The sequence below is a fragment of the Passer domesticus genome, chromosome 16, assembly GCF_036417665.1.
Source record: "Passer domesticus isolate bPasDom1 chromosome 16, bPasDom1.hap1, whole genome shotgun sequence".
In the NCBI taxonomy this organism is placed as follows: Eukaryota; Metazoa; Chordata; class Aves; order Passeriformes; family Passeridae; genus Passer; species Passer domesticus.
The window spans coordinates 2391990-2463313 of NC_087489.1; the positions used below are offsets into that span (position 1 = coordinate 2391990).

General features: G+C 42.5%; 1 protein-coding gene and 1 long non-coding RNA gene across 8 annotated transcripts; both read right to left on the minus strand.

Annotated features, from left to right (window-relative positions):
* Positions 1-5579: 5579 nt before the first annotated feature.
* ASIP (agouti signaling protein) lies at positions 5580-39271 on the minus strand. Of its 7 annotated transcripts, XM_064391483.1 has the most exons (6): positions 39006-39271; positions 35966-36010; positions 13859-13946; positions 12445-12647; positions 10262-10323; positions 5580-9306 (listed from the first exon to the last, which is right to left on the minus strand). In XM_064391483.1, exons 4-6 carry the CDS (start codon positions 12623-12625, stop codon positions 9130-9132), a joined length of 420 nt encoding a protein of 139 aa, XP_064247553.1. In that variant the 5' UTR covers positions 12626-12647; positions 13859-13946; positions 35966-36010; positions 39006-39271; the 3' UTR covers positions 5580-9129. The 7 variants fall into 7 exon arrangements, with proteins under 7 accessions (XP_064247553.1, XP_064247551.1, XP_064247554.1 ...); XM_064391481.1 differs by lacking the exons at positions 35966-36010; positions 39006-39271 and adding an exon at positions 29481-29654; XM_064391484.1 differs by lacking the exons at positions 35966-36010; positions 39006-39271 and adding an exon at positions 29147-29183.
* Positions 39272-61008: 21737 nt separating this feature from the next.
* Positions 61009-62299, minus strand: LOC135281883 (uncharacterized). The gene is made up of 3 exons (XR_010348322.1): positions 61747-62299; positions 61248-61370; positions 61009-61118 (listed from the first exon to the last, which is right to left on the minus strand). It is a non-coding gene; the product is annotated as an uncharacterized LOC135281883 (long non-coding RNA).
* Positions 62300-71324: the final 9025 nt, after the last annotated feature.

Sequence of the window (71324 nt, forward strand, 5' to 3'; positions counted from 1 at the left end):
TGTAGCACCCTAGTTTTGGTTTCATTAACCAGAAAATCATTTATGTAAGGGAATATTTAATGGGCCACAGGCATAAGTATGTGCTCCTTTTCCCTGATGAAGCATCAGCATTTTGCAAGTAAACTGAACAGAATAAATGCTTAGTAATCAGGCACAAGGTTTTGGGTTGAGCCAGGGCTTACTGTTAGCATCTGCCTTTTTATTAACTTGTTTCCATGAAGAACAAACATTTCGTGGTCCTGTTCTTCCTCCTCTCCAAAACTTATGTCCTGTGTATTTTATTAACAACTGGCTGCAGACACCTTTGACCCATTTTGGGGTCTGTCCTGCCCCTGAGATGTAATTTTGGAGGTAAATATCAACATCTCTGACCACACTCCAGAGTTAGAGCAAAGGAGCAGTGATGGAGAATGTTGAAGGGAATACAGGGAAGCAAACCATCTGATCTACTTATTTAGTGCTACAAATATTTGCTTCCCAAACTGAGAAACTGACATTAATTGAATCACAGTTTTATAGCAACGAAATCTTTGAAATGTTTGAAGTGGTCTGGCTCTGTCAGGTTTTTCTGACGTCTTTTCAGAGGAGGAGGGATCCCTGGGTGTATAAGTACTTTGAATGCTCCTTTTTCCACTTTAGAAGACTCTAAGATTTGATGTGTTTCACCAACAAGTGAAAGAGCATTCTTTTAATGAATTTATGTATATATTCATAATAGATGTATATTTTAAATGCCACTCTTATTTTTTATGGAACACAAGGAAAAGCGAGACTGTGTATTCTCGTGATTAATTTCTGGCTATTACTGTTGTAAGTCACAAAATACTGTTGTTCATCTATTTGAGACAGCTGTGCACAGTGAAGGGGAGCCCACATGAGATCCCAAATGACATTTTAGCTGAGGAAACTGCCCAAAATGGCAAGGGTACTACATGAACACTGTTAGGTGAATCTAATAGATTAGCTAAAATGTAGAGAGTGATGAAGGGGTTATTAAAGTTTATTAGAGTATATTAAAGGATGATTTCCACTGATTCCACAGAGGGTCTGCAGTGGATCACTAGGAAATGGTGTATTTTCGTTTTTTCCTGCCTTTATCTGTATAAAATGAAACCACATGTGAATTGTGTTATGTCATTAATATAGCCATTTTAGGGCTCCCATATTTCAGGCAGGGTTTCATCTTTAAGGATTTCCTGGATGGAAAGATATGTGCATATGCCATGCAGCAATTGAAATAGTTTCTCATTTCACTGAAAAAAAAAAAAAAAAAAAAAAAAAACAACAAAAAAAAAAAAAAAACAAAAAAAAAAAAACTTGCAGAAATGACTAAAGCCTCCTTTTTCTTCTGGGAGAGTGACTTGACCATATGTTGGCCATCTGCATATCATCTGGGAAGCTTGCCGATAAAATCTTTGTATCTGCAGGCCCCACAGGTTTCAAGGGGCACTTTGGGAGTGGGTGGTTGTGCTCTCAGGCAGCCCCGCGTGTCCCTGGCCTGGTGCTGCTCCTGCACGTGGGAATGGGGTCCCCCAGGTCCCACGTCACACCCGCCAGCCTGGCATGGCTGCTCCTGCTGTGGCACAGTGTCCTAGTTGAGATGGTCACAATCCAAAGCAACACTCCATTTTCAGAAGGCTTCAAAACCATTTTGATTCCAGCATGCATGCTTTTTATACATTCTTACAAAACTCCTCAGTTTACACTTTACTCATTGGTCAGGAAAGACAAAGTGCTTACTGAAATAGGCAGTTGCAGGTTTCTTTGTCCTTTCTTTCTTGGTCTCTATATTCACGACCTTGGCAGAAAATTCTTTCAACATGGATCCTCTTATCAAACTTCTCTCTGGCTCACAGAAGTCACTGTGAAATCTCCTCCACAGCACAGGGCCTCTGCTGGAAGTCAGGCAAGCGGCAGGATTTCATTTCCCTCTCCCAACCCTCTCTGATGTGACTGTGCAAGAGGCAAAAAATACTTATTCTGAAGGACCAGAAAAACTTGAACTAGCCTGTCATGCCAGACTGACACTGGGATGTCTTTGTCCCCAGATCAGGGATAATTTGCTGGTGAAGGGGAAGAATATCCCACCAAACCCCTTTCCAGCTGTGGAACTCCGTTGTACAGGTCCAAGAGCTATTGTTGTGGGTGGCCAGATGCTCTGGGCAGCCCAGACCCCCCGTGTGCCAGGCTCACCCCATGGCGTGGGCAGCAGGGCATTGAGGGGACCCTGCCTCTCTGCTCCCCTCTCAGGGGGCTGCCTGCAGCTCTGGGGGCTCACACGTGTCAGAAACAACCGCTCACTTTTTAACATTTTAGAGGTTTATTAACCCTGTGATAGATGAGTAACATGATGATTGACTCTCACAATTAACAGACAAATATCATCTTTACAGGTTAATAAAAGTTTTACAGACTTATGGTTATGTTTTGCCTCCTGACGTGGTTATCAAGAGACAGCTGGGGCTGGGACATCTGGGAGGGTCAGCTTGTCACTGTGGTGACACCTGACCTCCAGTCAGGATTTGGGGAAGAGACCTCCACCACTGGACAGTGAAGAAGGGGTTGATGGACAGAACTTTGGGTGGGGTTAAAGGTTAAAAGGGGAAACCATTGTGTGGGGAAGAGAGCACATGGTGGGGAAAATCTTTTGCTTTTGGCGCTGTAACTTTTTTTCTCTATTCAGTCTTCTGTTGTATTTTTTATAAGGTTTAATAAACCTTCCTAAACTGTGAAAAGTGAGTAGCTATTTCTCACAAACCTTAACAAAAAATACAACAAAAGGACTAAATAACGTTAAAATTGCAGTGCTGGGAGCCCTGCCTCTGTGACTGCCAGCCACCTGGCTCATCCTCAAAATGGATGCTCCGCCTTTTATACCTCTAGCCTCTCCTAAAGTCCTGTCAGTCGACTCCTTCCTTGCTGTCCAGTGGTGGAGATCACTTTCTTCCACCTTGGTTGGAAGCCAGGTGCTGCCATAGTAACAAGCCAACCTTCCCAAATGCCCCGACTACTAAAGCCATCCCGTGACAACAATACTGCAGGAGGACATATTACAGTAACATCACTCTACATCTATAAAACTTCTCTTAACATAATGTTCACCCTTTAATTGGGAGAGCCAATGATCCCATTACTCATCCATAACAAATGGGAGAAAGACCTGGAGCTGTTGGAGCAAGTCCAGAGGAGGCTATGAGCTGAGCTGGGAGAGCTGGGGGTGCTCAGCCTGCAGAAGAGAAGGCTCTGGAGAGACCAAATTCCAGCCTTTTAGTACTTGAGGGGGTCTGTAGGGAGGATGGGGTCAGACCTGCTAGCTGGGCCTGTTGGGGCAGGAGAAGGGTTGGTGGTTGTAAACTGAAAGAATGTAGATCTAAACTAGATGTAAAAAAGATCTTTGCTTTTTATGCTGAGGGTGGGCAGGCCCTGGCACAGGGTGCCCAGAGCAGCTGGGGCTGCCCCTGGATCCCTGGCAGTGCCCAAGGCCAGGCTGGACAGGGCTTGGAGCACCCTGGGACAGTGGAAGGTGTCCCTGCCATGGCAGGGGGTGGGACTGTGTGGGTTTTAAGGTCCCTTGCAACCCAAATCATTTTAAGAGCAAGGAAATGCACTATGGGACTGATGTGTGTGTTCCTGTTCTTTGTGCTGTCCCAGGAGCTGCTGATGCCTTTGAAAAATACCCGTTGGAATCTGGACACCGGCAAAATCAAAGCTGAAACAGTGGAGGCTCTACAAAGACAGGAGAGAATTGCTCACGGAGTGATAAGATTCAGCACTGCCCGTGTGTGTGTGCCCATCTGTGATGTCCCCAGTGGTGTTTTTATGACTACCTTGTGACCTGCCAACTGTTGCCTTTATGAGGTTGGGGACTTCACTCATTGCCTTTGGCCAGATCTTGTCAAAAGTGACCCGTGACTTTCTCATCCCCACACTTAGAAAACCACATGCTGCTTCAAGTGGGTTGCAGGAAGCAATTATTTCTTTCCAACTATTAAATGTACTACAAAAATGTAAGATTATATTTCTGGTTGGCAATGAATGGCTGCTTGCTGTGCATTCTTGGTTTTGGAAATGAGGTGCCTGTGGCAAATCTTCCACAGGTATTACAGGGGTAACTGGGATTTTGGAGTGCAGTAACCACAGAGGGCCATCTCACGTGTTTCCTGCTGGGTTCTGGAGATCATGGACTGTGTGAGCAGCACTGTCCAGAAGAGCAGCAAGGTTGGAGCTGAGGAATAGACAGAAACAAATAGCTTCTGGGTTTGCTAAAGGAATACAATGTTAATTATTTTCTTTTCCAGGCCTGAGTGTGCAACTCAGAGGCATGTCTTGGAGTTAAATAGATCATTCAATGTGGACAAGTGTTGAATTGGTCTGTTTAGCATGTTTATAGAGTCACTTCTGGCCAGAGAATGGTCCAATTCATCTTAAAATGCTCTGTTGAAATATATTATGATTTAATGTTTTTTTGCATTGGCCTTGAGTACCATTTAATGTCTGCAGCCACCCAGGGAGTGAGCTGGAGGTTGCAGCACCTCACGAGGAGCGTGTCCCACCGTGCTGTAGCACTGGGATGGATGTCATTTGTGCCCTGTGAAACAGAGCTCCCACAGAGTCACAGCTGGGCACAAGTTCTTCCTCAGCCCCTCGGTTTGGTTATACAAATCTCCTGCTGCTGCTCCAGTAATTCTTGCCATCATGGGTTTAACGCTGTCCTCATCTCAAAGGAACCTTGTTCAGTCTTTCACCACCCTCAGCCAAAGCACTATCACAGACACTGCTGACTCTTCTAGAGAACTTGGAAAAAGTCATTTTACCTTCCATCAAATCTTCCCTTCTCTCAGCAATTCCTGAAGGCTTTGGTTGGTTTCCTTTGGCGGTCTTCCAGAGAATTTGCGTTATTAGCTTGGAAAACTATGACATGTTTAGAGATAGTTTGGTATAGCCATTAAGGTGTTAATTCTACCACTTGTTTTATCCATCGGGATAAACTTGGATTTTATGGGCTTTGGGTGTGACATTAAGCAATCAAGTCAGGAAAATACAGTATACATGTTTTAAATTTACACAAGGCAGGTGATATGTGGAAAAGCTAACAGTGATTTATTTGTGTTTCATGCTACTAACCTCTAATTGGGGTAAAATTTCTACTAGTCTGTAGGAGAACAATGACTCTGTCACAGAGCATTCCTGAGACTGTCTCTACCCTTACTGAAAACCCAGTAAGTTTTCAGTGGAGACAATTTGGTGGGTGACAGGTAAAACTTACATACTCCATCTTTGTTATGTGCATGTTTTATCATCTGTGTGCTGATGGCATTGCAGATGGGACCCCAGAGGGACTCCTGCAATGACAAACATCCCCTCAGTATACATAACTGCTCAAACTAAATACATTGAAGCAAATTTTTGGTGTACATATTTTGCTGATTTGTACATCCTGTGCAATACCTCATGCAACGTGATTTTTACCCAGAAAAGTCAAGTCACTAAGGCTAATAACAATTTCAGAGTATTTGATTATATGTATTCTTTGGTGTGATAGATGAACAGCAAAGAAAGCAAAGACTCTTTCTAATCAATTCCAGTTACAAAGAAGGCTTATTAATAAATCAAATTGAAAAATACATTACAGATATATTAAAAACTACAGCTATATTAAAAACTATGTCCATATATCTTGAAAAACAAATCCCCTTGCTGTCATTGACAGCTTTTTTTCCTTTTCCTTCGTTGCCTACATGCACCATCCAGTCCTTGTTTGGGCCAGCTGTCATGTCTGGAGGTCCTTGAGTGGGTCGTGGCACTTTAATTTCCTTGTCTGAGAGCCCCAAGTTGTGCTACATCTCCATCATGATGTGGGACTCCTCAGAGGTGTCTGGGCACACAGCCCTGCTGTGCCAGAGAAATGTGCTGCTGTCCAGAGGGACTGAGCCAGGTGGGCCAGCTCAGCAAGAGGAGCACAGAGTCCTGTCCCTGGGGAGGAACAAGCCCAGGACGCTCTGGGGGACACCCAGCAGGGAGCCAGGAAAGGCCCTGGGGCACCTGGGGGGCACCGAGCTGACCAAGAGTCACCAGAAGGTGAACTGGGCTGTCTTGGGAGCATTGTCACCACAGGTCAAGGGGGGATCCCTCCTTGCTCCTCACTGTGGAGCTCATCCCTGGACTGCTGTGTCCCGTTTGGGCCCCCAGTGCCAGAGACAGGAACATACTGCAGAGAGTCAAACATCAGGAAACATTTCTTTTCCTGGTTTTAATGGTGAGTGAGGGTGCCTGAGCACCAGGACAGGCTGCCCAGGGAGGGGGTGGAGTTGCCCTCCTTGGAGATGTTCAAGTGCTGCCTGGATGTGGTCCTAGGCAAGCAGACCCAGTTGAGTGGCTGCCAGAGGTCTCTGCTGACCTTGACCATCCTGAGGTTCTGCAAAGCTGGAGGGGGAGCTGCAGTTGAGAGCAGCTGTTTGCTGGATTTCTGGCTCTCCTTCCTTCCTCTCCCTTCCCCCTGCTCCCACTCCCCTTGACCATGGTAAAATCTCATTTTTCTGACCAGCTGGACTTCCTGCTCTGAAAGGAAACAAATGATCTTTCCATATAAGAAGTAGTATGATGATTGGTATGTTTTAGTATCAATGTGATGCCTTGAGAGGCTATCTGAACAGAGGCTAGGCAGTGTTAAAGGAATAAAGTAGGGATTTATTAAAAGGCCTTCAAAGGATGCATCCTGCACAAGAGCCTGGCCAAGGCTACACCCAAGATGGACCCTGGGTCACAAGTTTTCACACTTTTATAAGTTTTGGTCCATTTCCATGTTGGGGTCAATTGTCCAATTCCAGCTCCAGGTTCTGCAGTCCCATCCTCCCAGCTCTCCTCAATTTGCTGTTGTTTACACCTTTTGGGCCTTTTGGGCCTTTTTGTTGTTTGCACTTTTTGGGCCTGAAGCTGCAGTGGTGTCCTTGGTTCTGGGGCTGGAAAAGGATTGTTTTGTCAGACTGAGCTGTGAGGAGAACTTGCTAACACTTTATATGAAGTTCAGAGTTCTATACTAATGCAGTTCAGAATCTGATAAATATTAAAGCTACAACTCAAGGCATCAAATCAACAACAGTTTGTTATGGTTACGAGAATTTTGAAAATTTTTGATGGAACATAAATCTTTACCTAGTAAAAGAAGGAGCCACATTCTGAAATCCATTATAATGCATTGTTCTTCCTTCTAATCTCCTTTTTCCTAATAACTGAGTGGCTTACAGATTCCAGAGCCAAGAAATCTGGCTAAAAGACATACTTACGTATATTTACAAGAATTCAAGCTTATATCAGACATGCCAATTGATGTGCCTTCTAAAACATAAGGAACACAATGACATTCTGACATCATTAGGGCTCTTTCTTAGATTAATCCAACAACTATATATATATCTAGTATGAACAAAAATTTCTGTCAATATCTGACCTTAGTTTTGAGTTCTGGGCTTTAGACTGATTATTAGAATTTTTTAAAAAAACCTCTTTTATATGGCTTAAGCCCCTTTGGAGTGTCATTTGTATCATCTTTTCCTGCCTAGAAGATTTTTGTAGCCCTCAGCTGTGTTTAGAAATAAATCAGTAAACAACTGTCTTCTCGATTAGACCTGCACAGGGGATTAGAAAATTCCTGATTGGGATTATAAATTCATGGCCAGAAAAATCTGGTTGTGAAAGCTAAAGAGCACTGAAAGGGGACCTTGGTGTAGGCAGGTGGAGAGAGCACAGATGTGAGTTAGCCCTGGAGTGCTCCTGTGGTAACTAAGAGTAGCAGTTGGATAAAGGAAAAAACACTAAAAGTAAGGAAGTAGGACAGAAGAAAAAAGAGTGTAAGGAAGCAGGGGAGAGACACAGTGGGTACAGAACAGAGGAGGTAAAAAACAAGAGCTGGAGTCTGGCAAATAAAAAGTCTTCAGTGTCAGGGACATTTTCTGGGTCTGCTCCCTCCTTGCTCTCCTGGGAGTTTAACCAAGAAGGGTTTTCCTTCTGTGACATCTTGGATACCTCAAATTTAAGACAAAGAGCTTTAACAACAAAAGAAAGAAATCTTCTGTTGCCTTGAGCTTCAGCCATCTCTTTCTGAGCCTTTAAGTCTTGATACAGCATGTGATGTATTATTTTCCCCTGGCTGCTGCAGCACTTGGATGTTCCTGCCTGAATTCAACCTTGGAGATGGTTCTGGGAGTTCCTGCAGCAAAAAAGGGCAAAGAATTGATTCCTTGGAATGGTTTGCTTCAAGACATACATGTGGGACATACATTCATCTTTTGCTGATCTTTCCTTTCTTCCTCCAAGTCCCAGATATGTCTTCCTGCTTTTGGGCTCTGTACATGCAGTGTCCTTGGCAGCAGGAGGAGAAAGGCTGAAGAGTTGATTTCTCCAGATATGTCTGGAGAAAAAAGCACCTGATTTTTATATTCCAAGGCACAGATACATTTAGGTTTATAGTATATATGTATGTCATAACCCTGGGAGGTACTGCCTGGTGGCAGAATGACCGAAACCCCTGAAGGTGAATGCTTAACTGAGAATGACTAAAAAAATGTCCTTATAGCTTTGGGTCCATCTTTGCAGGTGGAATGACCTAGATAAATTCTTGTCCTGATTTTTTTTGAATGTGTCAAAATGGGAGTTAAACCCAAACCCTGAATTTTCAGCCTGATTCTTTGGCTGTGCTGTATGTTGGTGATGTCCCTGTGGGCAAAGCCAAGCTCTAGTCCCTCACTGGCCTAACCAGTTCTGTTTTAGTGGCCATTTGGATGCCATGGGCGCAGGTTTTATGGTGCTGGTTAGATAATTCTGCAGTCTGGCATTAATATGATCCTTCAAATAAAAGCTCAAACCCACAGGAATCCAGAATTCATTATAAAGCACAGCTCTTTTGCTAAAAATGCCTAATCAGTGCCAATCTCCCTGACTGTCTGCTTCCTGAAATAACATCCAGCTTGTGGTAACATTAACCCCATAAAAACAACTGTCCATTAAAGTTTAAGAGGGGTAAATTCAAGCTTCAGAGCTCTCTATTTTGATTACTAGAGACATGGGGCAATTTGAACTATGCACTTGAGAAGCTAATGAAAGACAGAAGGCTTGCTGTGTTTCTGACTTGGCTTAACACTTGGGGTTTAGCATCAGGCACTGGCAGATCGTCTGGAAGATTCGGCATTTGCACAAAGCACAGTAGTGACAGCAGGAATTCAAGTGTGGCTTGCAGGTTTTGAAGGTTGGCACACAGTTAGCAGCAGGTGGGGGCCTTGGCTTTGGAGATATCTTGCGTTTAGCATTTTTCTGGAAGATAAAAACATGAGAATTCATAGACAGGTGAAATGAGGGTGGTGAACAGTGGGAGGTTCTGGGGGAATGAGCAGCTGACGGTGGCACTGGGAGCTGTGCTAGCAATGCAGAAGCATGGTGGGGCTGGGAAATGGAAAAGGGTGGCTTAATAGCAACCTTCTGAGCAAAATGACAAACCTCATTTTGACCGTGACTGGATGGAGCTTTGGAAAGGGTCTCTAGGAAGGAGAGGGGTAGCAGTGAAGAAAGGGGTGCCAAAATGTACTCAGATGGTGAAGTTATCAATAAAACCAATTAAGGTGTTTTGTTTGGATCTCCCAGCTTTTCAGATGAGTGAAAACTCCCTGTCAGTCTCGTTTGCTGAGCTGTGACACTGACAGGGCAGGGCAGTGGCTTGGCAATGCTCCACCTCGTGACCCCAGTGATCCTCCATCCATGGGAATCCTCCCCTGCACACACAGTTCAGGGAGTGGGAAAAGGCCTCTCATCTCCCCCAGGAATGCAGCTTCTCTGCTGGGGATGTGGAAAGGTGGAAAACTTTGGGTTGCTCAGCATGTGCCTGAGACCTGGGAGGGATCTCGAGCCCAGTGGCTGCAGGCACCCTGTGCACTTCTGAAACTCAGAGTTACAGAATTCTTTGGGTGGGAAGGTACTTTAAAGCCCACCTCATCCTACCCCTTGCCACAGGCAGGGACACCTTCTGCTATCCCAGGCTGCTGCAAGCCCCGTCCAACCTGGCCTTGGACCAGGGATGGGGCAGCCACAGCTTCTAATTTTCTTTCCACTGTTATTGTTTCACATCTATTTTTACAACACTTAAACTGTATGTAAATTATTTAAATCGGGGAAGGACAGTAAAAGCCTTTCAGATGAATGCACTGAGGGAAACTCTAGAAGTAACAAACTTTCTAATCCAACAAAGAACAAAGTTTTTTGAACAACCACCTACCTTGGAAGATTTCTTGTTCTCTGCTTCTTTCCTGCTGACTTTCTGGGATTTTCTAGTTAAATCTTCAATGAGAATAGCACAGCAAAATACAGAATCAGTTTTACAAATGTTATTTTGATTATATAATCCTATTTTTGTGTGAGAGGAGGCAGATAACCTGCATTGCCACCTCATTGCTGCATGTTTCGCGGTGATGTTCATTTCAATTCAGTGTCTGAACTCTGCCACTGCTGCTTGTGCAAAGCAGAAGAGCAACTGATATTTGTATTTTAGAAAGGATTTTTTACACATTGTTTGGTAAAATGCAAACAATGAATTATTTCAGAGAAATAAAATTAAAGGTCTCTGTGAAAAAGATTGGGGTGCTCATGCACAGTAGTCACATAAATAAAAATTAGAAAAGTCTTTAGAATTTTGTAATTTCTTCTGTTAAAATGTGGTGCTACATGCATAATTTTGGAAGGAATTACAAGTGTACACTGCTTTCCACAAGCAAGAACTCTGCTGATTTGGCATAAACTCTGCATGTGTGATGCCACCTTTCATTCTGCAGTTCTTTGTTCCTTCTCCCCCCACAACCTCATTTTATATAATGTTACTTGCAAAGGTGTTTCATTCCCATGCCTGTAGCTTTGGTCCCTCTATATATTTGCCACCATATCTAATTTTAGATATTTATAACTGTGTAAATTCCATTACTTGTTTTGGGGCTTGTTTTGGGCTCTAACACAGCAAGACTGTTAAAGTGTGAGACACCTCCCAGCTCACCAAGCTATTGTGGTATTTTTGATACCTCTATTCTGAGTGTGTGAGTTTTGTAATAAGCACTACCTGTATGTAATGGATGATTATGATGAAAAACATCCATATCCCCGCTGGTGAATGGTGGCTGCTTATCTGTTCCAGGGTCCTCTATCAATATATCTTTGAATATTTTCTAATTGCTAGGATTTACTAAGTTGCAGAATGAAGAACAACTATTTTGAGCTGGTTTGGGGGGGTTTAATTTATTTTTCTTCTATCATTGTAAGTTAGGATTATGCATCTCTAAGAAGCAGTGGGGAGAAATGTGCCACAGCTCAGCCCATCTGCCATGTCAAAAGCATGGGCTCACTTCTGTAAGAAGATGGAATATCAGCTGAAGGGTTTGTATTTTATAGCTCTGATTTTAATTGGGACATAAAAAAGTTATGGGAATTGTGAGAGTGAAGGCATCAAGGATCACAAGGACCATGAAATGGTACAGCTTGGGAGGCTGCAGAACAGCACAAGCTCTGCTAAACTCTCAGTTACACAACACTGAGTTAACTCAGGATTCAGAGGTTCAGATTTTTTTAGAAATGCATGTGTTTGGCAAGTGCTTCTCCTTAAAGATATGATGTCCTGAGCAAGAGCATGGAGAAAACACAAGAAACAAGGTAAGAACCAGAGTGCTTTAAACTAAGTCCCTAAAAACATGCAGAAAGGACCTAAACAAGAGAAGGTTTATTTTTTTAATTATTAGCATTTTGACACAGTTATGAATGTTCTGTAGCTGATTATCTCCAAACACCCGTGAGTTTCGTGAGAGAAGTTGATGTAAATTACATGGAAAGAGTTAAGGCAGACACAAGGAAAGCATTTTGTGAAGAAAAGAGTTAAGCATCCCCCCAAAGAGGCTCTTCCCAAACAGGACAGGTGGTCATCTGCTAGTAACTGTAGAGACAGAGTTGGTCCTGTCTTGGACAGATAAATTAATGATCCCTGGCTCTCCCTTGCAGTGCTCTTTTTTTTCCCCTGTTTAAAGGTTAGGTAAAGTGAGGTTATATTAATACTTGTTAATACTGTTGATTTTTCTACCACAAGAGCAGACCCTTAAAACCCTCACATTATGTTATTTTTTTCTCATGTGCATAAGATTTTGTAAGCAAGGTTATTTCCCACATTAGCACAAGACCACTTCTCTTCAATATAAAAAGGCTTACAGTGTGATGGGAGCTGAAGGGAAAGCTGTAAAACTGAAATAAATTGTATTTTTTCCCTCTAAACTGAGGTTTACCACATTGTCATTCTTGGGTGGTGCAGCCACCACAGTTCTCTGCCCTATGAAGCCAAGCAAAGTTATCCAAATAATTCAGAATAATCAAAAGCAGTGTTTCCTGCAAATCTTGTTAATTTGGCACAGAAGGGCAGGCTTTACTCACCTACGATGGAGATGGGTGGAAGATCTGAGAGGTCCATTTTGCTCCTCCTGGACACGTTGCATTCTGTCTTCTCCTCAATGACCAAGTGGGAGTCAGCAGCCCTGAACAGGCTGTAGCAGAGCAGGAGGCTGAGGAAGAGGTTCTTTCTTGCCATGGTGGAGAGGAAAAATTCCATTGTCATGAAAACCAAAGTTGGTCAAAACCTGTAGAAATGATGCAGAGATATGAATCTCAGCAATGGTTTTCTGTCACGTTGTGCAGCTTTAGAACAAATCTCTGACAATTATTTTATTTCCAGCACCTTGCCTCTGGTACTGGAACATCTAAGAATTGTAGTTCTAAGAGTGGAAAAACTCCTTGTTGTATTTGCTCAAAAAAACGCTCAAAGTTGTATTTGCTACCTCAAATACAACTCCCTGAGATGTTATTTTTTCCTGATTCTTTTCTCAAAAGGTTTATTTTCCAAAAGATGTGAAGGCCCTCCCAACTGAGCTTTATAATGGTTATTATATGGCCAAGGGCAGAAACTCAACCACATCATCAAATTTTTCCTAGGAAATCTTGTCTACAAAAATGTCCTGGAAAACACAAAAGAATAATGACAATTTAAACACTTCTCCCCACCCCCGCATTGTGTTTCCTGTTAATTTTCTGGTCTTAAAAATAAATCATAAAGTAATATCTTGTTTTATTACATCTCCAAGTGGCTGCTATAATCCCATATAAATCACAGCCGTAACTCATGTGAGTTATAAAAGGCCACTGTTGTAAAGTGTTTATGTGCCTTGGGGTTATGCACTGAGTAACTTCCAAGATGTGGCAAAGTCTGGGGCTTGGGGATATTCATGGAGGACCTGAGCTGTGGAGTGGCCATTCACCTGAGGTGACAGTCCCTGCAGGGTACACAGAGCATGTCACCAGCCTGGACTCCTTTTCTTGTACTTTCTTGCATTTCAAAGCTGATTTTTATTTCCATGTGCATCAATTTTCTGCAGTGTCAGGGTTATGGAAGCCTTGTTCCCCCAGAGGCACTGCCAGTCTCCAGATTTATGGTTGGCTTTGTGTAAGTGAAAAGCTGCTGCATGCAGCAAAAAGAGCGAGTGAAACCAACTGTTTTGGGCCATTCATCTGGTTGTAATGACTTCATTACATGGAGTTAAAAGATGAAGTTTCTGCATTGGGAGGGCTTCAGCTGGTCACTGTTGCTACACCAAGTCTGTTCTACACCTGCTTTTGTAGCCCTGCCGACCCACTCCTCCCTGGAAGATGGTCACTATTATGCTGCCAATTCCAAGTGCTTGGAATCACTTCTGGAATTCTCTGTTCTGCACACCATGTTCCTGTGCCAAATCAGTGCTGGGGGCATCAAGGCTGCTTCCACTGGTGGCTGTAGCTGTGCCATGAGGACACTCACCTCTGCTCTGGAGCCAGGCTGGGAGCTGGGCAGGGGGATTCAGGCTGGAGAAGACAAGGCTCCAGGGAGACAGAGAACCTCTTCAGCCCTTATCAAAAAGAGGGAGAGCAACTTCTTATCCATACAGAGAGTGATAGGACAAGGCCGAATGGTTTTAAACTGAAAGAGAGAGATTTAGATTGGAGACAGAAGTTCTTTACTCAGAGGGTGCTGATGCCCTGGCACAAGGTGCCCAGAGCAGCTGTGGCTGCCCCTGGATCCCTGAAGTGCCCAAGGCCAGCTTGGATGGGGCTTGGAGCAGCCTGGGACAGTGTAAGGTGTCCTTGTCCATGCTGAAACTGGATGGGCTTTAAGATCTCTCCCAACCCTAACCATTCTGACAGTCCATAATTCACTCCTGGATCTGTCTGGGCTCCATTGGGATTTGCAGGGATGCACATGCTGGATCCTTTGTGGTTTATACACCTGCATGAGCTGCAACTGAAAGAGATGTATCTGAGCCTGAAGTTTCACAGGGGAGGATTAACCTCTGGGGAGGCAGTGCTGACGTGCCTGAAATTCTGCACAGCTGGAATCATTCAAAGCAGATGTGAAAGTTCAGACCCTGGCTGGAACAGAGTCATGGCTATGGGTAGGAGTTACCTTTGAATGAACTGAATCAAATTTTATCATATCAGATGTGAAGAGCCTTTGATTTAATTCTGAATCTGAGAGAAGAAAGTGCATCTTATTTAGAAGACTCTAAAAATTCCAGTAACCAAAAGGAACAAGACCTGCCATAAGAATTTTTTGTTGTCATAGTAAAATCATGGGCTTGAATTTTCAGTTACTGCAATTTAGGAAAGTAACAAGGTGACACTTCTGTGTTAATTCTTTACCTACTTTGATTTTGCAAACCCTTGTACAGAAGCTCAGCCCTCGCCTGTGGCAATTGCCCATTTATAATGGGAGTATGTGAAAATATTTGCTAGGTCAGGATCCCACCCTCATCTTTTTCTTATCTTCAGAAGAGTTGCCCTTTTATTTGCTCTTCCCCATCTCCTTTTACAAAAGAAATCTCACTGAGATTTCTTGATGCTTCCTAAAAACTGCTCTAACAAATACCTATGTCTGTAAATAGCTATTAGGTCATAACCTTTCACAGCTCACAACTGGAGCTTCTTTTCATCTAACAGATTTTACCAGCCTGAGTATCCCTGATGATGTTCATGTTCTAGGCAGATGTTTACAATTCATACAAGAACTGAACAATGACTTGTGTGCCCAAAAGCTTGTCTATGTTTTCCAAATACACAGTTGGTCAAATATATTGCCTAAAAATCTTAGCCTGCTATACATTAAAGTTTCCTGATTTTTCAGATTTATGCTTAAAGAAAATACAGAAATTTTTTATGGTGACTGTGATAAAACACTGGCAAAGGTTTCCAGGAAGGTGGTCATGCCCAATCCCAGAAAACATTTAAGGTCAGGTTGGAGGGTCTTTGAGCAACCTGATTTAGATGCAGATGTCCCTGCTCATGGCAGGGAAATTGCGCTAAATTACCTTTAAAGTTCACTTCCAACCCAATCTATTCCACAATTCCATGACAGAGGGCTTGTCTGTGGCAGATGGATGGAGACATTTGGGCTCTAATTCTCTCCCTGCTCTGAGCTGGAATGACAAGAGGGAGCTGTGAGCTGGAAGCTGTTTTGCTTTGCACATAGTAGTGTTCATGCTGCAGATTTTAGTTTTTAAAGCAACTTTTTAGCCTTGATGCAGGATATGCTCTGTCAGATACCTGTGGTGTTCAGGTCACTGTGTGCTGCCCACCTGGAATTTTGGCTGGCACAAAGATGGACATCATGTTGGCCTGCCCCTAGTTCCACCCCAAAATGTTGTTTCTGTTGTATTTCCTTGTCTTTATCTGAGTAAAATTTCCAATGGATGTGATTTTGTCTGAGCAAACAGTAAAACTTTACAGCTGACATCTGTTTACTTCAAACAGCAACACCTGAACCATGGCTGGAGTGGAAATGCAAACCTGGCTTGGTTTGAACCCTGGTGCACATGGGGGTTTTAATCACAAACACCTGGGTGGCAGGGATTGTACAGCCCTGGGGTGAGTGTTTGAACCTGGAAATTGCACGTATTTGGGGAATATGCATTTGTTCTGCAAAATTCTGTCCATTGGCTGGAAAAGCAACGCTCCCTGAGGCAGTGGAGTCTGTGAGAGGTGAGCTCGTGGAGGGATGAAGGAGGAGAAAAGTGGAATCAGAAGTGGAGTAAAAAGTGTTCATGGCCCCAAACCTGACAGAGCTCAAGGAGTGTTTGGACAATGCTCTCAGGCATGGGGTGGGATTTTTGGGGTGTCTGTGCAGGGCCAGAAGTTGGACTTGATATTCCTTGTGGGTCCTTCCAACCTCAGGATATTCCATGATTCTATGACTAATCTTGGCTTTCCTCCTTTGCATCATATTGCAAAACCCTTTCTTGTTTTCTTTTTCTGACATTAAAGAGAGGTTTACTTTTCCATTTTGCTCATTATTTTCCTTCTGGGACTCATCAAAGGCTGATTAAAGCAATCAAACTATTTTCCTTACCTCTAGCTGTCTTCACATCTGTTTCTCTCTGAGCACTTACATTTAAAAGTTTATTTTCCTTTTGAGCCCCTAACAATTTAGAATAAATAGCTTTAATAGTGAAATCTTGAGAGGAGGGTTCCAATTTCCCTAACATTACTAAAATGAGCAAGGAGAACTTTAATTTTTGGTTCTGGAGACTTAGTCTTGCCCAGAGATGAAATTTAAGCAGTGAACTTTAGCTGCAGTTTAGCAAATTATGTAAGGAAATAGTTAACATGTTGCAGTGGCCTTGATTGTCAAGGGAATGACAGAATTTTATTTAAAACCAAAACAAAGGCAGGCATTTGAAAGTTTGTTGACTGTCATCAGAGAGCACAGTACCCTTTTCTGAGCCACTGCCTCTCTGCTTTGGATTTTTATATTCAATATGTAAATAAAGTATTTTAATCTTTACCCCAATTGTTGTCTTTCACAAACATGTTTTCTGAATGTAAATTTGGAAAATGACAGATGATGGGAAACATTTTTCTATTTTTAGTCAATTTTTTGTGGTGTCATATTAAAAGTCTTCATGGAAATTTGGTTTGCTTGGAAACACCCTGGTATATTCAACACTTTTGAGGAGAACTCATTTCTTGTCACAGCTGATTTCACTCTGTTCAGAGATTCATCTTCATCCACAACAGAGTGAAGAGTGGGAGACATTAAAGCAAAAAGTCTGCCATGAAGACTGTAGAGGGACAAGTTGAAATTTTCTTTAGACAGATTTTCTGACACTTCAGGTTGACTCAAATTAATCAGCATCTTTATATAGAGCTGAAAACAGCTGCTTGGGAAAATGAGATGGTCAAGTAGGTGAACAAAGACCTATAAAATACAGAAAACCATTTTACAGCACTCAGTGAATCTTCACCTACACTGTGCTGCTGAGCTTCTGCTTTGAAAAGGATCCTGGAATCATTAAGGCTGGGAAAGAACTCCAAAATCACCAAATCCAACTTTTGAACAAACACCACCGTGCCCACTAAACCATAGGAGAGGACAGGAAAAAAAGGGAATGCAAGAAAAAAAAACCCCAGGAATTAGTGGCTGCCTTGAGAAGTGTTGAGATTTTTAGAGGGTGAGAGACTGAAAAATTTGGGAAATGAAACATGGAAGTTAATGGGAAGACTGAGGATCTCCTGAGGGAACTGCATGGTCACCTAGATCCATCCTATCCAGTCTGCAGAGCAACCCCACCTCAACCCTCAGGTTTCAGCAAAGGAATAGCAGTAAAAAGAGAAATGGTGTATTAAGGAGCACTTGGAGGGAAAGGAATGGATCCCCCTGAGACAAATGGGAATCACTAGTGTCCCAGGCAGAGCTCTGCTGACCCAGCCACAGGGCGTCCTCCACCTTGGAAGTTTCCTAACAGCTTAGGATTGACTGCACAGAATACACACAGAAAAGACAGGTACTTTTCCAGGGCTGTAAATATGCAAAAACACATGACGGAAACCAAAGAAATAGCAGTTACTCCTCCTTAAATCACAAAATAATTTAAAATTAAATTTATGCAAATTGTACAATTGAAATTGTGCCACCACAGAACTCTGTTGGTGGCTCTGTTTGGATTCTGACCTGAATCTCGCTGAATTTCAATTGTTTCGCTCAGTGCTGGAGGACTGGGCTGATAATCTCAGTGCCCCTTTTGGCTGTGGGCCTGCCGTACACCTCTGAGAGAATAGTGACAGGGCCAAACCTTGCAGAGAGGTTTTGGGTGGACACCTGAACTCCTCAATCCCCTCCCCATGTTCTTCCATGCCCCCCTGGAGCTCTTTGCCATCCCCACCCAGCACACCTGCCTTTTTTCCTACACTATTAAAATAAGAGGAAAGTTGAGTGAGACCTTAATGTGGAAATGTGACTCTGCAGATTGGAAATACACTCAACACATGCTCGATTCCAGCTGGGTTAGGGTGGGGTCTGCCCTTCACGTGTTGAAGTGGATCCTAGGAAGCATGAGAAGGGAAATACCAGCATGTTCCTGTTCCCCTGTCATGGTCTGGTCTTAGTTTTCAGACCATTTTCATGCTCTTCAAATCCAATTGCAAAAGGCAAGCTCTTGAGCACATCCAAAAGAACAAAAATGAAAGGAATTTCTTATTTTGCAGGTACATGGATGCCTCATCCCTGGAAGTGCTCAAGCCCAGGTTGGACAGGACTTGCAGCAACCTGGTCTAGTGGGAGGTGACGGGGCTGGCACTAGATCATCTCTAAGGTCCCTTCCAACCCAAACCATTCTGTGCTTCTATGATTTTATGATTCTAACAAGGGAATATGTTTTCCTCAGCATCTGGATCTATTCATGTTTTACTCAAGTTCCACTTGGGTTGTGCCACTGTTCATGCTGTTGGAGGAGGACCCAAGCAGGTTGTTTTATACAGCCTGCAGACTGCGATGAAGGCTTTCTCTGGCATTGCTCATGAAGGCCAGTTTCCAAATGTTTAAAATCTTTTCACCTTCAGTGACTTTGCCAGGAGAAGGGAAGGCTATTTCCCAGTAAGGGAGGTCTCTGTATGTACATCTATCCCTTCCACTTGACCTTCAGTGCAGGTTTTTTGTTCTTTTTTTTTTTGAGGTTTTTCCCTTTGGGAGATACCCCATGTATGCCCATCTGATACTGATCATAATAGAAACCCTCAAAATACTCCCAGTTTTCCTCATTCCTGCAGCACACAGAGACGCAGGACAATAAATACCACTACACTGCCTGGAGAGAAATGTCATGGCCACTCCCAGCCCCAGTGCTTGCATGGACATATCTCTGCAGGGTTTGTGTTTCATTAGCTCAGATCACTGGGGTTATAACTACCCCAGTTCTGCCAAACTCAGCTGTTCTGGAAGCCATGAGCAGTTCAGTGCTAATCCCACTGGGTTTTGGCATTGAATCAGGAATTCAGGTTAACTTGTACACCTAACTACCATAATCATTGCACAAATGCATTTACACAAACTGCAAGAGATGTTGTGTTTGTTCTGAACACAATTCCTTATTTCTCAGTCAATGATTACTGATTCCAATATCTTGTTTTTCAAGAGCCAGGATAAATGCCACTATTGGATTATCCCATTTGTGTACTTATTTCTGGGCATCTTTCATTCTAACTTCTCTTTTCTGATTTGCTCATAAAAAATTGCCCATGGTTGTGGAAATCAGGTTCCAAAAGTGTTCCAGTCTCACACTTCATTCATTATTTCATGTCTTACCCTTTGTATTTTAGCTCATTTTTTAAAAATGCAAAGCACTCAGCTGTGGTGCTTGGGTCTAAATATAAACTCTGCGTGGTTAAAACTGATCCATGTGCTGTCTATGGAGACAGCCATGTCTGTAGCTGAAATTCAAATTTTTTCAGACTTCCAAACAAAATTAGGTCCAAGTCTGTTTTCTTTTAAGGGTAACAGTTGAGGCTATTTTTAGTTTTCCTCTAATACATCTACTTAAAGCTACCAACTAATGTTCTCCTCCAACCCAGGTAATTTCCCTTAGGCTCCCCAGGAATGACCCTGGAGGCAGAGCTGCAAGTGAAGCTTGGTTTTTACACCCCTTGCAGTCAGGGATTTCATCCATGTGCTCAGATGCTGCCAGACAGGGACATTCCTGCCTGTGCAAGACCCTCACTTGGAGCATGGTGGGATGGCAGGACACTAAACTCCTCCCTGCAGGGGCTAGGTAGCTGAAAGAACTCAGTTTCCTTTTTAATAAAATAGGTCAAAATCCTTATTCATCTGTATAAAATGGTGTCATCTTCATTTGTTTTTAAATAGAAGAAAAAAAAAATTACATTAATTTCTAGGATTGGGATTTCTATAGGATGCCAGTGTGTTACATCTAGATTTCTGCTCCTTTTCACCATTAAATTGAAAAAAAGCCTGTAACATACTATCGACCAAAGTCAAACTGACAAATGGCATTGGAGGCCTTCTCTTAGCTCATTCTCATTCCTTTGGTTCTTTCTTCCAGATCTGTCTGGTCTTTGTGTATTTTTTTGTCATTCTCAAGTACAGGGGCCTGGTCCAAGAGGCACTGTGTCTTCTCTAGCTCCCCTATATTGACCCCACAATCAGTACATCCAAATGAATTGTGTTTGTTGTGCAGACAGAAGTGCATCAGAGAGAATTCTGTAGTGTTTGATGCAATATACTGTTTCTGTGCAACTCTACCTTTAACATTTTTTAAACTTACTGAACTCGATCTACCCTTCTTGCTCCTTTTACTTCAATTTTCTAGTCCTACTTTCTGTTTTCTTTTTCTTTCGTTTTCAGCTATCCACTGCGCCCTGTTACTTTTGACAGAATTCCCTTTTGGCAGTTTTCTCTTGCCTGCCATGTATTTAGTTCTTTTTCCTTTGCACACTTTGATTGCTTCCCTACCTTTGTCCTCAGCATCTCCAGCTGGATAATCCTGAGGAATGAAGCAGTGAAACTGAATGAGATACAACAGTGCAGAGGTCACATTTAAACACTTCAACCTGAGAGCAAAAAACTACCAATTTCTAAAGGTAATGACCTCCGGATTTCAAATTATAGAAGAACCAGCTGTATTGTTCACAGCATGACCAAAAGTAAGAATATGATGCAGCTGTGCATAAAAAGGCAATTAAATTCTAGGGTGTGTCTAGGTATTTTGCAACTGAAATATGAAAGTGTTCAAAATTTTATCCACATACTGGTCTTCATTTAGAGAATCATGTCCAATTTTGGTCACCCATGTGAAGCAAAAATGTGTGCAAGTCAGAATGAATGCCAGCAAATAATAATTGCTTCAGATAAAAGGTGATCCAGCAACACCTCCAGTGTTCCTGTGCTTTACACCCAATTTCCTTATACTCTACGGGCCAAAGTTCCCTTTTTTACATCAACCCTTCCTATGATCTCCAAATCTTTGGGGCTCCTTGCTGCCTACAGAGAAGTTAGGAAGCTCAGACAATATAAAAAGATTTGCCAAATGCACAAATATGCAATGACAGGCATAATTGGGCTTGCATATATTTAAAACCCCTGATTTACTGATGCTGTATATATTATTGTGTACACAAGTATAAATGCAACCATTTTTAACTGTGTGTGTTTGTATGTGAGGGAGGGGACAGTTCAGCACACTCTTTCAAACCATCCTGTGTGTATTTTTCTCTCACAGTTATGCTAGTTTATCAAGCCCCTGTAATTAGGCATATGTCAGACTGTTTAGACCAAAACCATTTGACCTTGGATAGGCCAGAAATGAAGAAAACAAATTTCCCTCTGGAGGATCTTCAGCTCAGTTCTCTGTGCTATCATAGCTCAAATTTCAGGCAAAACAAGGTGGGAATCACACTTTATGACAGTGAGGAGCCCAGACTAACTGGCTTTCAGAGACAGCTGTGGTAAGACTGAAGAGTCCTCTTAGAAGAAAAACTTGTCCATCACAGCATCTAGAATTCAGGATAAATGACTCTGCTTGTTCTCCTCTCTCCTGCTGCCTGTTTGGAGCCATCCCTGCTCAGATGCTATGTTCTTTGTTCAGGGTGGAGAGAACACCAAGCTGAGGTTGGAATTGCAGGAGAAAAGGTTCAAAGGAGAAGAAAGGGAAACCTTTCCCACATGCAGGGTAGGGAAGCACTGCAATCCTTGCCTGCATAGTTATTCAGTCTCCAAAGTCAGGGAGATCTAGGAATGAATTAGATGTCTGTCAGTCTGCTCTGACACTTCTCATATTCAAAACTAACACAGATTCAAAAAAAAGTCCCCAAACCAGACAAATCTGCACCCTCCCAGGAACTATCCAGTGTGATGGTGCATATAAAGCCCCATCAAGGGTTGGATCTTTGTCTCACTTTCCATACAGATGTCAGATGCCACAATTGAGGACGGAGTGAATCTTAAAACCAGAAATAGATTAATAACATAAATTCTTAGACAGAAGTAACTCCTAAAGAAGTAACTCTGATGCAAGCTGGGTTCTACCCAGGTGGAAAAGGCCCAGGGAATCAAGAATTCTAAAGCCTCTTTGCAGGGATGGGGATGAATGATGTGGCTCTTGTGAATGGTTTTAGGGATGTGGCCTGTACCAGAGCTACTGTGCTCATTACTGTGTTTGCAATGGATTTAGAAGAGACTACTGCACCCACAATTTAGAGGAACACCGAGAAAGTAGCCTGAAATCCCCAAAACAGGACTGGAAAAATAAAGTGCTGCTAAATATCCAGGAGGGGGAAAAGCTGTAATGAAGCTGCAGCTTGCAAAAGCAAAGAAAACCATTGGGATCACATGGTCTGATTTCTTCCAGGACTGGCTAGAGACCCTGCCTAGATTTCAGTATTTCAGGGTTAACTGAACCCAAGTGATAACATCTCTGGTAATTCATTGCTCTAAATTTGTCTTATTTCAATTTCTAGAAACTGAATCCTTCTAAACCTTCTTCTTCATTGTGAAAAATGCATTTACCTTCTTTTTCCCTCCTGAGAGGTGCCTGGATGAGCAAGCAACTTCCTAATAATCTCCCAGCTCAGGTGAACAGGTTGAGCCTGTAGAACTGCTAAATATAAATGACTTCTCTTCCAGTTCTTTGGTTATCCACATGGCTCTACTGTGCAGCTTGCTCATTTTTCATCACAAGCAGAGGTAGTGACCTTGAATGTGACAAATAATCTCCTTACTCCACTCAACTCATCTTTAATCAAGTTCTCCACCTTCTACTCCAAAATTTTGCTAGGATTTGAGTCAAGCCAATGGCCATGCAACGGCTTAATTATCCACAGGGCTTGGATCCATGTGGCTTAATTATTCACAGGGCCATTAAGTCAGTGGTAATTACCTGGCTATTCCCTGCCTTACTGAAAGCATCTCACCCAGCTTCACCAGTTTAACAATTAGCACCTAATCTGAGATGGCTATTTAGCTTTCCTTCAAGGTGCAGCCTGGCATTTAAGCCGTCTCTGAAGGGTATAATTTTGTTTCCTCCTTTTAAGTAATTCTAGAACTTTGTTTTAATACCATCAGGCTTTTATAATATTTTGTCTATTTGAAATTACATGTGTTCCTGGTCCCAGGGTTGTTTGGAGCTGAGCGACAGGACTCTTCAATTGCTTGAAAATGTACTCGTGCCTTCATATTGTGATTTAGGGGATTTTTAAAAAAACCCATTCTTTAAGTGTTCTCTCTTGTTCCTCATTTTCTGCATGTTTAAGTCTTTCTAGCTCATCCGGGGAAAACCTAAAATATAATGATTTCTAGCTCTGTGGAACTGTCTCTAGAAGGGTGAGCATGTAAGAAGGGAAACCAGGGAAGTGTCTTGGAATATTGTATGAAAGAGGAAGCTGTCAAGCTATTGCTGCTTCATTTTCACTTTCCTGAGAAATTCTTATTTTAAATACTTAGCTCTTTGCTATCTTGTAAGAGCTTGCTTTGTCTTGTAAGACATTATTTTTTTGACAAGTCCTTCTCCTCTCTTCAAGTTCATGACTAGATACAGGCTTTACTGACATGTATATGTGAGACTTCCTATTAGTATTCCCTTTGAAGCCTCTTGTTTTGGGGTTTGTTCTATTTGCACATTCAGGAAAAAATCAGCTTTTATTTTACAATCCAGACATCTAAAATGTGAAGTTGTTTTTTCTTAATAGAATATTGGTCTATGACTGGTGGAGGTTGATGATGGATTTGCCTCTCAAATCCTTTGGCCAACAACAATCCTTCTGGCCACGGGTTAATGTGATAACTATTTCTGACTAATGGTCAGTTTATATCTGGTGGTAAAAACAGAACGAATTTGCTGTCTGGCTGCTCCCACTGATCAGTTTTAAGCCACTTGCTCGACAGTCAGATGACAGAGCTGGGAGAGGTGCCGAGGCCCATGTGATACCTATTTGCTGAGGATGGAAGCAGAGTGAGGAGCAGGAGCTGTGCTGTTGGCAGAGGTTCCCACTGTGCACCACATGCCCAGGAGATGGGGTGCAGCTGTGCTGCCCGTGGTGATCCATCCAGGATGTCCCATTGTTGGGTGTTTCTTCCCTGCTCCAGGTCACGGGGCTGGCTCTGATACAGCACAGCTGTACCCTGGGATCAGGATGCTGGGGCAGAGCCCCCCAGGGCCTCCCTGCTTCCCTTGGATCCATAGAGAAGGGAGGAATTTCTGCTTAGCTTATGGCAGACACACCTGCTGAAAGAAAACTTGAAGGGACAGTGACTGAGGGATTAAATTTAAAAGAGAATGGTAAAAGTCTTTCATTTGTGTTCTATGTGTAATGGGATTTCTAAATATCCTACTTTTGTCCCTGCCTATGTCCTTGGCAACCTCAACGAGAGAGTCTGACTCAAATTAATCCTGGTTTGTAAACACAATTTCTTCTTGAGGGCACCACTTGCATATTGGTGACACATGTTGGCCTGTCCCGGCTGAGAGTGCTGAGTGACAGGGAGGGGAGACCTTTCTGGCTGCTGATGGGAAGAAAGAGAGGTTTCTGGACACTCCTTCCACATCCTGGCAAGGTTGTGTTAGAATGACTGTGGCACTGACATTTAAGAACACTCAGAGCCATTGGATTCACATGGAGTAGCTGCAAACTTTATCTGCTGTACTCATGTGCCTCCACTAGAAATGAGGGAAAAGAAAACAAGAATAAGGTTATTTGCATTGCTCTTGTGTGTGTGGAAAATCCTGGGATCAGGCAGATGTTGTGTCCCATATGGAAGGAAGACATTGGAGCAATCATGGGTATCTGTGCAAGATCAGTGAGAGATCTGGACTGCCTACAAAGCTCTGTGAGGCACAGCTTTTCCACGGGAGGAGGGAAATCCATGTGTAGCCCATAAGTGGGAAGTAAGGATGAAGACAAATTTCTGCAAGTGGCATATTAATGGATGAACTGCCCACAGGAAAATAACAAACATTCTAAGAACAAAGTAACGATGGACAAACACCCAAGGAAAAAAATGTGTGTTGTGCATTTGAGAAATGCTGTTCTGGGAAGCAGGAATGCAAAAGGGTTTGGGATTGATGTGGAAAAGGACTGTCAAAGTGCAAATGGAGCTCTCAAATGGGAAAATGGGAGCAACTTCAGTAGGAGGGGGGATATTCATTTGAGACTGGTGTGGTCTGGAAGGCACTCCAAATACACCACTCATTTATTGGAAAGCGCTTGGACAAACCAAAGAAATTGAAAATGTTTATGTCTAAAAAGAGACTCAGAGCTCAATTCCTGGAATCCAAAGGGAAAATGGAGGGTGTCTCAGTTCCTGAATGTGCTTGGCAGGATTGGATGGGAATGGGGTAAAAAATGAGTTTTCAAGCAAGATGACAAAGCTCTAATAGGATGAAGCTGCCAGAAGAAGCCAGGTCCAAAATTTTTCCGGGATTTGGACCATTCTGGTTCAGTAACAACTATACTTTAGAACTTCTAGCTTTGGCTTTTCTACTACAGAAAACTGATTTTTAAGTTTTTTTTTTTTTTCCTAAAAAGTACAGCTTCTAAGCAAAATTGCTGGATATTACATCGCTGTTTGTGTTATGGGCTAATGACCAGAATTTCAGTTTTATTTATCATCTTACTAGTCTGAAGCTGTGCCCAAGTGTGGATGTTCACTTTATCTCTGGAATTTTGGGGACTCATACAATCGTGCAAACAAAGATGTTGCTTTTACACTTACGGCATTCCAGTTTTCCTGCCAACTTGACCTAGCTCTGTACTTACCTATTTCCAAGTGGGTTTTTAAAATTTTTTTTGTTTGTGTTCACTTTTTTGTTTTGTTTTTGGTGGGGTTTTTTTTGGGGGGGGGGGTGTTTGGTTTTTGTTGGTTGGTTTGGTTTTTTTTTTTATATCTTACATTTTGATATCTCAAAAACAGCTTTAGGTCATGGAAAATAAAAGTTACCTCCACTGTGTCAGGTATTGAATCAGACCTACTGAAGCAGTCCATTTCAAAATCTTACGAATATACTGAAAGAACAAGCCTTGAAATTCAACCTATAAATTATTAATAGCTCAGTGTAAATATTAAATCATAGATGCATAGATATTATATATATAATAATGTATATAATTATTATGTATAAAAATAATATATATTATTACATTATGTCTGTGTGTGTATATATATGTGGTAACATGTTAAATCTGATGATTCACTATAGCCCACTGGGAATTGGCCACTTTCTGAATTTTTCTTTCAAGCAAATACATTTCCACCCACACAAAACATGGATGTCTCTGTCAGCTGAGCCTTCCCAGAGTGTTCCCCCAAAAGAACGTCCCTGCTGCCACCAGCAGCTGGCTCTGGGACCTGCAGCTGCTCCGAGCACAGCTCCCCTTCCCAGGGCTGCTTTCCACTGGTGCAGAAATCGCCTCAGTCAAGGGAACTTTTGAACAGTTCATGGCAAAATTAATTTAAAATTTTCCTCTGCAGGGAGATACAATGAGGCTGATGCGCACTCCCAGACATTTTTAACTGGGATATTTCTATTGTCAGGGCAAAACGTGAGCTTCATATTTTGCTAAACAGTTAAAGTTATCCTGCTGAACAGATTCACAATCCTTAATTTAATACTATTTGGAATGTAATGTCTTTCTCATTATCCCAGGATGCTTTTTAATGGCATGAGCATTTCAAAATGCAGAGAGAAGCAAATGAAAAAGGTGTAGTGAGTGCTCCCTGCAGAGAGTGCTGCCTTCTCTTTCCTAACCACTCAAATTCAATATACTTGTTGCAAATTAAATAAAAGTTTAACCACTCAAGTAAAGAAATCTGAAGACGAATTGTCTGATTTGAAAGAAAAAAATATGACTATTCCACTTATGTTGGGTTTTTTCCATTAAATATGTTTTTTAAAGAATATTATTAATATTTTAAAAATGAATTAATATTTATTCTATGCAAATATCCTCCATGAGCATGCACACTTAATTAATAAGGTGTTAATTATTTATTCAAGGGTTTTAGTAGGTGTTCAGTCTGCAAAATACTGATTAATGTGTATCTTTGCTTCTGTGTCTGTGTGTAACATACTGAAAGGATTGCTAAAGAAAAAAAAATTATATTTAAGCCAGCAAAATGCTTCAGTTTTCAGTGAATTGGGGTTTTTTATGTACAAGAAAAAAGAAAGATAATTAGAGAAAACACTTTGTTTTTTGTGTGTTTTTGCATTTGGACTAGAATGCTGTGAAAGCTTTCTGAGCCTGCTTCAGTAGGGAAAAAATAATTGTTCTGTGAAGTGGGAAATGCATCGGGAAGTGAAACTCTGATATTTGTAAAGCAAATAGGGGATGTTCTCGGGGAAAAAAAACCCCTTACCAGAACAAATAACCAAAGAAAAACTAAACCCAACTAAAAACAACAACAAAAAAGGCTCCAAACCACCACGAAAACAAAACAACAAAAAATCCCCCTCCAGCCCTAATAAGCTGCAAAAGACCATTCTGAAAGAGATTGATTAAAGTGTCAAAAATGAGAGACTTCAGCCTATCCAAACAAAATGCCTGGAATTTTAAAGGGGCAGGCAGGGGGACAGTCCACTGATGCCTCTGCAGGACTTTCCCTGCCTTGGTCAGAGCCTTTCTCACATTAAGAAGATGCCCAGAAACTCCAAAATCTCCAGGCACAGCACCAAAGGCACTTTAGAACACAGTGAGCTCTCCTTTGCCTTCGTGGTGTGGCTGACAGGCAGCAGAGAGAGCTGTAAAGATGGAGAAATAAAGCAGGAAAAAGTAGAGAACAATCTGGACAACAGAAAGAAATTAGTCCTTTTTGGAAAATAACAACCGCAATGAAATTACCAATAAAATTGTTGGTTTTCCAGTGACTGCAGGGTCTAAAAAATTGCTAGAATCGAGTAGAAATTGATGTTGAAAAGAAAAATTCTGGTGCTGCAAACAGCAGTCAGAAATGATCTCTGAATTTTGTATCTTGTTAACTGTGTAAAGAAACCACTGCTTGCTGAACTCGCACAAAATTAAAGAATATTAAGAATACTAATGGAAGACTGGACAATTGGATATGTGAAATGTAGGATTCGTTTTGTGAGGTGCTACAGTAAAAGCTGACAGGGCAAGTCAGAAAAGTAATTACAGTGTGATGTTCAAAGACAAATATTATCAGTCCTAAAATAGATAAAATCCAATCCCGTATCTTTCTGGAGTTATGAAAGCTTCGAGGAAATAGAGTTGTTTTTTTTTTAACATTATGTCATTATTTTAGACACTGCACTTAGGGGAATAAAATAACATAGCTAATCGATTGGAACAGTGTAAAAATACAGCTTAGGAAATGTACGTCGTTAATTTTAAAATCATGTAATAAAAGAGTGAAGAGAGATAATGTAACATCTAAAATAATTAAAGGGGAAAAAAACTTAGAAGTAGGCTATACGAAGATGCAAAATTTGCAACAAAAAAAAATAAACTGAAGAGACAGAAACACCAAACAGAATCGAAACAACCTAAATCGCAGGCAGTACCTGGTAAAGAAGGTTTTGGAGTAGAACAGAAAAGCAGAGCAAATAAATGCAGAAGAAGAAAATGGTAAAACAACAAAGCTAAGAGAGTTTTAAAAGATTGCTGCTTGCCAGAGCCGTGAGGGAGATCTGCAGGACTGCTCTGAGGTGAAGGCGGGCAAATCTCTCCGGCGCTGCGCGGCAGGCACAGGGGATCGGCTGGGTGCGGGGAGCGGAGCGCAAGGAAAACGCCCTGGGAAGGTTCAGGGCTTTGGTCCTACCGAAGCAGAAGGGTGTCGGGGTCACCAGGCCCAGGCCCAGGAGCCGCCGCCTCGTCCCGCCGCTCCGCGGCCCGGGCGGGCCCTGGCAGCTCCGCGCTGCCACTGGCCCGCGGCGCCCGGGCCAGCCCGAGCGCGGAGCGCAGCACCGACGGTCAGCCTGCCCTGCTTCAATCCCTGCTTTTATCAGTCCTCCCCTAGACACCCCCACCCCCGCTCTTTTTTTTTTTTTTTTTTTTTGGTTTTTCCCTCCTTCTCTCTTTGCTTTCTCATGGTAAAAAAATCCCGTGGAAGGTTGACCCTCAGCCCCTCCTTTTTCCTCCCGTTTGAAACCCACCAGGACAGACCCGGTGCGGCCGTCTTCAGGCAGAGGCGATTGCAGCTGGGATTTTCCTGTCACTGAGGTAGAAAGGGATGGATAGCAGGGGGAGGAAAAGGCCTGCTGATGAAACCCCATCCGTTGTGCTCTACCCCGCTTGTTCCGGGCTCCTTGCGGCAGGGTTCCCTGCCTGAAGATCCCCGTGAGTGCTGGGCATCTGCACGAGCAGCTCCTCCGCCATGGCCGGGGCAGAACTGGGAGGTTTCATTAACTCCACTCCAATGAGATAGTTCTGTGGAGGCACTAAAAGTCAAAATGCCACAGCGGAAAAGCTTTTTTTCTTAAGCTTGATAAAGGCATGAACAAAGACCAGATGAGTTTACCTGAATGTGGGTGTGATTATTCAGGACATATCAAATGTCTCTTTATCATTTCAAGGGTTACATTATACATCTCCATGGTATATTAATACTTTTTGTTGGCCATTTTGCAGCCATGTGCATGTCATGTGTGCCACGAGGGCTGGGGTTTTTTGGGCTTTTTTTGCCTACTGAAATGGGTGAATTCTGTGCGAGGGGATAGATAGGAACAAGGAATGGTTGAGCTCTTTAGCTGCTGACAGCGCTGCTCGTGTTTGCAGCCTGGGGCACCAAAAGCTCTGACTGGACGAATTTCAAAGCAGGAATGGTTTTTTAAGAAGCTGAATCATCAAATTTGATTTAACAGCCTCAAGAGTGGTTGTATAATAAAAGTTGATTGAGGGGTTGAAGCTCTGATATGAAATAAAACTGCAGCCCCCTTTCATTTCTCTGTCTTATGAGCAAGTTTGTATTTTTTAGTGCTGAGGATCTCATTAGGACTGTTCTGGGATAGAAAGAATGCCTCTTTAGGAGGTCTTTTTATTGCTCTTTTTTTGTTGTTTCTCTCAGTCAGCCTGCCAGACTGTGGCAGTTTGGGTGAGAAAGGTGATAGAAAGGTAACACGAGCTGACTTTACGAGAATTGAAAAATTTGCAAGGAAACATGGGGCCGTGGGAATTGCTGCCTTGGAGCAGGAACCACTCCTTACAACCCCCAAACCGGAAAATTCCGTAAATATCTAAAATTGTTAATTTTCTTTTTTACTACTTCTGATTAAAGGTACTAGCAGTTTATGATGTTGCAGTGTTTTAGAGTGCAGAACATCTGCTAAAGGAGATCCACAGTGCTCAGCCTGTGTTTTTTCCAAAAAGCATCCTGAAGAAGCGTGCTTCCAAAATGTTAGCTTGGGAGTTGGGACACTTAGGGGTTACCCACCAACAGAGTTCCTGCATGAAGGAAAGATGTGTCCAGCCACCAGAAATATCAGGGAAGAATGGAACTTCTGTGAGTGCTTGAGAAGCAACATTTGAGGGACCAGGTGGAGAGGAAATTGATGAGGAAAAACGGCTGAGTGGTGCTCGGAGCAGCTTCTCAGAGGAGCTGTGTGAAGACACCTGGAACAGCAGGGGGGACACAGACCTGCATGAACATATGGAATTTCTGAGGATCTTGAGAGGTGTTTCTCCCTCATTCCTGCTTCACTTTTGTTGGGTGATGGATTTGAAATGGGGCACACTGGCAGAACTGGCTGAATTTCAGAGGGTTAGGATGTTAGTTTCTGAAAATGGGATTTATCATATGAAAATCTTTAACAGCAACCAGATCCTTCATCTGAAAGTATTTGAATTACAGAATTACATGCTGTTATCTACAGGGGAATTGACAGTATTAGCAGCCTTCCTTTTGAAAGTGCAATTTCAAAGTTCATGTTGAAATTTTTTTTTTTTTATCCCACTTGAAATAAAAACTTAGTCTAAATTTCCCATTACAAACCCCCTACTTTTCAGACACTGCTGTTATCTAAATTAGGGACAAATTCTGTTTTTAGCTTACCTTCCAGCCTTGAGATTTAAATCTCATTATATTGCAGAAGTCTATGGGATTCAATTCATTTTCTCATTTAAAAGAGAAAGAAATCCCAGGGATTTGTTCTGTGCTGCTTTGTAAAGAAAATCCACTATCATGGTGGACTGTGGTTTGGGTTGTCAGATGTGATGCAGAACACCTGGTTTGCATACACTGTACCAGTCTTGTAAAAATTTGGTGTGTGAGCACATTTGGGCCTCTTTTCTTGGCTTTGAAACACTCAGTCAGTGTTTCATTTTCTCCCTGTTTGTCTCTTTTTATTTACCATTCTTTTACGTTACAACAAAATCAATGTATTTTGCCTTTTCTTATTCTCCTTATTCCATAGTTAGCACATCTTGGTTTTTCTTCCTCCTCTTCTGTACATGAATGTTTTCCTCTATGATATTTGTTTTCCCCTGTTTTTCCAGCCAAGTTTCCTTTCCTCTCTGGTGTGTTTTTACACTCTCCTTTATCCACCTGTCTTTATCTGCCTTTCCTTTATCCCCCTAATTTTTCCTAATATCCATGCTTTTTGATCTCTCTCAATTCCCTCCATTTTGTCAACCTCTCCATCTCCTCATAATTCCTTGTGGCTCTCTCTCCCTGCCCTCCATCACTCCTTGTGCTGTGGCTCCTTCGTGCCACCTCCTCCCTGCCCCTTCCCCTGAGCATCTCCCTGCAGATGCAGTTGGTGGCACTGGGAATGGGTTGAGACAAAAAGTCCCCACAAGGGTCTGGGTACATATGGGGTCTGTTTGAGTCACACCAGGGTGAGTATGCACCCATCATCTGCAAAGCCCTTTGAATAGTCTGTGGAGTGTTACAGATCATGTGTTTTAATGGCCTTGTACCATCTTAGCAAAGGATTTGATGTCTTTCATGGGTATATGAGATCTGACTTCTGTCGGCAACATCTCTTTGATTTTTGGAGTCATGTTCCTGTGACAGAAAGCAGCTGAGCTGTCCTTGGTTTGCTGCATTTGTACAGTGCAAGAATCTAATTTATTAATAATTTTTAAACTTTAATCTCAGTTGCAAATGTTTTTATTGGAAAAACATTGCTATTCTGAAAACTTTCCTCTCATGGCTTAAAAGGTGTATTTTTTCTAGCATATAAATAAGAAAATTAAATTAAAATACTGTTGCTTACAAGTCTACCACAGGTTTAGTAGGCAGAAGGTTCTCTGCTTCTGTGATGTGCCAATATCAGCAGATAATCCAAAAGTATTTAGTGGAAGGACCATCTGAAGGGACAGTTACAGATTTCACATGATTGTGCTGCTCACTAATAAGAAGAAAAAGTAAGTTTTTGGGCAGCAGAACAGTACAAGGATGGGAAACCCTGGCACAGCAAAGTCAAATTTCAGCATTTTCCTGCTTTGAGATTTGTTTTGCTTTGGTTTTGTTTTTTAAATCCAAGCTGAAATCTTCTCCTGGAAGAACAAGCTCTCAAACCTCTGTACTTAGTAATAACTTTCTTTCATCCTCTAATATTAAATGACAGCCGTAATAATGTGCAACATCAGGTTACAAAGCATCTTGTCCTGGTCATCCAATGAGTCTGCTATGATGTAAATAAACCCAGCATTAACTCAGATGTGAAAGTCACTGCAGTTGAGATTAGCAAAGCCAAAGAATAAAAGTTCTAGTTGATTAGAGCTAGATGAAACTCATATCCAGATTGGTGTAAACTCTGAGTAATTGGCTTGAAATATGATCCAAAGAAGGGATGGATAATTGGGTTCAGCACCCCCAAAGATCTCCTGTGTTTCTTGAGACAATTGATCGTTTGTGCTTTGAAGCTGCTTCCCATTTTCTCAATCAGACCCATTTGAGAAGAGCTATTCATCTGATAACTTACTTGTCAAAACTTGCTAGGCAAGGCAGGACAGAAGCAACAAGACCTGTGGGTAATTTAAGAGATGAACTTGTGCTGGTGGCTTCACTGTAATGGAGATCAAACACATCTCTGAAACAGTTCAGTCTAAGCCAGGGATCACATGGTAGAAGAAAATAACCAGGCCAGGAATTATTATCTCATTTTATGTAAGGTTTCTAGAGAAAGAGAAAACCTGTATATGCACACATAGAGCACTGTGCTCCAGACCCCGGTGCAGTGCAAGTCCTCTACTTAAAATACTTGTGCACAGAGCCATGGAACAGAATCACAGAATGTCCTGAGCTGGGAAAAGACCCAGAGGGATCATCCAGGGCAGCTCCTGCCCTGCCCAGACCCCCCAACAACCCCACCCTGGGCACCCCTGGCAGCGCTGTCCCAACGCTCCTGGAGCTCTGGCAGCCTCGGGGCTGTGCCCATTCCCTGGGGAGCCTGGGCAGTGCCAGCCCCTCTGGGGAGGAAGAACCTTTCCCTGATATCCAGCCTGACCCTCCCTGGCACAGCTTGTTTCCTGGGTCCTGTCCCTGGTCACAGAGAGCAGAGCTGCCCCTCTGCTGTCTTTCATGAGAATGTTGAAAACCCCAATGAGGTCTCCTCTCAGGCTCTTCTTCTCCAGCTGAAGAGACCAAGTCCCCTCAGCTGCTTCTCATATGGCTCCTCCAGACCCTTCCCCCTCCTTGTGGCCTCCTTTGGATGCTCTCTAAGGGCTTAATGTCTTTTTTATATTGAGGTGCACAAACTGCCCCCAGGACTGGAGGCGAGGCCTCTGCAGAGCAGAGCAAGACAATCCCCTCCTTTCCCTGGCTGGAGATGCTGGGCCTGATGCCCTCCAGGACAGGGATGTCTCTCCTGGCTGTCAGGGCACTGCTGACTCACATCCAACTTGCCATCAACCTGGAGCTCTTCCTACAGCTGCTTTCCAGCATCCCATTCCCAGTCTGTGCACACACCCAGGGTTACCCCATGCCAGGTGCAGAATCTGGCACCTGCCCTTGTTGAGCTCCATGCGGTCGCTGATGGCCCAGTTCTCTCATTGTTGAGCTCCCCCTGCAGGGCCTCTCTTTTCTTTAAAGGAGTCAACAGCTCCTTCCAGTTCTGCATCATCTGTAAACTTCCTCAGTTTCCCTGCCAGTCCTGCATCCAGGTAATTTATGAAGGTGTTAAGGGCACAGGGATGAGGATTGAGCTCTCTGGAGCCTCACTAGTGACCTGTGCCAGTCTGATGTCACCCCAGTCACTGTCACCTTTGTGCCCAACCCATGAGCCAGTTGCTCGCCCACCCCATGATGTGTTTGTCCAGTGTTGGGATGGACATTTTGCCCAGAAGAATCCTGTGAGAGACAGTTGGAAAGCTTTGCTGAAGTCCAAAAGAATTACATCTACTGGCTTTCCTAGATCTACCAGGTGTTGGTCCATACTTCCATAGAAGTAAATCAGGTTGGACAAGCAGGACTGTCCCCTCATGAAGCCGTGCTGGTTGTGACCAATAGCTGCATTGTCCTCTGGCTGTTTTTTAATACTTCCCAGAATAACCTTTTTCCATGATTTTACTGGACATTGAAGGGACACTGACAGGCCTGTTGATTCCAGGGTCTACCTTCTTGCCCTTCTTGAAAATCAGGACAACATTTGCCTACTTCCACTTGGCTGGGACCTCTCTGGGTTCCCAAAATCACTAAAAAAACATTGAGAGAGGCTTTATGATGATGTTAACAGCTCTTTGAAGATTTTTGGACAAATTCCATCAGGCCCCATTGATTTTGAGGGATTGAGCTGGGGCAGCAGATCCTGCACAATTTCAACTGGGATTTGATCAATCTCACAATGATGGTCCTCCAGCAGAGGACCCTGAGACCCCTCTAGTGCATCATCCATTCTTTGCCTCCATCTTCAACAAAAATGATTGACCTAGGGGGTCCCAGTGCCCCGAGAATCAATTGAAGTCACTGCCCTGTCAAATCAGACATTCCTGAGAGACTTGGGAAGGCAAATACCAAATAGCTGCCAAACAGCAAAAGCATTTCAGTAGAAGGAACATCGGAATAGAAATTTCAGATTTTACACCTAATATTTTGAAAAGAGACCAAATTATCACTGTCAAGCAAATCCTTATCCATATGTGTGAAAATGGATAACAACAATCAAAAATAGATGAATAAAGTGTCTGAAGCATCATGACAGGATGAGGTTTGAACAATACAATGAGTCATGAGTCATTCTCCTTTGCAGAAGGGCTACCAGCACTCAGTGAGGACTCCCATTCTCTTACTCCTGGTCCCTCCTGAAAGCAGCCAACTTGGTTAAACAGGTTATATCTGATTAGTTCTTGCTTTTGCATGGGAGTAAATGTAAAAGTACCCCAGAAACATCACATTATGCACAATGTGTCTTTGCAAATGTCAGTGGAAGGCAGTTTAAGACCTTTGTTATTTCAGTGGCACATGTCTTGCTGCTGGCTCTGCAGAGTTGCACTGCTATAATTTTTTTTTTCTATGATAAGTAATGGAGAAGACAGGCATGTTTGAAAACTATTCAGAGAAATCTCTGTGTTGGCAGTGGGAGAAGTGGCAAATGAAGTGAAAGTGAAACCAATCCGATTTGTGCTTTTGAGTAAAATATTGTGAATTGAAGCACTGTATTTTGGTGTAATAATGCTACAGCTCAGGAGAATGTCTTACCTTTAGGCTCAAGAGGGTCTGGTGTCCAATGGTTGCTCTGACACTCTGTGAAATCAAAGGATGCTGTTTCACTAGAAGTAGTCAAAAGGACTGAAATCCGCACAGCTACAGGTTGGTACTGGATTTACTGCTGGGTTTATGCAACATAAAACCCCCCAACCTCCCACTCCCTGTGGATAGGTTTAGCAGCTGGTCTGCAGGCCAAACAACTGAGTTAGCAGAAGAAGAAATTGGTAAAATATGAGTTTATCCACAGCAAAGAAGAAAGCAAGGCTGTTAGCATGGAAACCACTAAATAGACACATAAGGGATGCTTGCAGTTAGAGGATATGTGCCTTAGTGAGCAGCGTACGTGCCTAAATAATTTGTTGTAAACTCTTACCAATTAATTATTGATGTTAATTGCTTTGTAGCAATAAAATACAATGAGCTATTGCTTTGTCCAATGAATATAATGAGCTGTTTTGATGTAACTAATGACTGAAGATCATGCTTTGTTAAGGGCATAAAACTTAAGAACAACTTGTAATAAAGAGAAGCCATTGTTGTCTCTGCACAAGTGTGTGTGTGTGTTGTGTGTCCATCTCAACAGCAACAACTCCCTGTTGATATTCTCTGGTTATTCTTTTCCCATCTCTTCTCCATCCTTCTCTCATTCCTTTTCATTGCTTGGAAATTCATTCTCATGGTGATCTAAAATATTTCAGCCAGATTTTACTTAATTTCTTTGCCCGTCACCCTCATTTTTAGAACCTTGTGGTCAATATAAGATTTTGTTTTGAAATTTAAATACTTTAAATCCCTGAGAAGAGAAATAGAGTGTGTTGATGATGGAAATATTGAAAATGTCAGAGCTTTTGGATTGGAACAGTTATAGGTAAAATATTTATTGAAAAGCTTTATCCATCATGTCTTTCATTATATAATTTAATAATGGCAACTGCCCCAGAACAGGTAATCCTAATCTTCTCTTTCACTTTCATACTTAATCAGGAAGAGTTTTAACCTAAGACTGAATGTTTCAAATTTGTGTGATAAACTTGTCTGACTTGATCCTGCTTTCATATAAAAAATATTAATAAAAGAAAGAAAAAGAATATCTTTAGAGGATGTGTTCTTTGTTAAAAGTTTCTTCACTTGCCTAAAGAAGAAAGGCAGCAAAAGCAGAGCATTAGGAACAATGAAGGGAAGAGACGGGCAATGGTAACGTGAACTGAAAGGTGGCAGATGTACTTTTTATTGTCAGTAATGTTTTCAGGACTTTAAACTGCAAATGTTTTTAGGGAAGGAATTTCCATTATTCTGTGAAGTACCTTCTGTATTTCTGATCACTACAAAACTTGGTGCATCACCCGGTGCTCAAAATGTCAAATATCTTCACTATGTATGTATATTCTACAGACAGAAAATGAGGTTTGCTAAGTGCTTCAGTATTTTACATTAAATTCTTACATTCTTTGCATTTTAAGTTACAGGCTCTAACAGTTGTCTTGAACAACTCAGTAAAAGAAAAAACATTTTAATTAAACAGCTAATTTGCATCCAGAATTCATAGCTTTGGTAATTCATGTTACGTTCATAACATTTTTCCTATCTTAGTGAGTTACTGTGCTGTGAGGGATATATCTGAACACTAAAACAGGCTATACTGTTGGGATCTTGGAATGTCATAAATATAATTTAATTGTTCTGCTACAGCCATATTCTGACTAATCACAGAGAAGGATTTTAAAGACCCCATAATATTTAGTAACGATTGTCGTTTTTTCAGCATCAGACATTTCTCAGTAGTACTGATGTATATTTTGAGGTAAAGCACTACATTTTTTTGTTGCAATGGAGTTTGAAATGGAGGGGGGGAAAATCCACTATAAAACCAGCATCACAATACATTTCTTATTTTAAAAATTATTTTGGTTTTTACTTTCCCACCATTTAAAAATTAAGATACAGTAAATGAAGATCAGTGGTCTAATTACCCTACCAAAAAAAATCATCTGGGCTTGCCATCCTCCCTCACCAAATGGAGAACAAGGTCTCGGAAACTTGCTAGAATTAACCTGAAAGTGCAGAACGTGTTCAGTGCTCGTGTGGGAGCCGCAAGCTGCGCACACGCGAAACCCAGCGGTGGATTCAGACCGAGGCACCGAACTCGCCAAACATTCAGAACTTCTGCCTTCTTATTTTCTATACCAGAAAAGCAGCAGGCATCTGATCCTTGTTAATGCTATCAGTGTGTTTACAGATTTTGGAATTCTGCGTAGGTCATAAAAACATCTTGTATAAATCTGAACATCTATGATGATGTAGCATGTTAATAAATTTATTAAGAGTTGCTGGTACAATAACAAGAACATTTTGGAAGCGGTTTAAAACAACCCAACTCAACATTCAATGAAATCTCTCCTTAAGAAGAAAACTAAACTCTCCACGGTGAAGAAGCTACTTTTTCTCCCCCCATAATATAAAGAATTTGAGGGTGGTGTGTGACAAAACTCTGGAGGAAGTAAAAGTGTGTTTCATATGAAAAGATGTTTATAAACTTTAGCTGTCCAATTTCTAAAGGCAAGCTTGTAATTTAAAAAACAGAAAGAAAACACTGGCATGCCCGTAAAGGAGATTCACATTAATTATAATTAACTAATTAATTAAAATTATTAAGAATTAATTTATTAGAATTAATATTTATTTAATTAAAACTTTTCTCCTTTTTTAATATATTCAGTTCATGTTTCACAAAAAATGGTGAGTAGTTATAATCTTCAAGTTTCAACCAACCTGTGCTGCTATTTTAAAAGTAAAAATTATGTATCTATTTATGCCTACATATAAGCAGAATATTTAAACTATTGATTTTTCTGGCCCCTGTATTTTTGTTTTATCTTGCTAAAATATCCATATGACATCTAGAGTTCTGGCTGGAGCTGTATCTTCTGAAAATATTTTGTTGTAATTTAAAACAATAATGAAAAATATAAAATCATTAATAACTTATAAATAAAAGCAAAACATCCACTTACACCACAAATAATTTACTCACCCCGGGAATGTAGCTGAGGAAACTCCACTTCCAACCAGAGTGGAATGTCATAAAAGTGCTGTACATTGACTGGTAGTTCTGGCTTTTCTCATGGCAAGAAATTCCGCTGCAACTCAGGTGAAACTAATCCTACTAAATCCTTTGATTTATCTAGAGTTTCTTAGGTAACTCAGCTTTTAAGGCCTCTATCTCTATTTATTTTCCCTGAAAAGGAGCCACCAGAGCAGAGGAGGGAAGGGAAGAGCTCTGGGAGCACAAGGGCTCCTGGCACTGCAGTGTCAGCCCAGGCGAGAGAGGCACAGCAGCATGTGCTCAGTACATCTTCTTTGGCTGCATTAGAGATGAGCCTCCACTCTGGCTTCCTGGTTTTATAAATCAGATGTGAAGTGAAGGAGGCATGTGAGCAGTCTTGCTTATAACGAATATCCAAAACATGTTGGCAGGGGCTGTACTTTGGAAGGGTTATCATTTCTTTCCTCCCTCTCCAATCCGATGTCAGCTGGGAATTCTGCTGTCAGTTCATCCCATCCTTTAGTTACACAAAAGAGGTTTGTAATCAGGTATGTAGGGTGCAGGAGACCCACCCACGGGCACTTCTGGAGAAGCAAGAAACTTCTGGCTTAGTTCTACTTTTGTGGGTTGTGTTGCTTGCTTTGTGCCTTTGGTGTTGGCAGTTATCATACGTTGAAGGCAAAGCCCCATCATAAAAGGAATTCTATTGGTTTGGCACATTCCTCCCATGAATTACAAAGTGATCAGGTGACCTGGGTTGAAAGGGACATTTACAGTTCCATCCCCTGCCATGGGCAGGGACACCTTCCTCTATCCCAGGCTGCTCCAAGCCCCATCCAGTCCAGCCTTGGGCACTTCCAGGGATCCAGGGGCAGCCACAGCTGCTCTGGGCACCCTGTGCCAGGGCCTCAGCACCCTGACAAGGAAGAATTCCTTCCCAATAGCCTAACATTGACCCTGCATCCATCAGTGGGAAGCCTTTCTCTTTATCCCATCACTCCAGGCTTGTGTTGATAGTTTCTTTCTCCATCTTTGTTGTCAGCTCCTTTAGGTACTGGAAGACCACAATTAGGTCATCCTGAAATGTCTCAAAGAAGGTACCTTCCTCAGAATGGTCTAATGGGATTTTAAGGAAAAAAAAATCACTCCCAACTCCAAAAACTAAATTAGACTTTGCTAACCAGGCTCTTCACCTGCTCCGTAGGCATGAGGCCTCCAGTCATCTTTCTGCCTCAGTCATGGTGGGCAACAGCAACCTTTGAGCATCCAGCACTAAAATCAAGCCACTGAGTGCTGGGTTTCTGACTAATTTGTGGGGAATTAAAAAAGGCCACTGAGCTTTGTGGTCTCTAGAGAAGACAAAGGCCTCTTGTTGGCTCTTTTGTTTTGCTATCTTGTTCATCCTTTGCCAGGAAGTTCTGAGTAGACCCTGGCCTCATCTGCCAAGGAAGATGTTGGTTTGTGGGACAATGTGCAGATGATGACTTGGGGCTGCTGTTCTTTTGTCCCCTTCTCCAGTGGGAAACCTCTTCCTTCCCCATCTGAAGAGCATTTCCTTCCCTCACACCCTCAGGACACTCACTGATCCCAGGATGGCATGGCACTGCTCCAGCAGCTTGCTCAGAAAATGGAGAACAACTGATGGCCACCAAGGGGAGGGGGAAGAGGAGTGCAGGCTGGCACTGGCTCCTCTTTTCCCCCTCCTGAAGGACAGAAGGGACATACTGTAGAACTGTCATGGCCTGGAGACACAAGATGGGGCAAGGACACAGCAAGTTGGGGGTCAAGTATTGCAGAACAGAGTCTGACTTGGCCACACAGGGCAGGAGGCTGAGGCACAGAGCTGCCACAATGAACATTGTGGGTGTCTGGGGCGTGGTTGGAGTGCATGGCCAGCATTGCTGCTGCCAGGGTGTTGGTGTCATCCATCCTGACACTGGGACAGTGTGGGTCGGATGCTCTCCTACAGCAGTGACCTGAGTCAAGACTCAGTGCCAGGGAAGTGGCCAATGGTGTTGGCAGAGTCCACAGCATTTTATACAGTGTGACTCATGTACTCCTGGAATGCTTTGTGTTCAAAGGGACCTTAAAGCTCACCCTGTCCCGCCCCCTGCCATGGGCAGGGACACATTCCACTGTCCCAGGCTGCTCCAAGCCCTCTCCAGCCTGACCTTGGACACTTCCAAGGATCCAGGGACAGCCCCAGCTGCTCTGGGCACCCTGTGCCAGGGCCTCCCCACCCACAGGGAATAATTCCTTCCCAGTATCCCATCTAACCCCGCCCTGTGGCAGTGGGAAGCCATTGCCCCTTGTCCTGGCATTTTAGGCCCTTGTCCAAAATCCCTCTCCAGCTCTCTCAGAGCAACTTCAGGCACTGGAAGCCTGCAATAAAATCTCCCCAGAGCCTTCTCCAGGTTGAACAATCCCAATTCTCTCAGTGTTTCCTTAGAGGAGAGGTGCTCTAATGATGAAATATTCCACTTGTATGAACCACACTCACAGAAAAGAAAGGTGCAGCTAACACCAGAGGAAAGAACTCTTCTCTACCTCTGTCTTGTCCTTGGTCATCACTCTCCATTGTGAGTCAAGGACTGGGAGGAGAGGCTGTTCTTCAGAGCCACCCAATGGGCCTTGTATTGGTGACAAGGGGATGGCACCAGGACAAGGGGGGAGGAAGAAGTCTGGAGCTACAGCATCCAAACCAATTCCTGCTTCCCTGATGCCTGGGTGGGGCCCTTTGCTGAAGTGAGTCCTGCTCCTGCAAGACCTACTCGACCATCACCTCTGCCACCAGGGTCTTTTCTCAGCCCTGCCTTTCTCAAGTCTAAGGGCATTTACTTGAATGGAAATTTTTATTAAGCAATAACTAAGCATGAATAAGCATTGTGCAGCATTAAAAACCTTCTCCTTCTTTTTACTGCACGCAATGCTTGTGGATTTTTATTTTTGCTAGCGGCATGACAGCAGTGCTGGGCTGAAAGCATTGCACAAGGAGAGCTGTGCTTTTTCACAGCCTCAGCTGTACCACACACAGGCTGGGGAGCCTGTTGGTCAGTGCTGAGGATGGGCACTGCAGCTACACATGTAAGCAATCTACTCCCTCCAGTTTTCCCAAGAAGGCAATAAGAACACAGAACCCCTTGAAGCAGATAAAAGCATAAGGATTGGAACCATAGAAAAGATGGTTAAATAATGTATGAGAAGAAATCTTGAGAGTCTTTTTCACAAGATTTGGGGCAATGTAGGCCACTGGATGAATTATGGTCTATAGCTGAAAGTGAGGCTTTCAGGAGATTAAAATATTCTTTATTAACTGGTTATGAAATTGTTTTGTAGTGACTTTTGTTGTATGCAGTCAAGATAGAAAACCAAGAACAGTTAATCCTTCATAATTGAAAGGGTACTTCATTTCAAGATGTAACCACAGAAAATCTGTGTTTTATTTTTAAGGGGAAACGATATAATTTTATTTCCTTTCCAGTATTTTCACTTGATTTTTCTGTTGTTCAAATTACTTTAATTTGCATGAGGCTCAGCCTGACCTTATATATGATCAGCAAATAACCTTGCCAGAACAAGCTGGAGCCTTCCTCGCCAAACTTCTGATTCTTTCAGCTTTCTATGACAGTGATTACACAGGGAATTTTCCTCGGGGAATTTGGTTGTTTATTCACCAAACATGCCTCTTCAGGTGCATAGTAGTTAAAACTTTAGCTGAGAAAGGCAATTACATATTTTTGTCGGTGACGCTGTCTTAAGAAAAACATATTTTGCTTTTTCCTAAAAGTGTTATAATTCTGACTGAAGATGCAATATAAGATAATACAATATTACATAGGATGCAGTCTTTTCTCTCAATCTATGAATTTTTCTACCATCCCCTTTCAAGCAACACAATTTTATTATGTAATTTTAAAAGTAATACAATTATGTATTACTTTAATTTATATTTATTACTTATATATGTAATTTAAAAGTAATATAATTCAGCACAGACAAAATATATTTCATAATGAGAACCAAATCTTCAGGTGATTGTAATCAACAGGTCTGAGTGGAGTTTGGTTGGTCATTTTAAACCATCTGTTAATCTTGACTCACAGTTCTGTGTATCTGATATAGAAACTCCCAGTGATACCAGAAGCCTGTGCAAGTGGGCACAAATGACCAACTTTGCAATAAAAAACTAACTTTGAATCAAGGAGAAACATGTCTTTTTCTCAGGATGGCCTAGTTAACTCCACAGCCCCATCAAGACGTGCAAGAAGGCTCTTACCTTTGCACTTACTTCAAAACTAAATGACAAAATCTTATTGGACAGGAATGTGGAATTATGGCAATAGCCAATATTGCCCATCCTTTTTGATCAGTTCTTCTTGTAGTATTTATCTAATTTCCTTTCTGATTAGAGTGATCACACTAAGATATAACATCTATCAGAACAACTGTGCACCCAGTGAAGGCAGCATATTGCAGAGAAAACTTTGTTGCCTGGCCACCAAACACGTTCAGTGGTTTGTTTTGGGACCCAGCACAGCTCCAGGAGCCACTGTCACAGAGTTCTGGCAGCCCAAGAGTTAACCTGTTAAGGCACAGACCTGCCCTGCAGACACCTGGCTGTCCAAGCCACTGCATATTTGGAAAAATCTGGAAAATGCTTGCATCAGAACAGAGGGCAGGTTAAAAACTGCTTTGTTCTAAAATCTGTTATAAGACAAATGAACATGGATTGTTTTCATCAGCTTAAAGAGGGCACAGAATTTAGATGAGCATGTGGAAAGTTAGAGGATAAATGAGGGACCCACAGTTTTGATCTTTTCCCTAAATGGATGATGTCAAGCAACTGGCAGACACTACTGCAATTTGTCCATCAGAGCTGGTTGCAGTTGAATGGTATTGGAATTTTTCACACGAGACTTTATTTTCTTCATAATGAAAAAAGCCCATTCTTTATTCACATAACTGGTTTTTATACAGTTTTACAGACCTCATGTGTGACTCCAATTAGTTAGTAGCTTTCTTACCAATTACTCTATTAGTTAGTAAAAATTATTTTACTTATCCATCAAATCTCTCTACTCTTCAATTTTTTACTTATTTTCTTCCATAGTTCTCATAAGTTTAATGTTTATACAAGTGCTAGTTGTTTTTCACCCAGGAATAGATTGTTATGTTAACAAACTACTCACAACAAGATTACTTTCACATCACAGCTTGCAAAGTACTAACTTGACAAAGCCAACCATCCATTTAACAGAAGAGACCTGAATTTATGAAGCCTTGCTTTTATAATATTTTTCCCTTACAACAGAATGGGACCGCCAGCCAGAGTAGGTGCATCTTGGACAGGGACAATGTGTGAAGCTTTGCAGAAGAGTTGAGTAATGGTGTAAGTGCTACAGGCAGGGTGGGGTGCCAGCACTGATCTACAGCTTGCAGCACTCTGTTCCCAGTGCAGCAAAGACTTGCTGCTCACAGCTCCCCTTTCTTTATTTAACATGTTCTCCTTTGCTTTATCCAGAGAATTAAGAGATTTCTTTTTAACTTTCCACTCCTACTTGCATCAATTTTATATCAATATTAAAATATCCCATTCCTCTAGTCTATTACATACCCTTCTGGTATTACAGCAAAAGTGGCCAAGAAACCTTTCTCTTTTTTTTTTTGCATAAACCTCCTGTCACATCATTTTTAAACCCCTGTGGTGTCAGGGTGCTGAGGGGTCCCCATCCTCCCAGTGGGGTCCCATATCTGCTCCAGCCTGCCTGGAAATGGTGCTGGACTGGGGGTTCCTGTGACAGCTCTGTCCTGTCTGTCCCCCACCCCTCTGTAGGGCTGGAACTGCTGGGACAGTGAAGACAGAAGAGCCACATTTTGGGGAAGCCCCACTCCAGTGTGGCCGTGGGGCTCGGGGGTCCAGAAATGACCATGGTGCTGCTTGCAGAGCACAAGAAATTTGGCTGATTCTGCATCACCTGATGGTGCTGACATGCAGAAGGGATCACCCTTTACCTCTGCAGAACCCCCCCAGATGTGCCTCCCAAAAAGAGCAGGCACAAAACACCTCTCTGAAGTGTTTCCACGCTTCTCTCTCCTATTTGTCATCCAGCTCTTCTAAGAAGAGCTGTAGGAAGTGTGTTTTCTGGCTTTAGCTAAACATGATCCTCTTCCACTCCTGAGTAAAAGATGTGTTCCCAGAAGTGCTGTGTGAGTGGGATGTTCTACTCCAAACATCCATATGGTTGCTGGGGTTATCATTCTTATTTATAACCAGTGTCATCTATAAAGTCAAATGGCATTTAATGAAAGGTTTTACATAAGAGAAGTGGATGCTCAGTTTCTTTTGTGCCTATGGAAAAAATGTTAATCATTGCCAAGATGATGCTTATATGGCTGGTGTCAGGTCCCCTGTTGGTGCTTTTTTGGGAACTGGGAAGAACAAAAGCCCCACCTGAGGACGGGACACGTCACTCAGCTGTGGAGCACATGGTTTCCCTTTCTTTGTATGGACAGAAATGCTACAATAATATGATAGATTTCCTTGAAGGGAGCTTTCTCAGTTTTGCTGAGTGGAGGGACTAAAGCTACTGCTCTCTTTTTGTTTAGGACAGGGTGTCTGTATTCCTGTCCAGAAATCCTCGACAGAAAACAGAAATCTAGGAGCAACACAGAGGGACTAGGAGGTTTGAGCTGAGTTGGCGTGGGCAGGACTCTGCCTGGTTTTGGGCATCTGAGCCACAACACTGCTCCAGCTGCAGCTGAACTGCTGCTGCCTAGGACATTCTGTTCCTGCCAGTGCTCCACCACAAACACATTCCTGAGCAGCACACATCTTCATTTTGCTGTCAATGGGTGGCGCAGGCTCAGCATCTCTCTGGCTGCAGCGGGGGCAGAAGGGAGCGCGGCTGCTGCGCTGAGGGGATTGCGAGCTCTGGGAAATCCATGGAAACCTCCCAATTTCTTCAACAGCTCTTCCTTATCTTCCACCTGAACTCAACTTGTAGTGGAAAAATGGGTTGTGTACAGCCCCACAGACCTGGAAAAAATACATTACTTAGCAGATATTCCACTAGACCTGGTGTTTTCACCAGAAGTTTCATTTTGCCCCAGGTGTGGTTTTAAAGCACAAACTTGGTGTTCTCAGCTGCAATGCTCCATCTGTCACATGCGTAGAGAATGCTGTGGCATTTTTATACAGCACTGTGACTTACCTGTGCCAGAGACTCAGGTAATTTTAGTTGTCTCATCCTGCTCAGAGAATACACATATTTTACTATGCTTTCAGTTGTAGCAATTATGTTTAGCATTATACTGTATTCAAAGTGCCTGCTATACACCAAATAAAAGTGAAACATGCTAAAAAATGTATGACTTCTTAGGAATATAACTTTTATCGTGGAGTTATTTTTCTGGTGCCCAGAGAAGTTGTGGCTGCCCCGTCCTTGGAAGTGTTCAAGGGATGGGGCTTGGACCAACTTGGTCTAATGGAAGGATCCGACTTTTACTGCCCAAAGACAGAAAATTGTGCATTTAGAGTATCTTTTCCTCAAAGAAATGTGGGAGATTCCAAGACTACTTGCAGTGAGTGATGAAGCAATTAAACAAATGCATGAACTTTTGTTTTGTCAGCGAATGTTTTGGGAAGCCTAAGTGAATGTGTGTTCCCTAAGGAAGCAACAATGAACAAGACTAGGAAGAATTTTCTGTTAGGCAGACATTGAGCAATAAGCAGTTGTACTATTTAATCTGGTTCTCTAGGACATCTAGTAAATGATCCTTTGTGTGTGGGGTGTGGCATCTGTGCTTATGGGCTTTCTGTGAAAAGTATGAAACTTATAATAATTCAAACTTTGAGTGCCTGACAGTGTAGATAGTGATTGAATAGAAGAAAAACTTCAAAGGCTGAGTCTCCAGACACAGAATTGTGAGTTTGTTGGAACACATTTAGCAAGCATGTAATTACCATGCCATTTCTTGATTCTGCAGGGTTTCTAGGATTCAGAATAAGATGTGGCCAATTTTTTTAATCCTTAAAATGAAAACAATATTCCTCTGTTTGGATCAGGTTTTGAAAGGCTTGATTTATCAAGGCTAGTTAAAGATCTGAGTGCTTGAAAAGGGCAGTGGAAGGAAAACACTATCACCACTTAAGGCAGACTATCCATAGCAGCATCTGGCCTTGATATCCTCTTAGATCTAGGATAGATCAATTCTGGTGTTTGAAATCCTGCAGTGGGAAGGTCGCATTCCCCTCCAGATGTTCCATAAGGTTTTTCTTTCAGTTGGCGGCATCTCCTTGAAAGAGTCAGTTTGAAATAATACAGTCTTTGGGGCTGAGGGAAGGTTTAAGGCAAAAGTCTGGTGAGTCCTTGAGAAATAATTCCCACGTTAAGAATGTTCTTTGTTCTTAGTTTGGTTTTTTGCAGAGGTCAGTGATTTATTGTCATTCTCTTAATAAGTGACACATTTTTTTTCGTGTTTCTCCTCCCTCAAGGGCTCCGTTTTGTGCAATGCTGCAGTGTTTTGTGTAGGTTGTGTCTCTTGCTCCACGTGGGTTTAGGTTTTCCCATGGATGGGCAATGAATTGAGAGAAATCCTGAGTCACCATAAAGGGCACATGGGGCCCAGCACCACTTGTGTGCTCTCAAGTCCTCACCTGGACTCAAGGATGTTGTGGCACTCAGTGTTCTCTGTTCTTCCCTTACCCACATATATCAGCTTCCTGATTCCTATTTCCCAAACCTAAGTCTCTTTGATTATTTGAGCATGGCTACCTGAAATTAATCCAACCAAATTGATAGTACAAAATGATATTACCCTGATCTGGTGACCAGCAGGTCAAAACGAGAGTGAGTGGCCAGGTAAGGTCCCTTCTGCTCCTGCCAGCTTTGGCTATTTAAAGGCATCCTCAGTAGAGAATATGGAAGGTGAAACATGAACCTGTGAGGGTGGGCAGGCCCTGGCACAGGGTGCCCAGAGCAGCTGTGGCTGCCCCTGGATCCCTGGAAGTGCCCAAGGCTGGACTGGATGGGGCTTGGAGCAGCCTGGGACAGTGGGAGGTGTCCCTGCCGTGGCAGGGGTGGGACTGGATGGGCTTTAAGGTTCTTTCAACTGAAACCTTACTATGATTCTATGATTTTGTGGTTCTGTATGTCTCTGATTTTGCTAGAAATATTGAGGTTTGTGGCTTTTGCCTCTGTCTTTTGTAAAATGTGTATTTAAAGGCTATAGACCAATACCCAAATTTGTTTTCAGTGTTCAGCTGGATGAAGGAGCATCACTGCAATACAAGCCTTGGTAGGATTTGCTAGAGTAGCCTTCATGCAGGGAGAGAAAGAGGCTTGCAAATTCCTGTTCCAGCTTAAGTGTATTGACCCGGCAAGAACAGATACTCTTCAGACACAAAAACCTTACTTGAAATAGAAAAGAAAAACAAGAAAGAAGGAGGCCAGAAATGCCATCCAGTGAGGCTGTCAGCACAGACCCAAGGAAGATCCCTATGCAGTGCAGGCTGAAAAAGACTTCAAGGAGCTTAAAAAAATTGTCAACAAAATTAGAGCATCAGCTAAACTAACTGTGTGTTTCTAAATCAGTGGGTTTGTTTTGCGTTTCACTCTTTTACTCCTCTATCTAAATGGAGCTGCTTGTAAAATAGTCCAGGAAAGAGATTGAAATATGTTTTCAGTTTGTTCTGGTCACCATTATTCTGATTATGGAATTAAATTTACATTTATATTTTCCCAGCCTTCATGCCTTTGAAGTTGTTGTGGTTCATAACTTTGGTATCAAGAAGATCGACCTGTGCCAAAGGCCCTTAGAGGAAATAAGAGGAATAAATTCTCCCAGAGTGAAGCCCACAGGGACCTGACACCTCCTCCTGAGCCTCACGTATCCTCTGATAGCTCCTTTGTGCTAAAATCATGCCACTGGGACACATCCAAGCAGGACAACTTTTCCAAGGGGTGCCCTGGCTTTGCCCCTGCTTGCTATCTGTGTTCCCTGCTTCAAGGCAAGCATAATAAAGAAATTGGAAATCAGGAGGAGGACTTCAGGTTGTCATGATGGATGTCAGAGCGGAAAACTGATCTCTTGAATCAGCTTTGCTTAGACCTCCAGGGAATGAGCAGTACAAGGGGAGGTCTTACAGTGCTCACAGGAGAGAAATCCCAGAATGATGCTTGGAAAGAGGTGAAAGTGTCCCCAAGAAAACAGGCACCAGAGAACACTTGAGCTCTGGCATGGGATTCGAACTTGTATGTCTTTGTGTGGGCTTGAGGGTGGGAAGCAAAAGCTAAAAGCTGGGCTCTGGAACTTCTGAAAGATCCCAGAAATGGGATTTTGAGATCCTCTACAGAGAAGACAACATTTGTTTTTATGACCTGGTGGTCAGTAACATTTCCTTTCCTAAAGAGTGCCCAGATCAGTAATGATTTCCCCAGGCAGTCACTTCTCAGCTTGTTTGGGAGTGTTTAGTGCAACACCTTTTATCTGGTAAGTCTTTCAAATATGAACTATTTTTGGAGGGAAGTTGTCTTTCACTTCTCTCAGACTGCATGAAATCAACTCTATTCAGCTTCCAAAGCAAGAGCAGAGACAGCAAAAGTCTGAAAATATCTGGAGATTTTTGCCCATGTTGGATTGATTCAAAGAGGCTGCCCATGGGACTATAGTTGTGCATTTCTCTATTGCTCCAGGGACTCAGCAGCCTCTAGAATTTTCTTTTCCTTGTTTGCATAAATACAACTTTGATTATATGAAATAATGACTTGAATTTAAGCCTAAATATTCAGATTTATAACTTTTCAGAATGACAGTTTGAGAGGTTGCAGTATTTCCCTGAATATAGAACAACTGTCTGTATATTCAACTATTACTGCCATTTAGAAATAACAATCAATTTATTGCATCTGTTTTTTAAGTATTTATTATGCAGATTTTCTGTGAAGAAGTAGTAAAATAATACACAGAAAAGAAAAAATAACAGAAATGTGTCATACATTTATATTTCTGGTGAAACAAATATGTTGCAGTGTGGTTTTTTTAGTTTTATTAGAATGCTTACTGTTTGATTTGTGATCCTGTAATTCTGTTATTTTGTCCTCCCCTGCCTTTAGAGTGGCATGGGTTTCCCATTTTGAATCTTATGTTTTTAAAATTAGGGTTTCTCTCTCATTGTTATTTAGTTCAGTTAAGTGTTGGTTTTTCTGTTTGTCACCTAGCTACTCCCTGCCAAGTTTTAAACCCTCTCCCCTTCCCAGCTGTTAACCCCTCCTGTCCCTGCCCTTTCTCCAGAACCTTCCTTACTCCTCCTTTCATTAAATGTCAATCCCTCCCCAAACCTGCCTTCCCCTTAGAAAGTTCCCCGTCAGTTTTGTATTTTTCGAAACCACATTAGTTCACTGAAGCTCTCCTCCTCCCTTGAAATTCTTTATTGGTTTACCCACTGTATTCCCTTGCCTTGTGTTCCACCCCCAGTTCTCCTGATTCATTAAAGATTGTATCCTCCCCTGAGACCTCCCCCCATTTATAAGTCATTGCCTGCCCTCAGTTAGGGGTCCTGGGACCCTGGGGACAAGGGGTTTTGTCATCGAATAAAGTCACCCATGTTCCACCCCAGGACCCGTGCTCTGCCCTTTTGTTTCTCTCCGCTGGCAGCTGGGATCCCGCGGAGCGCGGAGGGGAGGCTCTGTCGCGCCCTGTTATCATCCAGCCCTGTTATCATCCAACCCCGTTATCATCTTAGCGCACCGTGACACAAATGTATCGTTCTCTGTAGAAAATTAAAGAAATTGAACTCCAGAAATAATAAGAATGGCAGGGGGAAAATAATAAAATTCTAATAAGTTAAACTCATTGGGAGTGTATTTAGTCAATTTTTTGTTTGGTTTGTTTATTTGCCTCCTGCTAATCCTATTCTTTTTATTAAGAGCTTATAATACTAATAACTTATGAGAAGTTTAATGACTTATTGGAAATTTAATAGGTTATGAAGCTTCTAGTAATTTATTAGTAGGGTTTTTAAATAGAAAAGAAATAAAAAAAACTTCTGAAGCAAATTTAATGAACTTCAGGAAAAAATGGATAGTGATGTAAATAAAATTCTAATTAGTTTAATAACATCTGTCTTCTAATATATTTATTAAACACCTGTTTTTAATCAAATTGTAAAAGAAATTCTTTCTCATGGAGATGGGAAAACCTCCTAAAGGAGTTGTCAAATGCAGATAGTAGCATCAAAGAATACTCCTGTATTATTTCTCTGTGCTTGTGTGCAAGTAAGAGCTGTCTGTTGTTTTGTGTGCTCCCTCAATGAGAGAGAAATTCAAGGGGTTTGAAATACACATTTTGAAAATTGATCATTGATTGCAATTTCAGAAAATGTAACCTCTCAAATGTCAGTTCTGTAGTAAACCCCAGGCTAAGCTGAGAGATAAACATAGGCTTGGTGGTGATACATGAACTAAAAGAGAAAGAAATTGCAGTTCTTTTCTTTTCCTTGCAGATAGAAATACACAGAGGACTGAAACAGAAATCAAGCAGCTCTTTGAACTTCAAAAATACTGCTTAAATAGATTTCTGCTGAAGGCAAAATGTTTACAGACTGTAGCATGAAGAGAAACATCTGCTGGTGGATGGCAGCTGAGAACTGAACATGGACCACAGTAGGACAACATCTGGAAGTGACACAGTGCTGAGTCTCCCTGTGAGAAATGAGATTTTATGCTATCTGTTCAAGGAATGTATCATTGGGAAACTGCTCAATACTGTGACTGGTTTTGTTGCCCTTTTTGCATTGGCCTATTTGTGTGTGAATGAGCAAACCCCAAAACCTTTTGGTGTTTTCCAGCAGCTTTTCAGCTGCTGAGGATAAGTGAAGTTCATATAATTTATGCAGCCTTCTGTCTTCAAAACACAACTGAAAGGCCTTCTGGTGTGTTTGAGAAGCTGCTCTTGAGTGAGGCTGGGCAGAAGGGGTGAAATGAAATAGTGGGAGCTGAAATATGTGGGACTTGCCCAGCAACCAGAGCTGTGCTGCAGCAAAGGAACACTGCCCAAGACTGACAACTGCTGCAAACCTGCTGCTGGGGGCATGTTCCCCTTCCTAAAATCAGGTTGTGCCAGCACAAAGTGCCTATTTTACTTCTGCCTAACTTTACTTTGTGTTTCCATCCTCTTGAAAGATTAGGGCCTCTCAGCATCACTCATGGGACAAGTTCTTAGTTTGAATTTTCATTTTCCTTTGACTCCTGCAGTGCAGAGGGAAAGAGTCTTGACCAAATATTTATAAATGTATAAATAAATTGATATTTCATCCCTTAGTGCAGTGAGAGGTGTGGGAGATGCCCTGCCTGGCCTTCTCACCCCAGCCCATGGTCAAAACTCTCATAAAATTCAACTTTGATCCAAAAGGAGCATTTAGCCACCAGCATTTGCTGATTGCTCCTCAATCCCAGCCTCACAGTCACCCTGCTGCCACCAGCTCAGTTTTTGTTTGTCAGGACAAAGTACTTTAAGCCAACAAGGAAACAACAGGAGCTGTGCCAGGGGAGAGTCAGGTTGGAGCTCAGGGAAAGGTTCTTCCCCCAGAGGTGCTGGCACTGCCCAGGCTCCCCAGGGAATGGGCACGGCCCCGATGCTGCCAGGAGATCTTGTGGTTGTCTTCTGAAACTACAGTGTAATGGGAATTTTTGGTTTGCTTGGTTTTTTTTGTTCCCCCCTCCATCTTAAATTGAACTATGGTGTAAATTTTGCTAGAATGAAGAATAGTAATTTACAAAAATATGCCTGTCAGGAGGAAATAGCTCTCTGCTCCATGGACACCCTTCTGGTGCTGACCAGCATGTGCTCACAATCAGGAGAACTGGGAATAAAGTCATGAGTGGCCCAAGGGAGCCCCTTTCACCAATTTGCCTGATTTTCAGGTAATAATAGAGCATATCTCAGAAACCCCAATTGACTGATACAGCCAGCTCATCTCTCTCTCATCCATACAAGCCCACAGTTCAATATCCTGAATTAGACACACACCAGTGATTATATTCCAGCTGCCTGAGCTGAACTTGATCTGGGTTCCTGGAACTTCAGAGCCCTGAATGGATTTCGGGCGACCTGAAGGTTTTTATGGCAGCAACTGTGCAGAAAGTGGAATTCAGAATGAAGGTTATAACATAGCCTGCAGACTGTGACTCCAAGTAGCCAAACTGATGGTACCTCCCTCAGTACAAAGAGAACAAGAGAAGAAAAGAAGAAAGAAAAGAAACTTCCTTTCCATAAAGAAAATTTCCTTTCCAAGGAATGGCTGCTTGGCAGAAATTATTTTCATGGGCTGGGACTGGCATTTCTGGCACCCTCTGCCTTCAGAAACAGCCTGATCTCCATAGAGAAAAATGGGTCTTGGTCACATGTAGGCAGAGCTCTAATGCTAAATGAAAAGAGCTTTGAGGCAGGGGGGAGTGTCTTTATCACAAAGTGCAAAGTTAATTGGTGCTGAGAGAAGTTACTGGGTATGGCCAGTGAACAAAGCTGCACTTATTTTGAGACATCCTTATAGGAAAAGAAAAGTTATCTGGGAACACCATGGCTTTTGTGCCTTCTCTAAGGGCCACAGCACCATGTGGGGATAAGAAATTTGGCATTTGGAGCTGGCAGCAGGGGCTAGCCTGGCAGGAGCAGACCAAGGCTGGCTCCATGTGTGTGGTGCTAACTCTTGGCCTCATCAGGCAACTGTAATAACACTGCTTTGTTCCACTGTTGGAACCCTGGGTACTGAGAATTTCAGCCTTTCTGTGCTGCCAGGCATTGACCCCCAAGAGAACACTGCATTTGACCTGAGGCTGTAGAGAAGGCTTCCAAAATGGAATGATAGCACTGGGGTTGTGGGTGTGCAGTTTGAATAGAAGTGTGTGATATCACAGGGTGGAAAACCCAGAGTTTAAGGGTTTAGAATCTAGAAATATATATAAAGCAAAATGGAGGTTTTAGGGGTGAGGCTGGTCCTTCTTCTTCACTTTCTTCTCCATGGGTTTGAGTGGTTTTGTGTAATTGGATAAAAAAGTCCCCATTGCGGGCATGGGTGGTTGGTTGTTGGGTTAATAAAAGTGAAAATAATTTAGGTGTCATTTCTTAAATGGACAGCTTATCATTAAAAGGCCTTGTAGAGAGAGAGATGGGGCTCCACTTTTAGTTTGTTATAGTGCAGTGCTGTAGAACTCACACTTTGTGAGACTGTGACATAGATAAGAGCTCATAAACATCTCAGTCCCAACAAGAAAAACCATCTCACAATTTAATCCTGACCTTGCCAAAAAGAAGTTAAGACTTGACAATCCATCTTATTGTATTTCTCCCCTTACTAACACCAATTAACTTCTATTCAGGACTGCTGAGTAGCAGCCAGGCCAGCTGTGCCCCCACACGTGTCCCTCAAACCCCTTCAGAGGCTGGATGCCTCTTTCACCTGCATTAATGTATCACCTATTACCACAAACGTGTTGTGTATTTAATTTCTACATTCCTATCAAAGCAATTCCAGCAGTTTAATGCCTTGCCCTTGCTTCTCTCACTGACTCACAGTGGTCCAGCTCTGGAGTGAATCTTTATCACAAATTCCACTTATTTTCCATGGAGAGAATTTGGAGCTCGATCAACTCTCTGTGTTTTCTTGTAACTCTGAGTGAATCAGCTGCACCCAACAACATTTGAGGCTTACAAGCTGCAGAGCTCCTACCTAAGTGAATATTTGACAAGAAAGCCAGAGAAAATAATGTTAGTTTACTCTGAAGTGGTGGCTTTGTGCAGAAATTTGGGAATTTGAAAAATACTGGATTATTTTCTTCTATATTTTGAGGCTTTAGTGTACTATTAGTGTATTATTAAGTGTTGGTTTTTAAGGGTTTTTTTGTTGAAGTTAAGATTGAAAGTATTTGAGATAATAGTTTGTGTTTAGATTTAAATGTTTATTTTTTATGTTATAGTTTTATAAGTAGTGAGTTTTGTAATATTTTATTAATAAAATGTAAAATAGTTAACTATTTTTCTTATAAAGTTTTTAATGTTAAACTATCTAATTGAGAAATAAGACTTAAATTATTTTTCTTTTTAACTTAATAACTAATAACCTGAAGCCTTAAGTTACTTATCTGTAACTTATATTTTGGTTTCTGTCTTTTTTGTCCCATTGCTGGGACAATGGGAGAACTTTTGGTTGGTTTGTTGGTTTGGGGTTTTTGTTGGCTTGTTGGGTTTTTTTAAGGGAAAGAGAAGTGTCTGCATTACCTGAACCCCACTTCTTCTTGTAAATCAAACAATTTAAAGAATGCGCCTTGCTCTTGCAGACCTGGCTACAAAACCAGCTGTTCATTGCCATCCACCCACAGGTCTTTCTGTTGGTTGTCACTGTATTGCCAAAAAAAAAAAAAAAAAAAAAAAAAAAAAAAAAAAAAAAAAAAAAAAAGTTTGCCCCTCAGTCATTTGAGTGCCTATATATGTTAAAAGGTGATGAAAAGTCTTTTGTGTGCCTAAAAGTGGCTCTGGTGGCTCCTTTCCAAAGACAGATGCTTTTTCATGTGGTTTTATTTTTTTTTTTAATTTTCTCTTTCCTCTTGGTAGTCCAACAGCTTGTAATCAAATACCACCCTACTTCTGTGAAATTAAAAATGCTCTTTACGGTAAAGATGTGTTCCTTAAGTTGTTCTGGTTGATACTGGGAAAGTTGTGTCTTGGTTTCTGCAGCCCAGTTTATGACTGGAGGGATGTTACTGAGGGTTGGGAGGGTGAGGCTCCTCTGCATCTGTGGGGATGGAGCTAGGAATGCTGGGCCCATGGCATCTGTCACTTATCTTAAATAACCTCACAGAAACATCTTTTTACATTGTTTGAACACATAATTAGGGGAAAAGAAAGCCTGTGGTGAGAATCAAATCAGCCAGTTAAAACTTACAGAGAAAACTTCAGGTCTGAAAACAGAAGAGGTTGGAATTATTTTGTTTGGTTCTCACTGTAAAGCGAGATGGGAGCTGTGGATGTGGTTTACCTTCCAGTGAACCCTTTTCCAAAACCACCAGTCTCATGGGTGCAGGGAGGAGGGAGCTGGATATTGTCTTCATCATTCAGGAGGGGTTCTGGCAGGAGCAGAGATGGCATGCAGCTGTACAGAAATCAGTCCCTGACTGCTGCATTTCAGCTGTATTTCTGACCTGATCATTTCTCTTCTGTCTCCTCTCTGTCTTAGCTGGGTTAATACGAAGAGACAAGAAAATCTTTTCACATACCAGACTGTGGGCATTGAAACAACTCCAGTTTCAAGATCAAAGTCAGACAACTCGGGGTGAGGGAGAGGTAAAAGCTGCAGTTACTGCCATGGAGAGACAGGGTAATGGGAATAAAACCAGACATCTGCAGTGCTAGTCTTACTACAATTATCCATCTGCAATGGCTGGTGCTTCAAGGGAAAAACAGCTGAAAACTCACTGTGAAACCATGGGCTTTTTGAACAGCATTTCAGCAGCAAGGAGATACCTTTGAAACAGCCTCCTGAAGGCTCTGCCACTGTTGTCACAATGGGAAAGCAAAGGAGCATCTTAACAACAATCAATAATGGAGGTAAAACCTCTGTCTTGAGGTAAAACCTCTTGTCCTTTATGTAAAACCTCTGTCTTGAGGTAAAACCTCTTGTCCTTTATGTAAAACCTCTGTCCTGATTAACAGGAGTGTAAGGGCAGGAGGGGCAGGGCAGGGGTGAAGCTTTGGGCTCTGCGAGGGATCTTGTGACAGGGACAGGCAGGACTTGGAGTCCTGTGGGATGTAATTGTGGGATGTGATGCTGGAAGACACTGGCTTTTAAAGTGGTGTCCTTTAATGACGTTAATGACTCTTTTAAATGCCACAGAGGCAGAGTGACACTGCTGTGCAAATCCCAAATCTCACCCCCCAAGCTTGTGATGCTCACAGCAAGCAGGTTTGGGGAGGTAAAGTCTCTGAGTGAAATATTCTGTTTGGAGACATGTGTCAGATTTTCTCCAGTAGATCTACATTGACGTAAATTAGTTCATACAGTGATATTCATTGGATTTGGGAAATTAAAGTCTGTGACTATGACGTAGCTCTTATTTTTCTTTTTCTTCCCTCCTGGCTAGAAAGGTAGGTTATTTTAATTTTTTTCAATAGTTTACATTATTTTTTATTTATTTACTGAAGAAATGGGTGTTGGGAGAAGAAATACACTAAGTTTAGCTCTTCCTTGTGAATACAGAAAATGTGGAATAGGTATCATGGAACTCATGTTAATGATGTTTCATTTCAAGTACTGTGAGAAAAGCAAAGGAAGGAAATAAAAACCCAAAACTTCTTCTTTGGCTTCCTGAGGCAGGAATAGAATAAGGGAGGGATGTAATTACACCCACCCTCATCCAAACAGGCAGCCTGCATGGAATTTTGTCATTGTAAGGCAAATTTTTTTAAAAGTGCTGTCCAGGTCAGGTCACCTCAGAAGCACTTGTTAGCCAGATTTAAAGAGAAATAGGTAAACAAATTAAATTAAACAAATGCACATTTCATACAAGGATTTGGAGTCTCTTCTGAAAAGAGAACCTGTAAGAAAACCAACACTGAGGCTGTTCCTGTGCTTGTTGTTACCTTGCCAAAAAAATCACTTTTACACATTATTGCAGGCACTTCAAAAGCACTTTTTGGCTACTCCCTTACCAATATGATGACACTACTTGAGGACCATTATTTCCAATTACCCCAAATTAAAATGTATTTGGTTTCTTGTAAATCTTCTGCTATTTCTTCTGCCACCAGTTCTGATGTTTATGACTCTCTGGACTTGCAAAAATCTGTAATTGTTATAACTTTCCACTCCCAATCATAAGACATTTTCCTTTGCATGTTTGCTACCCCATCTCTTTGTCTTCTGATGTAATTTTATGCTCTGCTATTCTCTTTTAAGTGTTTTAAAATCAGCATAGGTGGAATTACTGAATCCAGCAGTAATCACTTAAAGTGATTTACTTTATGCTTTCTGTAATGAAGAACTTTGAAGCATAGAGGTTTCAAGAACTTGACTTTTTGGATGCACTGAACATGAGGGCAAGGAAATATTGTGTCAGTTAAGCATAAATCAGAAAATGCTTCTTCATAAAATCAAAAAGTTTTACAGAAATATATGAATTTCAAAGAATTTTCTCCAAAGCCCTTCCAAGTTTTGATGAACTCTTGCCTGCTTTTTCTGATGCCTTCTTGCCTTGGCTCTTGGCTTTGTGCTTTTTTTAGAATAGTGATCTGAAATGCTTGACTGATTGTTTGGTGGTGGTGCTTTTGGGGTTTTTTTTTCCTTCAGCCTTCATAAAGAGGCTTTTAGGGACAATATCTTTTTTCCAGGATCCCTCCTTACCTCTGTGCAGAAGCAATCCAATCCACAGCTGTTGCAGCTCCTGTCTGTGCTCTATCAGCTGCTCTTGCTCTGTTCCAGCAACGCCCAGGGTGATAAATGATCATCCCTGGGAACCTGGGCAGGCTTTTGGCAGAGTCCTGTCTCTGACTGTTGTGCATCTGAATGCTTCATTTCTTAGGTCCAAGGCAGTTTTGTTGTTGCTTGTTTCCTGGAAACAATTGTAATTAAATCTGCAGGCCCCTTATAAAAATTGCCCTTATTTCTGTTAAAACTTTTTTTACAAGCTCTGCTAACTGCTCCAATCTGTCCCCAAGCTCTCAGGAGGGCCCTGTGTGTTCTTCTGCCTATTTCTGTATTGTGTTTCATTTCTGTAATTTTCCCATGTTATTTTTATTTGGTTTAGAATCATGGAACCACTGAGTTGGAAAAGACCTTTGAGACTGAGTCCAAACATGAATTTGACACTGCCAAGGCCACCCCTGAACCATGTCCCTCAGTGCCACATCTTCATGTCTGGCAAGTGCTGAGGTTTTCTGAGAGGCTCTTCTGTGCCCTGCACAGACAGGACCTGCTGATCACGCTGGTGATTTGTGCTCAGCTCTCTAAAACCACATTGGATTGATCTTTCTCAGCTCCATCTTGTCTTGCAGCAATTATTTCTCCTCTGTCCCTCTACCCCCATCCCCATTTATACTTTCCCAGTTTACATACTTAAAAATATAGCCAGACTTACAATTCTCCATTTCCAGCTGTGCTTGATGCTAATTTAATGACTGCTCATTTTAAAGCTATTTAGTGTGCCACTGTTGGTTTGTATGGTTGCAGTTTCTCAGTCCCTGTTTTGCACCACGCTGCATCCCTCTCTGAATGTGTGACACTTGGCACTAATGTTTAAGGATAATCTGCACATATTTCATCTGTAGCCCTTAGACTGCCAAAGGTTTTACACAGAGGAATCAGCTTCACCACAACCAGGGAGTGGAGTGACCTTTATGTGGAAATGCAGTGGTGGCAACAGGCAGGATCTGCTGATTCCCAGCCACTTCCCAGTTACAGGTTGGAATTCTGAGTCCCATGAACAAGAACTCAGTGAAAACAAATGTAACTAATTATTATGAAACTCAGAGTTGCCTGTATGTTCTGGTTTTCCTCTAGAAAACAAAGCAGTTTGAATGTTTAAAGTTGGTTAATTCAGTCCCCTCTTGAGCGCTTTGATGGAAGGGCTGGCTTCAATCTGGTTCCATCTTATAGAAAGGGCTGAGGACAACGATAGAAAACAATTAATTCAGACTCATTTAATCTTGGGATCCAGTGGGATTAGGAGTTTTTATTTTCAAGTGGCCTGGTTGCTGTGCAGGATGACAGAGTAACAATGCCACAGTCTGAACACAAGAATAAAAATCCATTAATGGATCCACAGAGGGGCTGCAGTGTGCTGCTCAGCAGCCCTTTCTGCTGGCCAGTTTAGAATTCCAAGAAATAAAATCTCTGTATGGTACAGTCTCCTCCATGCAGGTACAAAACTGAGTGAATTCCTCAAAACTGAGCGAATTCTGTTCCTGGGAGACCTTCAGCTACAACACTCAGAATCCAGAGGGAGCAGGGGATGCACCAGTTGCTGGGGTTTGGCTGAGAGCAAGCAGGATCAAAGAAATCATCTGAAATAATGTGGATGGAAATGTGGAACATTGCTATAATTTTAGATATTTGTTCTTATTTCAACCACTTGGATTTTTTTTCCCTCTTTGTTTTGGTTTGGTTTATGTTGGGGGTTTTTTTGGTTTTGTTTTTTGGGTTTTTTTTGTTTTGGTTTTTTTTTTTTTTTGGTTTTTTGGTGGGTTTTTTTTTGTTGTTGTGGGTTTTGGTGGGGGTTTTTTTGTTTGTTTGGGGTTTTTTTTGTTTGTTTGGGTTTTTTGTTGGTTTTTTTATTGGGAAAAATTGTCTCATTTTTTTCTCTCTTTCCCTTGGTCGTGAAGAAATACAGGGAAATTCAGTGAATGCCAATGCATCCCTCTGATCTCTGCAGTGCCTCCAGGTCCAGCAGTCAGAAATACCATAGGAAAAACATAATTAATGAACTTAGTGTTGCCTTTTGCCCAACCTGGTAATGAGACTCAAGATCGTTTTAGTAAGGAGCCAATATAAAAGTGAATTTTTATTTGAAGGATTTCAGGGGCAGTTTTGGAAAGATGTCCACAAAAGCCCACCCCCACAGGGGTGAGTACATTTTTATAGGTTTTAGGAAATTAGCATAATTGACAAAAAGCACCAATTAGGAGCACAAGTGGTGAGGCAATTCCCCCCCAGGTCAAGCCCCTTCTCTGGAGTCCCCCCTTACCAATGGCTGCTCTCTGTCCATGAAATGGATCTCCAGGAGTTGTTCTCAGCCTTGGTTCCCAGGAAGAACCAAGACAGCACTGGGGTCTTGTACCTCCCAGGGCTTGGAACTCTGGATTTTGTTTTGTCTTTCTGCTTAGGGAAAGGCCTTGGAAAAGTTCTGGGGAAAATTAGTCACTAATAGAATAGGTGACAGAGCTACAAATACAAGTGTGAAGAATACAGAGAACATACCAAACAACTGAGGGCAAAACCCAAACAGCATCACAGAGGTGTATTTAATAGCAGTCACTGATTGCAGGATGTCTGGTCAAAACTGCACGTGTCACTCACAGAACAGTTCCTTTAAACCACCAGTGGAGGCCCAGCTTCTATTAAAATAAAAAATAAAGATTTTATTCCATTCGCATAATCAGATTTGGCAACAGATATTTTTGGCAGTTGCAGAGAAACACCCCTAAAATTCACTCAGTGGATTTTCCCCCAAGTATTAAAGTCACCTGTGATTATGGGGATGATTTTATCTTCCTGTAGACACCTGCAATACTACAAGCAAGCTAAGTCACCAAGCCATTCCTAAAGGGAATTTCTGAAGAGCTTCACAAATGCACAGAACTTCATTCCTGCAATTATCAGGAAAAGCACAGCTTTCATTAGCAGGGAATTTGAAGGAAGTTCAACTGGTAAAATACAGTCACTTCTAAAACTGAGCTGTATTATCTCGTGTTTTGTCACATTCTAAATTAATTATAAGTGAGAAAACAAAGGGGGAAAAGAAATCTGAAGCAAAACCTGGAAACACATTGTTTTATTAGAGATTTAGAAAGGTGCTTTTTGTGTTTCATGTTTGCTTTGAAACATTGAGTATGGACTGATGGTTTGCATCAGAGCCTGAGTTTTTGACAAATAGGTTTGGTCCATTTGCATATTGGGGGTTAATCTTGTAATTAAGGTTCAGGTAATGAAGTATTTACCCCAAGATTGCTGCCCCCAACTCACTTTTGTTTCCATCTCTGGGCCCTGAGGCAGTGAGGTGTCCTTGATTCCCAGCCTGGAGAGGAATTGCTGTGTCTGCCCAAAGTGGGAAAGCAGCAGCTCACACTGTGTGTGGGGTTTGGAGCTGTACACTGAACAATTGCAGGTTACAAATACATGGAAAATAAACAAGCTACAATCCTAAGGCATCAACATGAAATGAATAGAATGGATTATCCATAGATGTTGCAATATTGTAAACACTCCACTCTCACTAAGTAAAACAGTATATGTTGATTTTGCCAGATTGCCAAGGGAAGCCTGGAGCTGGTGCCACAGGGGGTCACCAATCCCTGCAGCTCTTCCCCCCCAGCTCATGCCAGAGTGGCTTTGCCATTTCCCAGCCATTTGTCACCTCTGCACACCCAGACTGTGCCCAGCTGGTGCCACTTAGAGCTTGGCCTAAAGTAAAGCTGGCCCTAATGCTTGAACAAAGAGAAATGTTATGGTTTCAGGGTCTTTCTGTCCATTTACAATATACTATCTCAATTTCAAGCAAGAAGAAAACCCAACCCTTCAGCAAATATTTCTCAATGACGGATGAAAAAGCTCCCAGCAACTGGATGTTCTCAGTTTTCTCCTCCTTAGTTTCTATCACACAGCTCTTGATTAAAATGTTAAATATTAATGTGATTTCTTTGGTGTAGCAGGATTTTTTTTCCTGGCTGAGGTTGTGTGATTTCAGGCACCCTGGAAATTTCTAGTCCCTTCTGCCCCTTATCTCAGGAAACACATTGCAAATTCTAATTTACCTGATACTGAACAGGTATAATCTAAGGGGAGGGACACAGGTAAATAATGTCAGAGCAATTATAGGCTAATTATGTTTTAAAAGATAATTCACCTTTTGAGCATAGGCCACATATAAATGTCATCTACAAGTTTTTTCATTAACCAGCTAATTCAATCTACTAATTCAGACTATTTTACAAATGAATCTCTATTTTCTCTATTTTTTTTTTTTATGATTCCAGCAGTGCTGGGAAACACAATACAGCTTAAACACAACAAAATAGGGGAAGCACACCATGGACATGGCCTGTAGAAATGGGATTGTTAAATGTCATCTTGGGAGGTTTTCTAGGATCAGTGGAAATAGCTGGCTTTGTTAACTGGCATACAGAAAAAGAAGAATTAGCTTAAGGATGCAGTAATCAACCTTTTTTCTCTTCCTTCATCACTGCTTCCTCCAGGTTTGTAAAGGGCACTGTGGATTTCCCTTTATCCATGTAACTCGTTTGCTATGGTCGATGCACAATGACAGTTAATGCACTGCATATTCCCAGATAATTTGCACATTTGCAAGGAACTAATTTTGTCTCAAAACAAACAATTTCTTCCATGGATGTCAACAGCAAGAAGTAGTTGTTCCAGTCTTTGTTGTGGATGATGGGGAGCTCAGGATTAAGAACTGTGCTGGGAAGGCTGTGACTGGAGGAGCTGGGGATTATTCTGGTACCATCCCCAGACCCTCACTCAGAAATCACAGGCAGTTAAAAAAAAAAAAAAAAAAAAAAAAAAAAAAAAAGAACATAAATTTTAGCTTTGAATGTTAAAGAGTGATGAACATGAGCTAAGCAGAGCACTAAGAATCATGGAATCACAGAATATCCTGAGCTGGACCCCCAGGATCACCAGCCCAGCCCCAGCCCTGCACAGATCCCCCACCAACCCCACCCTGGGCACCCCTGGCAGCGCTGTCCCAACGCTCCTGGAGCTCTGGCAGCCTCGGGGCCGTGCCCATTCCCTGGGGAGCCTGGACAGTGCCAGCCCCTCTGGGGAAGAACCTTTCCCTGAGCTCCAGCCTGACCCTCCCTGGCACAGCTCCAGCCATTCCCTGTCCCAGAGCAGAGATCCCAGCTGCCCTCGGGAGGAGCTGCAGCCCCCGTGGGATCTGACCCCAGGCTCCACAGCTGAACAGACCAAGTGCCCTCTTGCTCCTCATGGGCTTCCTCTCAAGGCCCTTCATCCTCCTCTTGTCCTTCCTTTGGCCCCTCTAACAGCTTTAGACCTTGTTTATATTGTGCCCAAAACTGCCCCCAGGACTCCAGGTGGGGCCACCCCAGTGCACAGCAGGGTGGGACAGTCACCTCCTCCAGCCAGCCTGATGCACCCCAGGACACTCAGAACCAAAGCAAGGATTGTGCTCCTCAAGGTCATGCCCAAACTTTGATTTTCACCCTAAACAGCATTTAAGTCCTTGTTATTGTGCCTCCATTCTTTCCTCACTGTGTGTCGTTGGGTTTCAACATTTCCTCCTGCAGTGCCATTGTCAGGACATTTTTTTTTTTTCACTTCTTTCCCTGTTCTGCTTGTTTTATTTTAAAACAAATTTTTCTGTGGACAAACCCATGCTCTCTTCTTCCTTGCCTCCCCAAGACATTACCAACCCTCCCCAAACTCCTCCAGTCCTGGCTGTGCTTGCAGAGTCTGCCTGGGACCTGGGATGTAGCCAGCTGGAGATGGGGAGCCCTGGGCTGTCCTGTCCCAGCAGCTGTGTTCCCATGGGATGGGCAAATGGAACACAGGGGATCTGCAGATCCCTAATGATGGACATTTGACCATGGTGTCTCACCACTATTTCACCAGCTCTGGGGCACCCTGGATGGACCCTGGAGCTGGTTCCTTGTCCAGCACTGCTGGTGGCTCCTCTCTGCACCCTGTGGGACTGCAGTTTGTGTGGGCATGGTGAGGGCATGGCTTGCACTGGGGCCACCCTTGGCTTCTGGCTTGTCCCCCTCCTGGGGAAGCCCCATTCTTGCTGCTTTCTGATGCATCTTGCTGCAAAATCCTCATTTTGGAGTTCCAGTAAACTATTGCTGCCTTCCTGTGGTGTTACAAGCTGCCTTCTGGCTCGTGTTTGCATGGAGCATGAGCCCAGAGCAGCTGCTTTGGGATGGAAACCAGAAGAGCAAGGGTGAAGCTGGTGTTTTGTGAGCTGTCCCTCCCTCTGGCCTTGGGTGGCAGCTGGAGCAGGAGCAGCTGTTCCGTGGCTCAGCTGCTCTGAAGCTCATCCTCTCTCAAGGCTGCTGGGTTCACCTTCAGCCCGTGCTGCTGCTGCTGCTGCAGGGGAGCAAGGATTCCCAGTGAGCATCTTGGGGTGATGGCAGTGATTACAGGTGTCACCTGGTGACTGTCACTGCAAAAGGGCTGTGAGGCCCCTGTCACTGAGCCTGTGCTGGGTCAGGAGTGCTCCCAGAGCTGAGCCTGCAGAAGTGTCACTCAGCCCCAGGGGAGATGCTGAGTTAGCCCAAAGCAGCCCCACAGCACTTTCCACATTGCCTGCCTGATGCAGGGTGCTGGGAGAGGCACAGGAACCCTCTGCCTGCACAGGGAGGAAGAGGAGGAGGCCTGGGATGAACACACCTCAAGCTCTGCGTGTCTGCACAGTGTGTAGATGAAGCATTTTCCTGAGGCTGATGAAGTAAAACTTACAAAGAATATTTTTCCAAATTATGAAAGAGTACTTGATTACGGGACAGAAAAAAAGGAAAGGAAAGGAAAGGAAAGGAAAGGAAAGGAAAGGAAAGGAAAGGAAAGGAAAGGAAAGGAAAGGAAAGGAAAGGAAAGGAAAGGAAAGGAAAGGAAAGGAAAGGAAAGGAAAGGAAAGGAAAGGAAAGGAAAGGAAAGGAAAGGAAAGGAAAGGAAAGGAAAGGAAAGGAAAGGAAAGGATCTGAGAATGGAATGGGTGCTTTGAATTTTTAGTGTTATTAAAGGCATTTATGATAAAGGGTTTAAAGTATGGAAAAGGCTTTAAAAAGCCACAAGAGAAAAAAAAAAAAATCCAAACTCAACAAAAACCAAACAAGATGAAAACAAAGCTGACTGCCAAGAGAAGAATACTGAACCCTAGACCATAAAGAACAATTGCAGTCCAGACAGAAAGCACCCTAAATACAGAGACAGTCTGATTTAGAAATCATAAATGGAAACAACTGTCAAAATTAATGTTCAGTAGGATAAAGAACAGTCTAAATCTTAGAAAAATAAAATCTTTTCATAAAGTGACTCATAACAGTACAATGATTGATTAAGCTCAGCTCTACCCAGTGACATTTATAGTTCCAAGGTGATTTTTTAGTGTGGTATTTTGGAGTTGTTTGCCATGTAATTAGGAACACACACGTTTTTCTGCTCAGCTTTTAAAAGTGATGTTATAGCCCAATGTCTCTGCTTCCAGCAGTCATTGATCCTGATGCTCTGAGCTCCCTGGTGCTCAGCCCTGCTGCTGTGCCCCTCACTCAGCCTTTGGAAATCACTGAGTTCTTCTGCCCCACATGCCAGGAGCTCAAAACCAGGTCAGAGCTGCTGTCCTCATGAAATCTTGGGTTCCTACAGCAGTGCAAGGGAGGAAAATACCAAGTTTCTTTGTTAGGCTTCTTATTTCCATCATTTTGGGTAAATTTTAAAGGCCATAGAGGTTTTCTGTGAGAAAGCCAATGAGAAGCTGTCTCCACTTAATACAAATGTTATTTTAAATGCCTTCACTGAACACAAACAATTCCCTTGTGTGCAATGCAAATCCCAGAATTGTGGGTTTGCAACGTTGGCTTCTCACTGGTGTAGTCAAAAAGAAGCAGCAACTTTAGAGGAATTAAAGACCTAAGTGTCCCTTATACGAAGCCCTGTGAAAGGAAGAGACTCTTCCAGTATGTTATTATATATATTTTTTTTTGCACATTGGAGATTATGAACATGTCAAAACTAATTTTTAAAGCTGCTTTGGCCATACCCAGTTCATCAGGACCATTTTATTTTGCTTCTATCATGGGGTGCACGAGAAGAATTCAGAAATTCAGTTAAGGAAAAGACTTGCATGACCTGCAGTTGCCTTGGGATGCTTGTACCTGATGCAGGAGTGAGGACTTGAGAGACACCTGGGCAAGCTGCAGCAGATGAATCTGCTAACACAGAAATGTAACTCTGTCCACAACACAAGTGTTAAGGTAACTTTAAGAAAATCCAGATTTTTCAAGGTTACATGACCAAATCCCAATCTAAAATTATTAATCAAAAAAGAGATCATGAGTACTGAAAAAGAGGTACTTTGTAGAATGAGCTAAACATCTTAGCACTGACGAAGAATAGTTCAAAAAGTATAAAAGTATTTAATAAAAGAAAGTTTTGTTTTTGTTCCTATTTAGTGTTTAGGGAAAAGGTTATCTAAGGGATTTTATTCAATTGTTAACAGCATTAACAATTAATAGAAATTGCTAATAGCAAAAATTGTAAGGGCAGTCTGTAGACTTGATGGGAATCTGCTTTTACCCTTTCAGATGAGGTGATGATAAACCCTAATCCTGCAGTAAAGGTTTGCAATATGTTCTCCAAGCTGTTGATCAGTCCTACATAAAGACACCTGGAGCTGCTCCTCCTGCAGCCTGCTGTGACCTCCCACCAGGCTTTCCTCCTGATCTCCAAAGTGCTGCTGTATTTCCATCTCCTGCCTCTCAGTGGACTGACTGTAATTTGGTGTTTTCCTGACAGAGGAAAACACCAAATCCTTGGGTTTTAGCCCAGGGGTTTCCCCATGTTTAGGAGAATTTTCAGGTTCTTTTGTCCATATTCTTTCTGGGATGCAGGGTGTACTGCCTGGGGAAATATTCCTGAATAAAGAAGACTGATGATATTTTTTTCAATATCACAGAGAACCAGAGAAATAGGATGTAAGAGCAGCTGTGTTGAAATCAGGCCTCTCTGCAGCACCCAAATTTAAACTGAAGAAGCTCCTAATTGTGTGCAACTTCTGTCAAGGGCTCCCTGTCAAAAGGAAGGAGGCCTTGAGGCTGTTTAATGTGCAGCAGGGATAATAAATTCCTTACACATGGATCAGGGTGATGCCAAGATGAGTTTTTGCCTTTTCTTTTAGATACCTTTGAGATACGTTTTATGTATCCTCAGTAGTCTTAGAATGTATCCTTGTAATTCCTTAAGTCTGATAACTCAGCACAGTCCCGGTACCCTGTTAGGCCAGGAGACCAAACATCCTAAAGGCCCTGTGGTAGGAGACCAGAAAACCCTACACAATCTTGAGAAACCAAGGTCCTCTCTAGAACATATCCTGTGAACTGGAGATTTGGCCCATCCAGGGGGGATTTCCACATTGGGGGGATATCACACCATCCATCCAGGCCTCTCACTGGGTTCTCCTTGTTAGATATGCTAATTTTTAAGGTCTGTAAATTGTATACACCAGCTGTTGTGTGTGTGCGTTGCAGCTATCTTGGTTTGAAAGGACAGGTGTCTGCTAAGGAAGGCAGGAGCCTCCTTTGAAATGGAAAATGCAAACCCCCTCCCTCTGAATTATTATAATTCTGAAATTAAGGGCCTCTCAGGCAAAGACATGGGAAGAGGACAACAGTTCTTAAATAGGGAAAAATTAAAAAAAAATGCAGCAATACAAAACATCCCTGCCAGAGTCAGCAGAGGCGCTGTCCCCCTGTGGGTCAGGGTGGTGGCACAGTCCCATCCCATGGGGGCTCAGCCCTCCTGCAGTGCCAGCTGTGCTTCTGCTGGAGCAGGGATCCTGCACAAGGCTGCAGTTTTCCTCTGCAGCTCCAGGGCTGCTGGAGATGGGCCTGCTCTTCCTCTGGCAATGCAGGGCAGGAGAAAGCTGCTCCTCTGGGAATGCAGTGGGCAAAGGCTGCTGTGCTGTTCCAGGCTCAGATTGGATCCAGGTAGGAATGCTTGGCTCCTGCCCTGGGCACAGCATCTCCCCATGGGATGCTGGAATTTGATCAGCCCTGCAGGGACACTCCCTGGCCATGAACAGCAGAGATCTGCTGGAGGGAGGATTGGCTGTGGGAGAGATGAAGAAAACTGCCCCATGAACAGCAGAGAACTGCCCCAGCTCTGACAGATGGGGACAGAATGCACACCCAGCCACATCTTGCATTTCCAACCTAGGACAGCGGCGCATCCCACCTTGGCCAAGTGGTGCACCAAGAGGATCCTTATTGAATCCCAAGGTAAAATCCCCTTATCCCTTAACTGTGTCTGGCTCTCAAATTTTAAGACCAGGAAAAGGCATCAAGGGGACCAGTGGCTTGTGAGCCATTCCAGTCCCTGTGCCCACAGCATCACAACATGGTGGAAAGGCAAGAATTGCACTGGGAAGAGCAACCAGCTGGAAGGTGTAAAACAAATGTGGAATAAACCTGCCCCTCCACACAGTGCTCAGGCCTTGGTGCAGGGAGAGAGTCAGTGCTGGACACTGGAAGAAGAAAATGGGAAGCTGTGAAAGGGTGGAGAAGAGATTGGGAAGGGCTCTTTCAGTAAGGAGACTGGGACCCAAAGAACTGCACTCCTGGTTTAGGGCAGCTGGAAGTATTCCAGTGAATGAACCCTGCAGTCCTGGTTACTATTTGGCTGCTGTAAAAGAATAAAGGGTTGAGCAACAGGCAAAAATGTGAAAATACCACATTATTTTCAACACTTTAAAGGTATTTCTGAATCTATAAAAATGTCAATTCTTCAGACTTTCAGGGAAGAGACAATTTCCTGCTGATCTGATCCCAAAACAATTAAAAGCTTCAGCTCAGCAGTTAAGTCCTTGAGGTAGAACCAGATGTGTTATGTGCTGTTGGGTGAGGAGGGAGCTCAAGGCCAAGGAAGTGCTACTGCTTCTGACCCAGCAGTTGTAAAAACTCAATTAAATGCAGCTCCTGTGGTAGCAAATGGTCAGAGTGCCATGTGAGCTTCAAAAGCAAGAGCAGAAGTAGAAAAGAAAGAGGAAAAAAATATCTAAAGGAGCACAAGTCCAATGAAAGCAGAGAAATATATTTGTGATTGAAGGCTGCTATTTGTGGTCTTTTAAATAAGAGCTGGACAGGCTCCAAATTATAACCAGGTGGCATCTAAAATAACTTTAGTAGATGGCCTGACCCCAGAAATGTGTCCATGTGTCTACCCTTAGGGTATGTAGATGTGGGAACAGCATGGGATGCATTAGAAGGTCTGGGGCAGGCAGGAATAGATCGAAATAATGAATATAGCTGAAAAAAAAAAAACTGTGAGGAAAAGGAATATAGCCTTTGCAGCTAGAACTCCCTGATATGTTCCCTTGGGGAAGGACAGAAAAGGAGGGTGACTGGGTAAAAAGAAAAATAGAAAACTTTGGGGATCTTTAGATAAATAACGCAGGAATGGATCTGCAAGAGGACAAACATCAGCTCAGTATGGAAATGGCCTTGAGGGATGGAAGAAGATATAAGACAAGGCTTCAGGATGTGCCCTCCTTGATCCACAGGCAGAGACCAGGATGGAAAAAGGGAAGGTGAGCCCAGGACCTCCATCTCATCAGGTGTGGATGACACAGGTACTGGAAAAGCAGGTGAGGGACTGGATCCTGCAGGTGCAGGGACTTCCCAAGGTGTCAGGGCAATAAGGGATGCTGCTGGGTACTGGGGTGTCCACACCTCCAGCATGTGGGGCCACCACAACAACCATTAATCTGATATGGGATGCAGAGCAAAATCCAAAGGAATTTGGTCTACTGAACTACACAGTGGCTTGAGAAGCACATTTAGAGCATCTTGTGCACAGCCTATTGCTACTACCAGAAGAGTAGCAAGAGCAGCAAGACCTTCTGCCTCCAGCTTTTTTGTGGTAAACTGAATTAATACTGGGTTTAGCAAAGCAACATCCTCATCTTCTGTCACAGAGAAAGTTGAGATACCCTTGGCCACAGTGGAAAGCAGGGAGCCCAGCCAAAGAGGCTTGTTTGAGCAAGGACTGGTGGTACAGTGCCACATTCCTATAGGGATCCTCTTTAGCATATCCTGAAAGCAGCTGCCAGGGCTCCTCAGCAAACATCTTTCTGTTTATTAACAATTCCAGTTTCGTTTTCATGTGGAAATTTGGATCAAGAAGATTTTTATTACTGATTTTTAGGGTACCAAACACCTGTTGTAGCTCACACCTGTGCTGGCAGCCCTGACTGTGCACGGATGGGACAAAGTGTAGTCAGCTTAGCAGATGCTTTACTCACCCTGCTACTAAGGGGTGCTGCTACAAGCTTGTCTTGGAAAAAGGACAGCAGGAGGGCTTGGGTTCAGCAAGGGTTTCACAATGCCCAGCTGTGTTATCCTTGCATCATCTGGATGCAGGAAAAGTTTTCCAGAGTTTACTTGGAAAGCCTGTGTTGTGTATGTGGCTGTGGTGCTTCATGGTCACTCAAATACAAGATAAAAAATTAATTACCCAAGCACTAGTTATAGTTATGGAAACAGCATTCAAAATAAATTGGGAAGAGACCTGCCTGGTACAGAACAAAATGAAATGCCTGGAAGTAGATTTGAGTGAAAAGGCTGACTTTGCAGGAGCTCTTCTATAAACACACTCATGTCAGACCAGCCATGGTGTGTGAGCCAGGGTGGTGAGACCTGAACAAAGCTCTGAACCCCCAGGCTGGAATTGTCTGCAGAGAATTGTGCCAGCCTGGTAAGTGTGGCTGTAAGAGCCTTGTGCCAGCAGTGAGGCTGTGAACAAGGGCAGGGTTTGGGGTGCTGTTAGCCAGCTCTCCAGCCACACCATGGGCAAGA

What these genes read in the sequence shown, in the direction of transcription:
- ASIP (XM_064391483.1), bottom strand. Translation starts at nt 12,625, where the DNA reads ATGACAATGGAATTTTTCCTCTCCACCATGGCAAGAAAGAACCTCTTC. An exon ending in TCCACCCATCTCCATCGTAG is followed by an intron (nt 10,324 to 12,444) that starts GTGAGTAAAGCC and finishes TTCTCATTGAAG; the next exon opens with ATTTAACTAGAAAATCCCAG. An exon ending in AGAACAAGAAATCTTCCAAG is followed by an intron (nt 9,307 to 10,261) that starts GTAGGTGGTTGT and finishes TTTATCTTCCAG; the next exon opens with AAAAATGCTAAACGCAAGAT.